The sequence below is a fragment of the Actinia tenebrosa genome, unplaced genomic scaffold (assembly GCF_029948245.1).
Source record: "Actinia tenebrosa isolate PJP-AT-01 unplaced genomic scaffold, QUT_ActTen_1.0 PGA_scaffold3__52_contigs__length_22856419, whole genome shotgun sequence".
Taxonomy (NCBI): domain Eukaryota; kingdom Metazoa; phylum Cnidaria; class Anthozoa; order Actiniaria; family Actiniidae; genus Actinia; species Actinia tenebrosa.
Genome location: NW_028292580.1, coordinates 5,870,954 through 5,932,336, shown reverse-complemented (window position 1 = coordinate 5,932,336; position 61,383 = coordinate 5,870,954). Strand labels below are relative to the sequence as shown.

Sequence of the window (61,383 nt, the reverse complement as noted above, 5' to 3'; positions counted from 1 at the left end):
TAACCGTTTTCTTCGTCCGACGAAGAGCTTGACGAATTTGACCGAAGCATGACCGAAAAGGACTGACGATGTCCCCGACAAGACATACGTATCATATCACTCGTGGGTCAAGTTATGAAAGTCTCTTTGTTCAAAAATTACTTAATAAAGATTACTAATCAGTTGAGGCTATTGGGAATGGAAATTTTGTAGGTGTCACAAATTTGACTAGGAATACCATTGACAATAACGATTGCATGTAAAATAGTTATTCCTGAACAGCAAGAAATATTACAAATCAATCGAAAACACATAACTAAAGTTGTCCAAAATGATAGTGTTTAAAGCTTTAGGAACATTTTAAAAACATTTTAAGAACATTTAGAAACATTTTGTGCACGATATTTTACCGAATTTTAAGCAGTCGAGTCCATTGATAAGATATATTTCAGCTATTTCGAGGTGGCTATTTCACCGATTTAAAGTAAGTCAAATATTGACGATATCATCTTAATTTTCTACTGAAAGTGTTCGTTTTTATAAATCAAATATTGAGGATATATCATTGATTTTCTACTGAATGTATTTGCTTTTATATATTTCATGGCATTTCTTAAACCGCGAACATTACGCCATTTTGTTTTTTCGCAAAAACTAAAAGGAGACCAGAGGTAGCCCAAGCCGACACAACTGAATTTGATGCAGTTCATTTCTTATAGGTAAGAATAAAATTTAAAATTTACAGAAATTATATGTTCACAACTAATACAACTGTTTGGAAAATGAAAAAATGTGTTTGTAAAAAATTGAACTATTTACAAGAACTATTGTGCTAGGGAGATAATGCAATCTAATGTCCTCGACCATACAGGTGAGCACACGCCTTCAGCAACTGAAAAACGTTTTTTCTTTGTCCAGAGTACTCTTCCCACTGGCCAATGAGTTTTCCCTGTAGGTCACGGTACTGTTTCCTTTGGATTCTTTTCGATTTTTGCTCGGTAACCAGGCGCATTTGAAGGTGGACTAATTCTGATTCTTTCTTTAGAAATTCTATTAACATATGAAAAGGAAAATGCACCTTTCCTTGTGCTCTACGGTTCAGGCCATTGTGCCAACCTTCAACATCGTTGTTTGTTCGTATGGCCTGACCGTAGACGCTCCATTCTTCTGGGGGGAAGGTACTGTCTATCCACTGGTCACGGATATATCGGGTAAGATTGCACAGAGCCCTGGTTGTGGCTTGTTGTTCAAGGTACAAGAAAACCGTTCTAATTTCTTCATGTGGTATGAATGGCAGGGCCAACAGGTTCCTGATGAAGGCATGTGTACCTTGATCTTCTTGGTAAGCTATACTCAGGCCAAGCTCTTGCACCTGTTGGAAAAAAGGGAAAATGGTCAATCATTCTCAAAACAAAAAGTCATTTTATATGGGAAATTATTTATTGTCGACTGGTATCTGTTGACTTATGTCTTTTTTTTATCTTGACATGATTAATTTAGTCAGGTGTGTAAAGTCATTATTTAGTGGTTATTGCATACTTACTTTACGCCAAACTGCCGGACTCCAATGGAATACACAACCCATTCTGGCAACACTATCTCCAAGAACTGCCCTCACAGCTCCCCAAAGGGCTTGTTCGAAGTCGAGCACTACTTTAGACACTTGTGGCTGGCATTGTAAAAGGTCTACAATCTTCTGCAGAACCTAAATGGAAAATCATTGGGTAATTATATTTTAGTCCCAGCTAGCTGCCAGCTCAGAAGGAAAAATATAAAATGAATTACCTCCTGGTAGTCATTCCTTGTTCTTCCAGACATAACCAGGAAGACAAGGGGAACTTGCTTGACACACTCCATTTACCTACACCCTTTAACTCATAGATTTTTTAGCACTATTCTTATTAATATCTCGTGTATTTATGGATCAATATGCGAGTCCGTGCCGCGCAAAATTCTTCCAGGTGGTTTCCAAGTCAGAAACATTAAATATAAACAACAGAAACAATGAAATAACTACAGGTAGTTCACAATATCTTTTTCAATGTTGATGGCTTCGTCGCTTAACAGTTTTCAAAATCTAAACATGAATTGCATTATATGTATTTATACTGTAGTAGTTCAGTCGAGGAAATAAGGGTGCGTGACGCTTCGTATCATCAGTCTAGAGTTATTTCTGGAGTCTCAGAGGAGGGCCGAAGCCTATCCCAGAATGCATAGCGGTGTCAATTTTCCAAGATGGCGGCCAGTTTCGCTTGGATTCCGATGCAGGACAAAGAATCCTCTTTATGTCGAAGAAAATAAGGTAATTTCTTTTTATACCTAGTCCAATTTCATAATCATAGTAAGTTTATTAAGTTCCTGTAAAATATGGAACGTTTTTGCTGCAAAAACGGCATTTATTTTGCTGTTTGTTGTGTGATTCACGCGACAGCGCAGTTTCTTGTTACCTGAAATTTACATAATTTTAGTAGCTGTTTTCTTATAAACATTCAGGTCAATTTTTATCCTGATACCGTATGCTTATAGTTTAATATCTAAATTTTCTAAAAATATAAATGTGACCCATGTTTTAAGCACTATATTTTCATTTTTGTGGTGTGATTTTATGTTATTTGGCGCCAAAATGAGTTGGTTGCCAATACGACACTAAGCATTTCTCGCATGTGGCAGCCTTCGCAAAGGTACTATTGACATCAAAGGTATAGTATTATTACTAGCTCTTTTTGGTACAATTGTAGCACACAAAAAAAAAAAAAAAACAGCAAAAAAGAAAGGAAGAAAGAGGCCTTCAAATTGTTTTTTGCAAATGAATGCAATGAAAATATTCTTAATTAATGAAATTGACAGAAGAAATATCCTTTTGTAAACCTGTCAAAGATATCTGTGGTAACGAACATAGAGAGCATGGAACACCGTAAATGTCTTAATACCGAAATTGGTTATGAAGAGCACCCCAGCTAGAGCTGGGTCAACAGATGATGTGGAAGCAATGATTCGTCTGCTACACAGAGTTCTCGGAAATGTGTTTACACTGAAAGAATTTAAGTGTGCATGGAGGGGAATAGTAAGGTAAAAGATTCTTATTACCAAAATATTGCAGTATCATTGTTGCTGCTGTACCCTGGAAATATTCTAACCTGGCAATGCAATCAAAAAATTTGGGATTTCCTTAAGCTTTGTTTTCATATAGCAGATCTAGATTTCATAAGATAAGAATTTCATTCGAAGCTGGGTATACGAGTCTTGATATTCTCGTATACGAACTCGTATATTTGAAGAATACGTAAGTATACGCAAGTATCGGGTAAACGGATATCTAAAGTGTAATGGAATATGCGATTTCGTATACTCCCGTATTCGGACTGTTTTCCCCTGTCATGGAATATCAGGGGTCCCGGTACGAAGCCGATACGTCTAGTATCGACTTCGTATTCTCCTTGATTTTCCATGCCATTCTAAGTATTCGAGTCCGATTCCCCGGGTTTATATCTCGTATTCTCAATGAATCCCCATGCCATTCCAAGTATACGAGAATCACGTATTTTATATTTTCCGATTCCCCGGGTTTATAATTCGTATTCTCAATGATTTCCCATGCCATTTCAAGCATTCGAGAATCACGTATCTTGTATTTTCCGATTCCCCGGGTTTATATCTCGTATTCTCAATGATTTCCCATGCCATTCCAAGTATTCGAGAATCACGTATCTTATATTTTCCGATTCCCCGGGTTTATATCTCGTATTCTCAATGATTTCCCATGCCATTGCAAGTATTAGAGAATCACGTATCTTATATTTTCCGATTCCCCGGGTTTATATCTCGCATTCTCAATGATTTCCCATGCCATTCCAAGTATTCGAGAATCACGTATCTTATATTTTCCGATTCCCCGGGTTTATATCTCGTATTCTCAATGATTTCCCATGCCATTCCAAGTATTCGAGAATCACGTATCTTATATTTTCCGATTCCCCGGGTTTATATCTCGTATTCTCAATGATTTCCCATGCCATTTCAAGCATTCGAGAATCACGTATTTTATATTTTCCGATTCCCCGGGTTTATAATTCGTATTCTCAATGATTTCCCATGCCATTTCAAGCATTCGAGAATCACGTATCTTATATTTTCCGATTCCCCGGGTTTATATCTCGTATTCTCAATGATTTCCCATGCCATTCCAAGTATTCGAGAATCACGTATCTTATATTTTCCGATTCCCGAGCATTTTTTACATTTTGGTTTCATCAAAAACATTTTTAATGCAATCATATAATTTTTGTGAAAGATAACTTTAACATGTTTTACTAATGAAATTTAAGTATTGATGAAAATTATAAAATATATAATTGAAAGTTGCTTTCGTTTTCACTTTTTCTTTGGTTTTTTGCTGTTTTGCCGTCTTCCAGTGATTGGGGTGCTTGTTTTGAAGGCGCCCCGGGCATCTGCTCTGGTGTCTTGGGGTCAGGAAGGGCTAACTCTTGTTGAACTGTTCAAAAAAAAAAAAAAAGGAAATTTACAGTTCCAAAAAGAAAATAAATTAGTTTGCACGTCAGGGACAAATGTTCTATACAATAAACCTGACTAACCTTGAGAAAATGATAGTTTCTTTTTCTTGATATGTCGGTCTTCGCGTACCTCTGTGTCTGATGATTCATCTTTTGAAAACTCTCCTTCTCTGGCAAACTCTTCCTCGCTCTCTTCTTCCGAGGAGTATGTCTCATACTCTTCATCCTCTTCATCCGAATCTTATGAAGAAAATATAATTCATTATTATTTAGCGTTTGAAGGATCCGTGAAATTTTTTTTCTGATCATGCTTTCAGATGGCGCTCAAGACCTTTAAGATCACTCTTCGCGCTAGTCAAATTACGCCACGCGATGATTTGTTAATGTATAATGAGCAACAACTCTCTAAATATAGAATGATTGATGGCATTGAGGATTTAGAGTGATGTTTTAGTTATTACGAGATAATTTGTTCTAAATGTCTTTGTTTGGGGGGGAGGGGGGACATTATGACATTGACTTTCAGCTTCCTACAACTTCCTTCCAGCTGACAAAATGCAAAGCCATTGAATATTAGATAATCATAAACAGTCATGCATAATAATTATGCCAATAAACAGTTAATTAACTTGTATATAATTACTATACCATGTGCCCCTTTTCCTTTCAAGAATGGGCTCTTCGGAGAAGAACTTCTGCAGCTGCTGTCCTCATCCTCCATATCTTGAGTTCTTGTTTCCTGCGGGTGTTTTGGTCGGTTGCGCTTTCTTGTTAAAGGCTGTGGGTTTTTTCTTGAGAGGGATGGTCTTCCCCCATTTTCCAGATCTCTTAAGGTTGATGCTGTGGTGCTGTTGTGATGTTGTGGTGCTGTTGGTTGACGTATTGGAGTTTGTTGTTGTTGAGAAACAGCCCATGCTGGAGGTCTTGATGGTAATTTCCTCGTACAATTTGCACCCCTCATTCTCTTGTTTTTGAGGTGCTTTGATGTGCTGTCTTTCTCCTTAACTTTTTTTTGTAAAGCTTCGAGGAGGCTTGACAGCTCAGCACTCCTCCAGGATGGACTACGCACGACCCATATCCCTTCCTCATCTCCATCTTCCTCGTCGCTCATATAATTATGGTCTATTTCTGACAGCCTTTCTCTTTCCGCTTCGTTTGCCACTTTCATCCTTTGAACATATAGCTAAATGTAGAAGGACACAAGAAATATTTGTTGTATTAAACATATAATTCTTTCAGTCCATAATATTAAAATGTTCTGTTTTAATAGGTATGATTTAAATGAGCAACAATAAACCCACATAACTGATAAGCGCTTTATAAATTGTAATTATTATTATTATATTATTATACTACTACTTTGAGCAGTATTACAGCGGTCAAAACGGCTCACGACTCACCCTTCTTCTTCGGGAAGTAAGGATCTTGTCTTTCAGTTTTTTTTCTGTCGCTTCTTTCCTTTCCGGCAGATTGTCCAAGTACTGCTGTCTTTTCGTCTCGAAGTATCGAGTGACAGCCCCTTAGGAAAAGATGTGCTTTAATTAATTTCTCTCTACTTCATTGTATACACACCGAATGCATAATTTATTACTGCTTTAATTAATGGTCATTTCAATAAGTATAAACTTTGTTTATAAATTAGAAGGTTTATCTGGTCAAATAGTTGGTTAAAGCCTCCATTTTGCCAATAAAGTTCATTGGTTTGGACATAAAGAATTTCCCATGAACTGTCAGAAAAGTAACAACAATTCATTGCGCGCCTCTTCTGATATCACTGGACCTGCTTTGGCAGAGGGAAAGATTGCTAAATTCTGCACGTTCTATAAAAGATTTTGTTAAGAACCATTTTTACAGATCGTTTTCAAATAGGGAGGAAGTAATCATTGTTTAATACGGAGGAAGTAATTTTGCGAGAAAAAGGGCAAGAGCATTGTCTTGGCTCATATTACTTTTGTGTAAAAATCCAAAACTTACTCATAATAACTGGTTTTTCATAGCCATTTTCTTCTTTGGTTATTTCTTGCACCAGAAATGCCCTCACAGCACTGTTGTGAGGACTGTCAATACTAGAAGTACAATGATAAAACAACGTCATAGTTAGGTACTGCATGTATCAAAAGTCACTGGATTACCATGTATACTCACCCTTCTTTTCCACGAAATTGCATTTCGTTTTGCTGGTTGTGGACCAAATGTACATCATCCTGATAAAACATACAAGTTTTAACTAGGTGTGAGTCAAAATTCGAGTCATTTTTGTTCATAGACTATCATCGGTTGACTCTATGGACTGCGCCTTTCTGATTAATCATGTCACATTCAATTTTTCAGCGGTTTTTTTTTTTTCATGGAATGACCAGGGTACGCATCACAGGGATCAAAATAACACAGGTATCCCAAGCTCTGCATTTTTACAGTAAGTATATTTGGGATCGTATGGCTTGGAGATATTATTGGAGAAATACAATTTTCAAAATAAAAACATATAGTTTTAGTTGTTGTTTGTGGTTTCTTTGTCCACATTGAAGAAAATGGCCTGAAATTCCACACAGAGGACAAAGAAACCACAAACAACAACTAAAACTATATGTTTTTATTTTGAAAATTGTATTTCTCCAATAATATCTCCAAGCCATACGATCCCATATATACTTACTGTAAAAATGCAGAGCTTGGGATACCTGTGGAAATAACGGCAGGTCAAGGACAAGGTCCCGCAATTTTGCTACTTGACCGGCCAAATAAGATTTTCAAAGGCGACAAGTTGACCGGCCAAATTTTGGAGCAGAAAAAATGTTCGCATGTGATAACAATTTTTGACTTTTCAAAAATCGGTAGTTAATGGACAAAAATGTATTTGAAAGGTCATTATGTCCGGCTGTTATTTCGAGCCCTGCGGATGGTGAAAGGTAAATCTAAGATTCCCGATGGAGTATTTAGTGGAGTGATTCAAGGATTAATAAACAATTTCACAAACGGAATTTTAAGTCTTCAGTAAAAAATGGCTATTTCTTTATTTTCAAGCAAAATCGAGGATGGTCTGTTTCATGAATACAGTCGGAAGGTGACAGCTTGTCAAGAAGTTAATAGGCGGTTTTTTCAATGAATGATATTATGTCATTAAAATTGTCCTTAAACACAAAGGGGTTTTCACACACAAAAGAAAACCCAAATACACTTGCAAAGGGCTATCAACAATAAGAACATTGTTATTCAATCCGCAAAGGAAACTTCAATCAAGTGCTCTTACAATTCCATTCAAAGTAATATAGTTATAAACATATATAATTGAAATAAATGCTTATGGATAACAACGAAAACCGACCCCATCACGGCTGAGTCTGCTTGTGTAATAGAATAACCAATATTTATTAAATTAGTGCAGCTTCTTAGAGTACTTACTCAGTCTTTTTACGGTGTTAGAAATTCCTTAAAATATTGGTTATCAAATGATTAATTAAGAGTAACAAGAATTTACCTTCAGGGCTTTGGGAATTGGTCCGCTAAAGCTTGGAAGTTTGTGCGGCATTGGCACATGCTCTTGATCATTGCGAAGGTCCGTCAACTCCTGCTTCAGGGCCGCTATCTCTGCTGTGCATTGTTCGACGTTGCCTGCCAGTTTTTCGATACATTGGTTCTGTTTCTTTAGCTCCTCTCCTAAACTCTTAACGCTCTCAAACAAACGAGAGATTTCGACTGAGGAAACAACGATGTTCTCCTCTCTTCGAGATCCACGTGGACCGTATCCTCTGGATTCGCTGCTACTGCCATTTGAACTATCAGAGCCGCCGGCTGCTCTTCTATTAAAAAATGACCCAGTCGAAAAAGGCATGACTGCTGTTTTTTGTTCAGCGATCTAAAGTGATGAATTAACGGAGCTTTGTCTCACTAAGTGAACCCTTTGAAACCAGAAAGAAAGAGGTCGAGGGGGGCACGAATACCGATTATAATTATGAAAAGCCCGCTCTTTTACACAAACACCTTGCTGTTCCAATAGACTGAGAGCAATTTTTTCATGTGATACCCCACGTGGGATGCCTCGCTCCAGTACCCACGGGCAGATATACGACCGGATGACGTTGTGACGTTCATCTAGAGTCCATGCAACCGAGCGAGTCAGAGACAGTGTGCGTCTTTCATCATGGCGAATGTGCTACCTTTAAAACGAAGATTTTGTGATGGCTGTTTGTACCTTCATGGCTAAAACTCAATACTATGATCACTTACCTTGCAATGCCAGTGGTGAGTTGCTAAATATAAATAAACATGCGCATTTTTTTGATAAAATAGCAAAGGAAGTTGATGATTTTTTAACGATATTCTATTCCCTCCACAGCGTCCAAAAAAAGCAAATCTTTCTATTGTGAGCATTGCCAACAAGCTGTCTCAAAGTCAACCTACTATGAGCATAAGATCCTTTATGGAAACAACGCAGAATTGGAAGGCCCTCTACATGGTAATACTTCATCCGCAATGGAAACGCCAGTACAGGAATATTTTGACAGTGAAAATATAAGTGATGAAGAAAATGATATTCAACTCGAGGAGGAGGATCTGAATTTCTTTTCCGAGGAAGGGGAGGAAGGCAGTAGCAGTGACGAAGAGGCAAATCTAAGTGGCTTGCACGATGAAGAGGAAAATGCAATAAACGAAGAAATAGAGCCAGATATTTCTCATTCTCAGGTAGAGATGACACTTTAAGTATCATTGGTTTGTCCCATGGGGGGGAGGGGAATTTACATTTTCTTGTTTTCAAATGTCAATTTCTCCAGCCTTGAATCCCCATTAATCCAAACTAATAACCCATGTCGACTTTCCAATACAAAATTAAATTTTTCACTCAGGGATGCCTGTGGATGTTTAAATCTCTTTTGATACACATCAATTTCTTGGATTGCCTGCCATCCCCTCCCCCCATCCCTCGGCTACAAACTACTGAGTCATTGTTTTGGGCTTGAACAAAATTTGAGTAAAATAAGATATTTCATTGGGTACTTTATATACACATGGTTTTAAATTTCATATTACATGTATTAATTTGTAGGCACAAGAATTAGGTGATGGAATCATTCCTGAACTCGAAGAAGAGAGTAATTCAGATAATGGAGATGGCAAACAAGCTACTTGTCTTCATACCTCATAAGAGTCAAGAACACTCTTGATGTTTTTCATTCTGTGGCAATCTCTTTACAAGGTTTCAGATAAAGGCATTATGTTGCTCCTTAAATTCTTGAAGGGAATGTTATTGTATATTGCTGAACTCTGTGAATACGAAGCTCTTAAAGAGTTTGCGAAATGTATTCCAGAAACAATGTATATGGTCTACAAAGCATTGTGGTTTGAAAAGGATGAATTTGAAAAGTATGCTGTTTGTCCAAAATGTAAGTCATTGTACCCCCTCAAAGACTGCATAATCAAGAAACCCAATGGACATACTGCATCTTTAAGATGCAGCTATGTAAGATACCCACTACACCCACATAGGACCAGGAGACAACCATGTGGAACTACACTTTTGAAAACAAAGCGATCATCGAATGGGGGTTCTTATCTATATCCAAAGCAGATGTACTGCTACAAAAAAGTTATTGAATCTATTCAAGACTTAATCTACAAGAAAAACTTTTTAAGTGACTGTGAAAAATGGAGAGATCGCAACTTACTAAATGGTACATTGGGGGATGTTTATGAAGGTCAGGTCTGGAAAGATTTCCAAACAGTTAATGGTGAACCATTCTTGTCAGCTCCCAATAATTTTGGGCTAATGCTCAACGTGGATTGGTTTCAACCAACCAAAAATGGGGTGCACAGTATTGGAGTGATATATTTGGTAGTCATGAATCTACCAAGAGAGCAGAGGTTCAAAATGGAGAATGCAATTGTGCTGGGTATAATTCCTGGACCAAAGGAACCAAAATTGCACATAAACACTTTCCTCCAACCACTGATTGATGAATTGGTAGATCTTTGGGATGGTGTTTTGCTTGACAGTGGTAATGGCATTTACGAGAAATATAGAGCTGCTCTCCTTGCTTTATCATGCGACTTACCTGCTATTAGGAAATGTGGGGCTTTCATGGGACATGGAGCAAATAGAGGTAAGATTTGTATCATTCATAAGAAGATGTATACTAATATTATTTTAGATGTATAGCTTTAAAACAATAATTTCAAATGAATTTTCTTCTTCTTGATATATCATTAAGGTGACATGGTAATATAGGGTCTTGTTTGCAGCCATTATTGGTGTCAGGATGCCTATGCTTTCTCATTCCACTAATGGCAGCTCACTCAAGTACGACATTCCTTTCCCTTTATTTAAACCAATTACACAACTACTAAGGCCTGGTTCACACTAGCGTTGTAATCGTAATCGTAAACAACATACGCAGACTCAGTATCGCATTTGTCACCTAGGTGTGAACAAAGACAAACACTGTTAAGGAGCAGTACGCTACTGAGTCTGCGTATGTTGCTTACGATAGTGATTACGATGCTAGTGTGAACCAGGCTTAATCCTCATCCGAGAGCAAAGGTCAAGTGAGGATTAAATGATTACCATCCGAGAAGAATATTAATTGTAAATACATTTCTTGTGAATTTTTTCCCTAAAATACTTTGGTTCTACAACTTCCTGATATCTTATTGGTCAGGTTTTCAGTCTAATATGTAAGCCTGTATCTTATTGGTCTAAATGTTGTATTCATGTGAGCAGCAGCTAGTGGGGAGGGAGAGCACAGCCATCCTGACACTAGAAACAGCTTTGAGGGAGACCAGGTAAAATACAATTATTTTATATTATTATATATTTTACTTACTGTCTGGCTTCTGATTGGATGGAAGCTCTCAGGCAAACCCTGATACTGTGTGAACTCAACATGATAATCTTTTATCTGTAGGTTTTTCTGCATATACCGTCGTACATTTATCATGTCGAGTCAAATGAGTTCAGATTGGAGTTTTAATAATAGAGTTTTTTTAAAAGAATTAAACCTTCATTCTCAGTTTACAAGATGTAAAATAAAGCATATTTTATTGAATTTGGTTTTCGCATGATATTGTAAGTATAGTAATTGCTTCTGCAGATAACACAACATTGGTCATGATGATTTACAATATTTATGCTAAATCTTATTCAATAATTGTTTATTACCATGTTACCTTTTGATATATCAAGGCGAAGAAACTAAATTTTCATGATATTTTTAAGACTAAACATAAAAAAGTAATTATTGCTTGATAGAGGCCAACTTTAATACAGCATGGTGGTTCAAGACAGAATGGAATTAAAATGGTGATTAGAATTAGATTAGAATGGTGTACATAGATATAACTAAACTATATATTTACTACATATTTATTCCCATTTTTAATCATTTAAACAGGTTGTAATAAGTGTTACAAGCAATTTCCCAGGGCATCTTTTGGTGAAAAACCTGATTTTTCTGGTTTTAATAGAGATGATTGGGAAAAGAGAACACATGAACAATGTAAACGACATGCTGAATGCTACCAGCAAGCTGATTACCATAGTGCTGCAAAGGCCAAGGATTGTGCTAGTAAAACTGGGGTCAGATATTCTGTGTTGTACGAGTTACCCTACTATGATGCAGCAGCAGTAAGGGGGACTCGCGGTCAATGTTAAAGATTTACAGGTTTTACAGGCGGTTTAAGGAAGGCGCCGGCAGCGGGAAATACCCGCGCGACAAGTCCTTACTGCTGCTGTGTTGGGAATCAAAGATATCGCAAACGGAGGTTAAGATATCCTTTACATATAGATGGACACCATCACAAGCATTCGAAATAAAACTGCGCCGACTGCGAACTCAGGTGTTGGATCGCCTGGATGCTGACTTGGCCTTCACAACATTTATGGAGGGAGATACGGACGAGACGATGACAGAAGAAAGGGCTGAAAGAATAATTAACTTAATACCCGAAGGTAACTACCGGTTGGAGCTAACGTTCATAAAGTATTTAGACGGCGAGTGGATGATAGAAAAGGGGCGCAATCCTATCAGGGCGTCTGGTAAGAAGGACCTGTTTGTCTTAAACGAAAACACACGCCCGGGAGCATTGGTAGGAATAGACATGCTGTTCTACGAGGTTGCTTACCCTGTTACCGTAGTCATTTACGGTGCGTACAAGATAAAGACGCCAGACGTTAAGAAGTTGAAACCGATGCGACATCCCGGTAATTGCGTAGGGAAGTTAGTAAGAGAGTTCTTTGAAGACTCCTCTCGGGGCGGTAAACTGACTTTAAAGAGAAGAGAAGCCATCAGGAAATGGGAAAAAGATACTAATACGACCGGAGGGTCGATAGACAACATCAAGAAGTTAGAAACGGCGCTGGAGAGGCGAATCCATGTGAAAGACATCACCGACGGCTTTATTTACTCCGGAACACACAAATATGGGGGCCGTGGTGCGCCTATAGTCGTCTACCAGCACAATGGGCACGCCTGGCGCGAACTGCGGTTCCCAAGAAAGAAGGAAACGAAGGTCTATAAGAATTCTCCATTGGCAGAGTTAATCCATGAGAATTCCATTTGGTTGATGGATTCAGAAGGAAGTCAGTTTATGACGCAAGACGGCACTTTGTATCGACCCGAAATTGAACAACAGCGCATTCAAAGCGCCTGTGAGACCTTAGGGGAAGACTTCTCTGACGAGGTCCTTAGCAGTCGCAGCTTGGACTTCTTAGCCGCAAAGAAAAGAAATGGATGGAAACCTACCCCAAAAGAGTTCGGAGACATAGCCAAAGCCTGTGTAGAACACGGTCACGGTGGTCTGTGGAACATGGAATACGACGAAGACCAATACGTGTCTTTGGATATGAAACACTGTTACCCTGCAAGCTTTAAAGGTCTAGGAGATTGTAAGGAATATTACGACCGTTACGGACATCCAGACTCCCAATTCTTCCGTGTGTCTCTAGATGGTCACTACGACTCCCCGGCAACGGGGTTTGTACGATTGACCTCTTGGAAATTAGCGTCGGGCCTGCATCCAATAATCTATGCGTGGTACGGAAAGCACCTGCAGGAGAAAGAATGGATACCGGTGCCCTTATTGAAGTTCTTTGAAGAGCGTAAGCTGCTCGAATACACAGCGCATGAAGCCATACTTTGTCACAGCGCCTTCACGCAATGGTTACCAGAGCATAACCCCACAGCGTGTGTGGTCATAGGTAAATTCACGCAGGGCGCAAAAGAAGGTGAAAAACATATGCAGCGGCGCCTGATAACGGACGAAGGCGAACTAAGCTTTCTTATAAAGCGTGCACATGAGCAAGGAACGATGGTGTCCGTAGAGAAATGGGATTATTTCATAGAAGCCGAGCAGAGAGAACGTAAGTGGAATGCTTTGTGTTACTACCAGGACCATCGACCGCAGTATTACCATCTGCGTGCCAGCATGCTCGCATATGCGCACATTAACCTTCTCGCGATGTTACTGCGGTTTGACAAAGAGGACGTTCCGCGCGTAGCTACGGATACCTTGTACGTAAAGCCCGATGTGTTAGAAAAGATGAAGGAATTCTACACCGACGACGAACTCGCAGAAAGTGGTCAATGGCGTGTCAAAGATGAAGAAATAAAAGCTTGGAGAGAACGCGTAGAATATCACGGCGAGCACACCCGGGGCACCGTAACGCCGACGGAAGAGCCATTACCGTCGGTTGCGGACCCAATCTCTTACCAACGCTTCTCTTACCTTTACGGTACGGGAGGCAGCGGTAAGACGACGCGCGTACTGCAGTTATTCCCAATAGTAAAGGTGCTAACGCCAACGCACCGTTTGGAAAGAGAACTCTGCGAAATGGGCCACGACGCACAAACGTACCACAGCTTCTTTCGTTGGAATGGCCAAAAGTGGGTACCGGAAGCTATCCACGACATACCACCGGTAATACTTTGGGATGAGATTTGCACCGTACCTTTGGAAATCCTGCAGGAGTTCGTAGAATTCCTCCGTGGAAAGTGTCAGGTGATATTCGCCGGAGATCCCTGCCAGCCTCCTCCAATAGCCGGAGAGATGCCCCACGAATGGCTGAAAGATTTCGTAGACCATGTGGAGGAAATTAACGCCGACTACCGCAGTAAGGATCAAGTAAGAAACCTGAAAGCGGAATTAAGGGGCCTCAGTGACGCCGACCAATGCAAAACACTGCGCAAACGCGTACGAGCAAAGAAATACGAGGACTTCCTTTACACATGGCATCCAAAGGATCTGGTGCTGAGCAGCAAACGCACAGCACAGTCTCGCATACAGAAAGACCTCTTCAAAATACACCGAGAGCGCTTCCCTACGCATCCCGTACCTGTTTCCTACGAACCCCACGACACCCGCATGCAGCGCCGCGACGTCTGCGTACCCGGTACCGACATCCAACTGCAGAACGCAGTAACGCATGACAAAGCCTGGGTACCCATAGAAAAGGTGGAAAAAATAACCTCCCATCCAGATTGGCGCTTGGGCTATTGCATGACAGTCCACAGCACGCAAGGGCTTACCATAAAAGAAACCTTATGGATCATAGACCAGCGGCTGTGTTGGAGCAACCTTATCTACACCGCCGTAAGTCGCGTAGAATATGCCAAGCAGTTGAAAAGAGTCTGGGGGCTGCAACTGCGCTACGATAAGACGCCAGAGGATGTAGCCAAAGAGAACATTGCTAAGAAACTCCTTCGCTACAAGCGGCACGACGAAGAAAAGAGTACGGATCCCCGCTATGCGGGGGTCAAATTCGACCTATGCGTGGACGACGTCTATAAGAAAGGGGCAAGGTGTGCCAAATGTAACATACCTTTACTATGGAGGTTTGACCCAAATGACGATCAACAGTTCTCCGTGGATCGCATAAATAATAAACGCGGGCATTGCAGAGGCAACGTAAGACTCACATGCCTAGAGTGTAATCGGGCGCGTGGTGCTGCGCTACTCTGAGTCTTTGGGGACTATGAGCAGCTCTTCCTTGACAAATCCACGACTTGGGCCATCTAGGTAATACAACACGGGTTGCCCTTCCTTGGTGACGGACTTCGAAATCTCATACGTTTCCAGGGACCAGTTAGGATCCGTGGCTCTCTTACTGCCACCTTCGAGTTCCCCCGGCTGATAGAGGTATCTGACCACTATGTTGCGGGGGAGCTTTTTTTCCTTCAGTCCGACCGCCCTCGAACTTCTGACGTAGGACTTGTGTTCCACGTGTTTCTTTTTTATAGCATCCTTGGGTTTTATTCCCGTAGCCCTGGCCGACTCGTTATTTAAAGCCGCGACGACCTGGGGAATCCTCTGAGTCCATTCCCTGTTGCGTTTGGAGGGATCTTCCAGCTCTTTCCAATACTGGTACCCAAAGAGACGCTCGGCCAGGGTCTTATTGAATCTTTCGATGATGCTCTGACCCCTGTGGTACTCAGCTTCGGCTCTCCTAATTTTAGTGTCATGGTCTTTCAGGGTCTTAGTAACCACGCCCATGAACTCTGTCCCCGCATCCACTTGCAGCAGCTTAGGCCATTTCAAGACGCGCTTATAAATCCTACCTAGGGCTTCTGCGACTTCCCCAGAATCCTTGCTGGTTATGGGTTCGGCGTCCTTGTATCTGCTTGCGATATCAACTACGGTCAAAGCGTAGCTATAGGTCTTTTTTCTCACCTTATCGTGCGGCAAGAAAAGCAAATCCGCCTGATGAACTTCATTGGGGACATTTACGGTAAAGCTGGGCCTGGTAATGTACTTGGGTACGGGAAGATAGACCTGCCAGAGGGTTTGTTTTTTTAACCAGTTCTTAGCCGTTTCTTCTGATACCCTGGCCGCGGTCGCGAGTTTCTTAATAGCTGACGCTCCTCTCCAATAGCCCTCAGGCCCATAGTAAATCCTTTTGAGTTTGTCCTCTACGCGGCCCATTATATGAATTCCAAAACAAGATTGATCTTGCGTCCGTTGAAGTCCACCGTCTTTCCGTCCACTTTAATGGCGATGTTTATGCTTTCTACCAAATTAGACAAGTCATAGCTCAAAGAAATGGGAGTGTATTCTACTGGGTCAAATGGATTACCTTTGGGCAGAAACTTGGACATAAGAGAAGACTTTTCTCCATTGTTGTAACTATGAACCAAGTCGCAATAGACTTCATAAGAGGATGCGACTTTCCATTTCACATCATATGTACTGCCGCTATTTATCGTGGTACTAGTAAGACCCAGGAGTTCTACCAATGAACTGTCCTTTAGATTGGCACTCCCACTATTTTTCTTGAATTTCATTTCATGGGGCAATCCTGCGGTAAGAGTATATCCATGCTTTGCTAGCTCCTTAGCCAGTGTTATAGGGGTGTAATGGGAATCTGGCAACTTTGGTTTGGTGCCGGAAGTTCCGATGACAAAGCCATTAATTAAATTATACAAAGAATTGTACAAAGAGCAACTAACCAGCCTGGACCCTTTCCGCGCGGATGGGGGGATTCAAGTAAGTGGTAAAGTCATTCTTGTCGCTTTCCAAAAAGACGATCATTATATTGGATACGCCAAAGCTACGCCTCCCGCCAGCCCTGCGATTCCTACGAAGACCAATTCATTGTCTTTTAGTTTCTTAGAAGGCTGGTAGTAATCCTTGAACTGAGGCCTTTTCAACCCCGTTAATGCCGCGGGGTGTGCTTGCGCATAAAGTTTGAAGGCGTAGTCTGTATTTTCGAAGTTCTTATCCGCCTGCATCTTGTCTTGGTAGTTCTTGTCCAACCAATCCCTGTAAGCTTGTCTTTTTTCATTCCAAGCCGCCACGTCCCTTTGATATTTCTCCAGCGCTAAGTCGTGTCTCTTCCTTTCGGCGGCTAAATCTCCGCTGCGATCACCTCTAACTAATCTATCCAAATACTGACCACCATAATTAGCTCCAGTGAATGCTAAAGCTGCAATAACTCCACCTGCGACCACGCTAGCCATTTATACATTAGGCAGGTACTTTTCCTTCCGTAGGTAATCCTTTAGCATGATAGCCCCGCCCACGGCAGCGGTCATCTTAGCAAAATTAGCGAAGCTCTTGCTTGGGTCTTCAGTAAAGTCTTCTTTGAGCACTTTCTTACCTACCCAACCAATACCCTCAACGATGGAAGTAATAATAGCTGCTTCTTCAACAGTTTTCAATAACGCGGTTGACATTATATTACAAAGCGAGAAGGTTATTACTCCATTTCAGGGATCTTACTTTTTCTAACAGCTGGTTCCACAGGTGTGTGCACGGGCGCGTGATATGTTGGTGGCTCTACCTTTTTCGTTGCCCACCATTGTAAGTAAAGGCTACCTGCTGCTATAGCAACTCCTAACTCGCCAATGACGTACCCAGGATTAATGAAGGATTCCTCTTCTTTTTCCTCCACCTTTTCTTCTTTTTTGGCTTTGTTCTTTTTATTCATCTCCGCGAGCTTCTTTCCGGCAGTGACTCTGCCTGGAGATTTAGCCTTGGTAATCTTCTGCTCCTCTTGCGGCTGCTCTACCTTCGACTCTGGTTCACTCATTTATATCTAAGGACTTGAAGGACTTGGCAAGTACTTGGGAATGACTTAAGGACGACTTGGAAATAACCTGGGCGCGACCTGACCAAGTACTTAGGGATGACTTAACTAGGTACTTGAGGATGACTTAAGTAAGTACTTAAGAAGTACTTGAGGCGACTTGATCAGGTACCTCAGCAAGTGCCGCCTGGAAGACCTTTTCGACTTCTCTGTCCTTTTGGAAGTCCTTCCAAGACATCGTAAGTTCCTTCAAGTCAACGTGCTGAGCTACGTGCAAGGCCGCAGAGGCGACTGCCATTAACTTACCGCACTTCAAAGACAACCACCCACAGGTTATCTTAAGTTCTTGGGCGATGACATAGTCCTCGCTAATGTCCTTCCGCAGTTGCTCCACATCGTCTATGGGCAGCGCAAGTCCAAGCAATTTAGTCGCAAGTCGGATAGCGGAGTCTGCTACGGCGTCCGTGGTCTTACTTGCAAGGGCAGCCTCATACCTCTTATGGAACTTCTTAACCTCCTCTTCCGACAACTTATTAACTTGCTCATGGGTAAGTTCCTTGCCTATCATTTCTTTACACTTCCCAGAAGACACAAGGATGTTAAGTTGTTCCTTGAGGTTACTTTCATCTAACTGCGTGGGGACTTCATCTAAGAGCTGCTCAATATCCATATACATTAGGAATCAAAGACTTTAAAGATCTGCGATCTTTATGGAATACGGAAACCTCAAAGAGAAGATCATCTTGGAATGTTGGTGCGTTTTTAGGTGCCGCATGTATTCGTGTAACTGTTCCTTACTTATCTCGCCGCCGTAGTCGCTCAAGATGGTTTCCAGGTCTGACTTGCTCGGAGTGTAAAATACGACAAGTGAACCTATGTTTTCCCTGAAGGGTTTAGAGACACTGGTAAGCTGCTGGGAAAGCAACCAAACGCTGATATTGTCATGCCTACCGCTGAAGGCGAGTTTAACGAGCTCGGAAGTGCGTCTTTTTACGTCGTCCCCACAGGCAATGTCATCCAATATGAGTAAAGTCTGCGTATCCTTAGGGAATTGTTTGTGCCAGAACTTAAGATGTCCAGATAACTCGTTAGGGTCTAAGATATCTACAAAGAAGTCGTCATCTTTCACTCCTATGCCCGTCCAGGTGCGGTTATTCACGTAGGTGGGGCATAATAGCACTGATGTAGTCGAAGCGGTATCTAAAGGGTCCTAATAGCTGCTCTACCACGAACTGGGTCTTTCCGCAGCCGGTGGGTCCTACTATCAGAGCGTTACAAGGCATGTGATTTGGGTTCATTTATATCCCTTCTTTCGAAGGGAACTTTATCCCTGATATATATGGAGCCAGTGGAAGCAGTGCAAAGAATTGTCGCCGACGCAAAAGATAAAAAAGACACCATAGAAATGCAAAGGGAGGAGATCGATCGGCTGAAAGAGCGCGTGCAGGAGTTGTACGATGAAATGTGCGGTCTGAAGCGCGCGGAAAGGTTTGGTGCCCTGCTGACGATGGCAACGTGGGTTAAGGAGTCCGTTAAGGACTTCATGCGATATCCCCTGTAGAATGTTGACGTTTAGGTTAAATCTTTGTTAAGGAGGCCTGGAAACTATTTAAAAAGTGTCTTAGAATGTTAACAATAAGGTTAAATCTTTGTTAAGGATGCCTGGAAACTATTTCAAAGAGTGTCTCAGAATGTTGACGTTTAGGTTAAATCTTTGTTAAGGATGCCTGGAAACTATTTCAAAGAGTGTCTCAGAATGTTGACGTTTAGGTTAAATCTTTGTTAAGGATGTTAAATGGAGGCTAAGATATTGTTGAGTATATATGGACTGCTTGTTGTGTAAGAAGGTGTTCAGCACCAAACAAAGACTTCAATACCACGTTCGTCGCGGCGTTTGTACAAAGAAACCCCTTAGCCGCGCTTGTAAGGATTGCGGTAAGGAATTCAGCACCGTTCAAAAGATGCAACAGCATCAGGATAAACGCATTTGTGGGCTTTGTAAGGACTGTAATAAGGAATTCCACAACCCCTTCGAAATGCAGCAGCATCTGAAAAGGGGCGTCTGTAATCGAACCAGACAGTGTAGTTTCTGTAATAAGATACTTAGTAGTCGTCAACGTTTACAGACGCACCGGAGAACGCATGAAGTGAATTATAGGTTTCTCTCCCGCGCTTACGACTTGGAAGGCGTGGATTGCTACCAATGTGCGGATTTGATGTGTCGCTGCCCGCATAAAGAGGATTACTTAAGGAATCGCATAGATTACCATAAGAAGATAGTCCGTACTTTCCCCTCTTTCGAACGCGCCGAAGGCGTTCCGTGGACTAAAAGGGAGTATTGGAGGCAGGAGTGCGACCAACAAAGATTTAACCTTACTGTCAACATTCTGAGACACTTTTGAAATAGTTTCCAGGCATCCTTAACAAAGATTTAACCTCGGCAAAACAGCAAAGAGAGATCTCGGAAGATTCGCTGCCTCGCTTCAAGAGATGCAACCGCGACTCGCCGAACAACTCATTGAATCAAAAGAAAAAAGTGGCAGCACCAAGTGTCGTAAAGAGAAGCATCCTCGGTGATATAACGCAACTAGTCCAGTCAGAGTTGACTATTCACGACGATATTATTGTCCATCCAAATCCGCCAAAAATTGCAGATGTTGAGGTAAGAAATTAAATTCACATTTATTACATAAAAATCCAAGCCTTTTTGATTTTTCAAAATTCAACATATTAAACTTACATATGTTTCATTTCGTAGGTCAAAATAAGATATCCCTCCAAACCAGTACACAAGCACATCACTGACGAACTGGATGCTCGAATAATAAGGGGAATAGCGTGCAAAGAACAAGACACAGTTGTGAACGCCGTATGGTCGTCTGTTGAAATGAAAAACAAGATCCTTTTGAAGCTGGAAAACGATATCAGAAAAGAAAGCACAGAAATGTGTAGGAGAAAAAACCCTTCAGTTCTCAGCAGCACCAAGCCCGAAAGTATCATCAACTTAAAAGATTCTGTCGTCGTGAAGGAGTTGGAAGAACGTGCACCTACTCTTCATAGAATTTTAAAAACTGTAGCTTCTGGAAAATCCAAGCAATTAAAAAAGAAAAACGAAGACAAGGTCACACGAGCAATGTCCCTTGCCACATCAGTTCTGTTTAGATGTCGTACCCCTTACATGTCTGCAATGTCTTATCGGTTATCCATACTACTTTGGCATGGAGGAGCTGAAAAGCAGGTATACATAATGACAATTTATATGACAATAATAATAATGATAATAATCGAAAACAACCGAAAGTAATGGTTCATATTTTGCAACCAAATCCCTACCCTTATATGCCCAAATACCTCCTCTTCCCACACACACACATGGGATTTCCATTGATATATAGGCAGTAATGATGTGATACATGTATTTTCATTGTATTGTCCTTCTAGTTGTACAAAAGACTCTGTAAAAGTGGATTGAGTATGAGTCATTGGAGAACTCTAAAGAAAGTAGATGAATTTGGAGTTAACTTTGATGGAAAGATGAAAGAATGGAAAAGCCATCTGGAGCAATCTAATCAAATGGAAAACATTGTAGATGCAATATTTGCCACATGCGAGTCAAAAGACCAACAGCTACAAACCAGTCAAGCTACTACTACATTACCCATTACAGATCAGCTACAAACCAGTCAAGCTACTACTACATTACCCATTACAGATCAGCTACAAACCAGTCAAGCTACTACTACATTACCCATTACAGATCAGCTACAAACCAGTCAAGCTACTACTAGATGTTCCAGTATCGATGCTTCAGCTATTGTAGAAAAAGTAAGAGCTAGGATAAATGGAGAATTTAGCAACGATGCCTATCTTCATGTTGTAAAACGCATTAATGATGAAGGTTTTCAGAAAGAAAAAGTCTTTGAAAAACTTAAACTCTCCAGTGGCTATCAGATTATAGGAGACAATGTAGACTTGGTAGTCAAAGTGAAACACATGTCAAGTGCCAACCAAAACAATAGTATTCATTGGTTCCACTTAAATGGGGTTCTAAACAGAGTACATGGGCACCACTTATCAAACAGTGCACCAATCAAGTCCATTCTAGATGTTGAAAATGTAGATTTCCTTCCATCATTCCAAGAAAATGTGGATTTTCTTAATGACTTGATTCCACTGGTCACTAGAGTAGTAGTTACAAAGATACCTGCTTTCAAGAATTTTAAGGATGTAATTGTTTGGCATATCCCACACAGATACTCTGAGCAAATGTCAAAGACATCAACACAGGTATTGTGAATTTTCAATCATTAAATCTATTTACAGTTTTCTTTTGTGGACATGCAAGGAGGGAGTTGGGTTGCTACTGGGCATATTATATATTTCAGAGTTTGGGGGATGTGATCACAACAAAAAAATTTCCTGATTGAACCACGGTATCATTTAAACAGTTTACCCAGTGTTTCAAGGAGAGTCCATAATTCAATCAGTAATGAGGTGCAACATTGATTTAATAAATATGTATTATTATATAATTTAATTAGGTTCCTCTTGGACTGCTCTTTAAGAATGAAAACATAAATGAGGAGATGATTGACATCCTGCAAGACCTACACAATAATTATCTACCAATAACCAAGAGCATTGAGGATGGTGATGAAGTAGTAACTGTTATTCAAAAGCTATTTTTTGGAGGAGATGAGTTGACTGATGAAAGAGCTAGACATTCAAAGGACGCTCGATGTGATGGAGACACTGAGTATGAACGCTTGGAAGGCTTTTTGAGTAAAGTAGAAGATTGGCATGCTGTTAGGATCTTATACCAGGTACAAAAACAATTATGTATACTATGTTATATTATATTACATGTATATTCATTAAGCAATTCAGTCAACACAACCCTGGAAATCAGAGACTTAGACCAAAAAAATAAATGAATTCATGATCTCTATTCTGCCATCCCAAAACCTTACAAACTCACTTAGTCACTTCAAACTTAAAATTATGTTTTCATTTATTGCAAGTTTTTTTGGGGGGGGGGGGGGGGGGGGGGACTTCAAACTTTTATTGGAAATACTGCAAGATCAAATTTAATCTTATAGGATTGTTCTTTGGCCAATCAGAAATGACTATACAATAAACTATTATTTCGATTATCCATTAATTTTCACATTTATTCAAACCATTTCTCAAATTTGACTGTCTTTTAAATTGATGTGACCTCTTCATCTTTATCAACAGGTTTTGTATGATATATTTTATAAACCTGGCTCTGGGAATGATCTTGGAACAATGTGCTCAAACTTAAATGTGGTGAACAATGTGAATGCTAGGACAACCAATGTACTCGATAACCTCAACTACTGTAAGGACTATGTAACCTTGGAGACTGATGCTTACATTACAGCTGCAGCCATGAAATATTTTAACATGGATTCCTTGAAAACATCTGCTGAGTCTTTTATCCCACCCAACATCCTTGATGCATCAAAGCAAAGAAGGAGAATTTGGTTGCACAAGCATATGGAAAAAATGCTTTACAAATTCGTCATGGCAGACCAACAGCTGCAATATGAAGATATTCGAAGCACGATAGCAGCCGCCAATCAGCTTCGAAGAGTCTCTTGGTTTTATTGTGTTGTATGTGGCAAACCTTACAAATACTTAAAGGCCAAAGAAAATCATGTCAAAAAGGAACATCCTGATTATGAGGGGGAAACAACATTTATCCCAGAGGAATCGAAGGAACAAGTTGATTCTAAATCTACCAGCAAAGAGAAAGATGATGTTTTTGATTATGCCAGGTTACGACTCAGTATGGGCTTGTTTCTAAGAAACTTTGACGATGCAATTAAGGAAGGGGACGGAGAGCGAATAATAAGATGTTGGAAATTTGCATTGCTTATATACAGAGCATACAATCATACGAAATATGCTCTTGCTGCTCTTAATCTCCAAGCATATACCCAAGCTATGTTGACACCTCGACTTGCACACAGCTTGATTTGGAATCGAAGTGTGAATAATCATGGAGGTCCTGGAAGAAATATCCCACTAGACCTTAGATTGGAACACCTCAACCACTTGTTGAAAGGATTACTTAAACACCTTGGCCCAAATTTGACAGAAAGTGCTGCTGGGAGATGCAGTAAGGCTATCAGTTCAGTTGAAAGGCTACTGGAATCAGTTGATGATGACCTTGAGGTAAAAAGACCAAAAGGGCATCACAAAGTCCGAAAATCTGAAGCTGACTTCCAAACACTAGTAAATGAACTTGCAATTAAGGGTGATGTTTTTAAAAACTCTCCTTCGAATGAAAGATGTTACACAGTTATGGCCAATTTTAGAAGTAGCTTGATATCAGGTCTTGACTATACCTTATTAAATAAGTGGATAACACATCATAAGAAAGAATTTTTTAAGCTTGAACCCATCATTTAAATTATGACAGCACTGATTTTATTCCTATGATGAGGAATGATTTATTTCAATTTCATTAATTGTAAATTCTAGTATGGTGAAACGTTAAGGTTGTTAGCATAAATACATTGTAATTGATAAATAGTTTACCCATATTTTTTTTAAACTAAACATTTCGTGATATTTAGCCTGATAATGAGGCTCATCAGGCATGCGATGCCTGTCTGCATACATTTTTCTTTGAAAACACTTGGTTTCAAATATTCATATCTTCTTCAGTGTAAGGGCAAACTTTATCAATTATGAAACCCTGGAATTTTAATAATATAGACATGCCAAATTTGAATTAAACTTCTTTTTCCGATAAATAGAATATCATATTTCAGGATAGCATGATATAACCCAAGTCAGCACTAGATAATAGCTAATTATTTATATAAACACTGAACTACATCATTGCAAAAATTCTGAGTCAAAAAAGTCTGTATCCTTCCAAAGAACAAAGAACTAAAGTTCTTATATGCCCTTATTGCTTAGCAGCACTTATAGCTACTACAAAAAAATTTCTTTTGTTTAAACAGCAATTTTAGTACTGTTCAATAGGTTAAGTATTAGCACTATAGCCATAACTAGTTACAATAATAATAATTAGGTTGGGATCAAAAAACTGTGGGCTCCTAGAAATTTTCCCCCACACATTTTCTTGAATAAACAGAAGCCCATGGTTTTTGAATTCACACTGTTATTATGTAGTTATTATTTGTACCTAAAGCTCCATTAGCCCTGAAATGTTTGAATCCAAGGAATCCACTGACGAATCAGTGTCAGTGCCACTGTTATCATCATCATCTTCGTAATGTCCTCCATATTCATAGTCGATGTCCAAGTTCAGCTCCTCCTCAACTAAGTTTTGTACAGTGTTGATGTCCAGATCAAAGTCTTCACAGACATCCCTTATCATAAATAAAATGTCAACAGCATGTGACTTCTTGTAAACTGGAGTGAGTTCTATTATATCGTTGAGACAGAAGATGTTCTTGAGGTTCTTTAAAACAGATTTGATAAGGGCATTTGAGAAACCAGTAGTGGATTGAGAGGAGAGAAAGTAGCCTGGGCTACTCATCTCTAAGTCCTTCTGATAGTCAGTTAATAACTCTTTAAGTTCTTCTTTTTGACCTTTAGTAACCTTTCTTTTCTTTCTTGGTATTTGCTGAGGAGAGCTGCTCGAGAAAGATAGCTGCTCAACTGCACATCCTGTCTGAGCACAATTACACTGTACATGACAAATAGTGCAACATTTATGATTTCTTTCTCCAAAAGCACTTTCTCCAAATTCCTTCAACAAAATTTCTCTTAGACAACTGTTATTGCTGTTGACATAATCTTTGATAGATTCACTACACTTTCTCAAATGCCTACCAGTATAAAACAAAAGGGACTTGGCAGGCATTCCATTGCGACCGGCTCTACCAATTTCTTGCACAAAGTCATCCATTTCACGGGGGGGGGGGGGGGGGGGGGGGACCATAATGGATTACTTGATGTATATCTTGAACATTGATCCCCATGCCAAGTGCTGTTGTAGCAAAGATCACTCTGCAGTTTGCACTTGATTCGAAAAAAGCTTCGGCAACTCTTTCTTTGTGTTTGCTTAGTGTGTTTGCATGGTACATTCCAATTAAACAATTCTTTGACAATTGCTTAGAACCATCTGGATAATAGGCATTCGGTCCAAGTTCAATTTTGAAATGTCTATACAACTGCCCACACTGTTTTTGCGACTTGCAATACACAATAGTCTTTGGGGTATCCAGGTTATCCTTCTTTAGAGCAGAGATCAGCCATTCGAAGCACTTCAAATTTTTATTTACCTTAGCTTTATAAAGATAAATATTTGGCCGGTCTGGACTGACAACTATCTGGTGTACATCAGGTTTCAAAGCAAGCCCTTCAATAGTTTCCCTCCTGACTTCTTCTGTTGCTGTAGCAGTCAGGGCCAACACGGGTGCTCCCACAGGAAGGAGAGAGCGTATCTCACCAAGCCGGAAAAAACATTGTCGAAAGGCAGCTTTCCGTTGTTTTGAACTCTTTTTACCCCTACATGTTAAAAAGGAACCATTAGAAAGTGAAATGTGTTAGGTCTAAAGAGTAAGTGTGTGCAATTCTAAATATTAATATACCAAAAAGTTATTTTGAGTGTTGTTTTTTTTTTCGGAAAAGATGTAGGCAGGTAGTTATTTAATAAGTTTTTTTACCACTTGCGAATAATTCAGCCTTTTTTCTTGCAATGATTGAGAGTAGAGTATCAAGTGAGATTGAACGTAAATATTTTTATTATATAATTACCAATGAAATATCTATTTTTCTCTATTTCGAAAAATTGATATCTTCACACGTGAAAATAACATGTTATTTTCACGTGTGAAGATAACACCATTGCGATGGCTATTCAAAAATACACGGAAAGAATTGCCTGAAAAAGCCAAAACATACTTCATTGATAATTATATGATAAACAGAATATTACATGGGTGTGCGGAGATACGAAATTTATCTTCTCGTGTTGAAAATCTCTTCAACGAAAGATCTTTTCAACACTCGAAGATAAATTTCGTATCTCCGCACACCCATGTAATATCCTCTATTTATCCTTACAACTGAATTGTTGTCGCAATTACTTACCACTTTGGGACAACATGGGCTTCGTCGGTAACAAGACCAAACAGATTCTTCTGGTACACATCAGACTGAAGCATACTGCGCCAATTTTTGTTGTCGACGAGTGACTCTGGGTTGGCAAAGACAACAGAGAATTTTCCTGCTTTCACGTCTTCTTCGACTTGTTCGTCAGTCAGGCAACAGGCTGAAACTCCATATTTTTTCAACTCTTTTATATGAGAATCTATGAGTGCATTTAGAGGGCAAACTACCAAAATGATAGGATTTTCTGAATAAGAAAATCCCTTCTCGCTTAAATATTTAACTACACCAGGAACAACTTGAAATATCAAGGACTTTCCGCTGCCAGTGGGAAGTACTGCCAGGACATCTCTTCTCTTAATGAAGCTCAGCAATGCTTCTTCTTGATTTGCCTTCAAATTTTTTATATTACCAAACTTTTCAATAGTTTTCTCGATCGCTTTTCTCCATTCGTAAAGGAACACAAGATCATCATCACTCTCTTCGACAGACGCCATTTTTCTTTGAATAATTATCTTGGGGAAATCCGGTTTATATACAGGTTATGGCCCTTGACCAATCACCATGCTGCTTCTTCAGAGATAGTTGTTCAAACCAATGAGAGAGCGAGTTCAAATTCTGAACTCGTGAAAGTGAGGCTGTCGGCTCCTGTGACCAGAGGCCCCCTCCTCCCTCTCTCTCTCTCTCGCCCCCAAGCCCCACACGGCCTCTGGCACCCAGGGTACAGCACCACCTACATGGCAGGCGAATTCCTTGTGCATACTCCGTGATCTCCCTGCAAATGACATCGTAGTCGCTGCTAATCATTACCTTATAACCGTTTTCTTCATACCTCTGTAAGAGGCGGCGTTGATCCTCGGATAATACCCCGTTGCCTTTTGGAGTCTTCAGCTCGATGCAGAAGCCACGGTAATGGGTGTGCGCATTCAGGATGAGCAGGTCGGGTTGCCCTCGCTGATATCCTTTCTGCCAGCACTTTATGCGTTTACCGTCGCCGTCCTGCAGTTTGCCTAGACCAGGGGTCACGAGCATTTGGGGGTAAAACCTGCGAATGTAGTCCACTACCTTTTTATGCAGGTCGAATTCATTTTCGATCTTAAATACCAACTTGTTTGGACCGTCGAAGCGCTTGTCTATTGCATATTTACCTGTCTTACGCAGCGCGGGTAGGACTTCCTCAAAGACCCATTCACGAAACTCCACAGCTTTGGGTAGTTTGGAGCTAAATATCAGTTCGTACAAACCAGGTTCGGATATAAACACGGAATGTGGTTGCATAGTAGGGGAGCGGCGATTTGAAGCCCCTTGTAGATCAACCCATCTTTTCTGGTATTTCTCAGATACGTGTGCTCTAATTGCATCTCTAGGGCGCTCATAGCCCAACGCCAAAGCCACCTCCTTTGCTTTAAAGTACAGTTTGTCGCCTTGCGCTATGCATTGCAGTTTGGTGTCGTTGTTTTCAAATACGCGAAGCATATTATACGTAAGGAATATTTTAATAGGCAACGCTCTTTAGCTGATTCATTTCCACGCTCAGTTGCGCGTCAGACACGACGAAGACGTAGCAGTTTATCTTGTCGCCGTCGCCGGCACTGGCGTTTTTGGTGCGCTTGATCTCCAATGTTATGCCATCCTGCGTATTTACTAGACGTAAACCCTGACCATGTAGGTCTTCGTCGTTAATGGTGCGCATGTCAATCCATAACGCATGCTTATCCTTAGAGGATTCCTCGGGGCTAATTTGGTCGCCAAACTTGCGCATGGCCTCTCTGTACACGTCTGCGGGCTTTATCCCCTGGGAGTAATCCTTGTTTGGAACGCCGTTTATGTTGACCCCCACGTTAGTAATGTTGGGGTTGTGAAAGGCCTCGGAGTCGCGCTTACCGGCCTCGTAGGGTTTGGCAAACACCAACATCAGCCCCGTGAGACTTCTTCGGGGGAGGTTAATACTTTGGTTGATAACCTCATCCGTCTTATCCAAGAAGCTAAACGTCTTGTACATTACTACGTGGTCGTAAAGGAATGCCTTTCCGGCACTATATTCCATACCGGCGCTACGGGCCAGCTCTTCGCTGTATACCGTTTCATACTGTAGCTCTAAGTTGGTAATAGAGTATGGGGTTGTTGTGGTAAGTGCAGTGCTTAGCCCACCAATAATGTTATTAGCATCTGCTAAAGTTACTTCAAACTGTAGCTCGGATAACTGTCTTGGGTAATACGCGCCGTGATTCGTAATCACTTCAAAGTCCAGTGGTATGACATACTTGCTACCATAGGCGGTCTTTATTCGCTTTGCGTCTGCCACTGCGGTTTCTCCGCTGCCGTCAGTAGGTTGCGTTTTCGTAGGTGTGCGGACCTTACGTAGAATGACACTACCAATTCCTTGTTCTATCCTTTGCGCGCGGTCAAAGGCTGTCAACCATAAGTCTTTGTACGTGGTATACAGATCGTACCTATTTAAGTCCAGCAAGGATTCCCCGGCGAACTTTACGCGCATCTTAGAAACAATGTTGCGACCCACGTTGTTAACGATAATCCTTTCGTCTGTGGGGCTTGACTGCACCGCTAGGTCGAACCTTAACGCCAAGGTGCCAGGAACTAAGACTAGGTTATCCGTTAGGCGGGGCACGCCTACGTACAGGGTTTCCCCTGGCTTAGCGCTAGAAGGCGTGAATGTGACCCGGTGAAAGGTGCGTTCTGCTTTCAGTCTGCCAACCTGCTTAGGTAATACGTTGGGGTTTAACTTTGAGCTTATCATATATAATGGAAGTAGAAGGAACGGATTTCGATCCCCTTACCGAAGAAGGTCAAGTTGACATTAACTGACGACGAATTCGACGCATGGACTAAAGGCGCGGAAACCGACCCCCTAGTTTACGACGCAGCCCTAGAAAACAAGTATGGTAGTAGATGGAAAAGCGCCAAGTCCACCTTAAGACGCATGTGGCAATCGAGGAACCACGGCAGCCCCACCCCTGAGTACTTGGAACTTCAAAACGTGGAGCAGCCGGAGGCAGCTGCACGGGAAACCGTAGAGTGGGCAAATCAAGAGCTGGAGCAGCGTTATCCCCACCTTGACACTGACGGCGTAAGGCTCACAGAACACGGAAATAAAGTCCTCATAAGCGTTAGAGCAGCAGGTAGGGGGACTCGCGATCGATGCCAAAGATATACGGGTTTAACTCGCGGATTTACGAAGACGGGTACAGCAGATTTATCGCAAACGGAGGTTAAAATATTCCTTAGATATACATGGCCACCATCAACGACATTCAAAACAAAACTGTGCGCAGGCTCGGAAATCAGGTGATGGATAACTCAGACGCTGACTTTGTCTTCGCTACATTTATGGAGGGAAAGACAGACAAAACTATGAATCACAAAATGGCTGAAAAGATAATCAACAGAATGCCGGCCGGTGACTACCGTTTGGAGTTGACATTCGTAAAGTACTTAGACGGTGAGTGGATAATAGAAAAGGGTCGTAATCCTATCAGAGCGTCTGGTAAGCAGAACCTGTTCGTTTTGAATAAGCACACACGACCGGGAGCACTTGAGGGAATAGACATGCTCTTCTACGAGGTCGCTTACCCGGTTACCGTGGTCATCTACGGTGCATACGAAATTAAGAAGCCGGACGTTAAGAAGCTTAAACCAATGCGACATCCTGGTAACTGCGTTGGGAAGCTGGTTAGGGAGTTTTTCGAGGATTCCTCTCGGGGTGGTAAGCTTACGCCAAAAAGAAGAGAAGCCATCAGGAAATGGGAGCATTCTACTCGTAAAACTGGAGGAACCATTGAAAACATCAAGAAGTTGGAAACCACGTTAGGAAGGCGAATCCATGTGAAAGATATCACCGACGGCTTTATTTACCCAGGAACGCATAAATACGAAGGCAAAGGTGCTCCCATAGTCATTTACCAACACAACGCGCACGCGTGGAGGGAGTTGAGGTTCCCAAGAAAGAAGGAGACAAAGGTCTATAAGAATTCCCCATTGACAGAATTAGTTCATGAGAATTCTATTTGGTTAATGGATTCAGAAGGATGTCAATTCATGACGCAAGATGGTACTTTATACCGACCAGAAGTGGAACATCAACGCATTAAAAGCGCCTGCGAAACCCTTGGTGAGGACTTTTCAGACGAAGTGCTCAGCTCTCGCAGCTTGGACTTCTTAGCCGCGAAGAAAAGGAACGGCTGGAAACCTACCCCAAAAGAGTTCAAAGATATCTCCAAAGCTTGCGTAGAACACGGTCACGGCGGTCTTTGGAATATGGAGTACAACGAAGACGAGTACGTGTCGTTGGATATGAAACACTGTTACCCCGCCAGTTTCAAAGGCCTTGGGGATTGTAAGGAGTATTATGACCGTTACGGACATCCAGACTCCCAATTCTTTAGGGTGTCACTACCGGGTTACTACGACGCCCCAGCAACGGGGTTCATCAGACTGACCACCTGGGAGTTAGCAAAAGACTTACATCCCATAATTTACGCGTGGTATGGGAAGCACCTGCAGGAGAAAGAATGGATACCCATACCCCTACTGAAGTTCCTCGAAGAGCGCAAGCTTTTAAAATACACAGCGCATGAAGCCATACTCTGCCATAGCGCCTTTACACAATGGCTTCCAGAGCACAACCCCACAGCGCGTGTGGTCATAGGTAAATTCACACAGGGCGCAAAAGAAGGCGAAAAACACATGCAGCGACGCTTAATAACAGACGCCGGTGAGCTAAGCTTCCTCATAAAACGTGCACATGACCAAGGAACAATGGTATCCGTAGAGAAATGGGACTACTTCATAGAAGGTCAAAAAGAACAGAAATGGAATGCGCTGTGTTATTACCAAGACCATCGACCACAGTATTACCATCTGCGTGCCAGCATGCTAGCATATGCGCACATCAATCTCTTAGCAATGCTGCTACGGTTTGACAAAGAGGACATCCCACGCGTAGCCACGGATTCCTTGTATGTAAAGCCAGAAGTGTTAGAGAAGATGCAGGAGTTCTACACTGCCGATGAACTTGCAGAAAGTGGTCAATGGCGCGTCAAAGATGAGGAGATAAAAGCATGGAGAGGCCGTGTAGAATATCACGGAGAACATCTTTACGGTAGCGTGGAACCAACCGGGGAGCCTCTACCGTCGGTTGCGGACCCAATCTCTTACCAACGCTTCTCTTACCTTTACGGAACGGGAGGCAGTGGTAAAACTACCAGGGTTTTGGAACTCTTTCCAAAGATAAAGGTGTTAACGCCAACGCACCGTCTGGAAAGAGAATTAACGGAGATGGGTTACGACGCGCAGACCTACCACAGCTTCTTCCGCTGGAATGGTCAAAAGTGGGTACCAGAAGCCATCCACGACATACCCCCGGTGATACTTTGGGATGAGATTTGCACCGTTCCTTTAGAAATCCTGCAGGAATTTGTAGAATTCCTCCGTGGAAAGTGTCAAGTGATATTCGCCGGAGATCCTTGCCAGCCTCCTCCAATAACCGGAGAGATGCCCCATAAATGGTTAAAAGAAATGGTAGACCACTCCGAAGAAATTAACACCGACTACCGCAGTAAGGATCAAATAAGAAACCTGAAAGCAGAACTTCGGGGCCTTAGTGACGCGGAACAAAACAAGATACTACGCAAGAGGGTACGAGCGAAGAAATACGAGGACTTCCTTCACACATGGCATCCAAAGGATTTGGTGCTAAGCAGCAAACGCGCATCACAGTCTCGCATACAGAAAGACTTGCTAAATATACACCGAGAGCGCTTCCCTACGCATTTGGTGCCCGTTTCTTACAAACCCCACGACACCCGCATGCAAAAAAGAGACGTCTGGGTACCTGGTACCGACATCCAACTGCAGAACGCAGTAACGCATGATAAAGCCTGGGTACCCATAGAAAAGGTGGAAAAAATAACCTCCATCCAGACTGGCGCTTGGGCTATTGCATGACAGTCCACAGCGCGCAAGGGCTTACCATAAAAGAAACCTTATGGATCATAGACCAGCGGCTGTGTTGGAGCAACCTTATCTACACCGCCGTAAGCCGTGTGGAGTATGCCGAACAGTTAAAAAGAGCCTGGGGTCCGCAATTGCGTTACGACCGCACCCCTGAAGAAGTAGCCAAAGAGAACATTGCTAAGAAGCTCCTTCGCTACAAGCGCCACGACGAAGAAAAGAGCAAAGATCCCCGCTATGCGGGGATAAAGTTTGACCTATGCGTGGACGACGTCTATGAGAAAGGGGCAAGGTGTGCCAAATGTAACATACCTCTACTATGGAGGTTTGACCCAAATGACGATCAACAGTTCTCCGTGGATCGCATAAATAATAAACACGGGCATTGTAGAGGCAACGTAAGACTGACATGCCTAGAGTGCAATCGGGCGCGTGGAGCAGCACTACTCTGAGTCTTTGGGGACTATGAGCAGCTCTTCCTTGACAAATCCACGACTTGGGCCATCTAGGTAATACAACACGGGCTGCCCTTCCTTGGTGACGGACTTCGAAATCTCATACGTTTCCAGGGACCAGTTAGGATCCGTGGCTCTCTTACTGCCACCTTCGAGTTCCCCCGGCTGATAGAGGTATCTGACCACTATGTCGCGGGGTAGCTTTTTTTCCTTCAGTCCGACCGCCCTCGAACTTCTGACGTAGGACTTGTGTTCCACGTGTTTCTTTTTTATGGCATCCTTGGGTTTCATTCCCGTAGCCCTGGCCGACTCGTTGTTCAAAGCCACGATGACCTGGGGGAGCCTCTGAGTCCATTCCCTGTTGCGTTTGGAGGGATCTTCCAGCTCTTTCCAATACTGGTACCCAAAGAGACGCTCAGCCAGGGTTTTATGGAATCTTTCGACGATGCTCTGACCCCTGTGGTACTCAGCTTCGGCTCTCCTAATCTTGGTGTCGTGGTCTTTCAGGGTTTTGGTAACCACGCCCATGAACTCCGTTCCCGCATCCACTTGCAGCAGCTTAGGCCATTTCAAAACGCGCTTATAAATCCTACCTAGGGCTTCTGCGACTTCTCCAGAATCCTTGCTGGTTATGGGTTCGGCGTCCTTGTATCTGCTTGCGATATCAACTACGGTCAAAGCGTACCTATAGGTCTTTTTTCTCACCTTATCGTGCGGCAAGAAAAGCAAGTCCGCCTGATGAACTTCATTAGGGGTATTTACGGTAAAGCTGGGTCTGGGAATGTACTTGGGCACGGGAAGATAAACCTGCCAGAGGGTTTGTTTTTTCAACCAGTTCTTAGCCGTTTCTTCTGATACCCTGGCCGCGGTCGCGAGTTTCTTGATGGCCGACGCTCCTTTCCAATAGCCTTCGGGTCCATAGTAAATCCTTTTGAGTTTATCCTCTACGTGGCCCATTATATGAATTCCAGGACGAGATTGATTTGACGTCCATTGAAATCCACCATCTCTCCGTCCACTTTAATGGTGATGTTTATGCTTTCTACCAAATTAGACAAGTCATAACTCAAAGAAATGGGAGTGTATTCTTCTGAGTCAAATGGATTACCTTTGGGCAGAAACTTGGACATAAGAGAAGACTTTTCTCCATTGTTGTAACTATGGACTAAATCGCAATAGACTTCGTAAGAGGATGCGACTTTCCATTTCACAGGCATGGCTGTGTTGGTAATCGTCTTGCCTGAAGCACATAATAAAGATCTCAATGGGTCAGACTTTCCAAAAGTCATTGAATAATTTGACATATTATGTTTGAGGGTCATTTTGTGCGGCAATCCTGTGGTGAGAGTATAACCGTGTTTTGCTAATTCCTTGGCCAGTGTGATTGGTGTGTAATGTCCATCGGGCAGCAATACGGCTTGATAGTTAGATCCTCCTGTATGCTCAGTGACTATGCCCCTAATCAGGTTATACCAAGAATTGTACAAAGAGCAACTTATGAGCCTAACCTTATGGGCTTTGATGGGGGGATTCAGATAAGTGGTAAAGTCATTCTTGTCGCTTTCCAAAAAGACGATCATATATTTCAGGAAACACAGTTTCCTTTGTTAGAGCAGATACGCCAAAGCTACGCCTCCGGCCAGCCCTGCGACTCCTACGAAGACCAACTCATTGTCTTTTTGTTTCTTGGAAGGCTGGTAGTAATCCTTAAACTGAGGCTTTCTTAACCCCGTTAATGCCTGCGGGGTGTGCTTGCGCATAGAGCTTAAAGGCGTAGTCTGTATTTTCGAAGTTCTTATCCGCCTGCATCTTGTCTTGGTAGTTCTTGTCCAACCAATCCCTGTAAGCTTGTCTTTTTTCATTCCAAGCCGCCACGTGTCGCTGATATTTCTCCAGCGCTAAGTCGTGTCTCTTCCTTTCGGCGGCCAAATCTCCGCTTTTGTCGCCTCTAACTAATCTATCCAAATACTGACCACCATAATTAGCTCCAGTGAATGCTAAAGCTGCAATAACTCCACCTGCGACCACGCTAGCCATTATATATTAGAAAATCACACCATAGGTAGGTACTTTTCCTTCCGTAGGTAATCCTTTAGCATGATAGCCCCGCCTACGGCAGCGGTCATCTTAGCAAAATTAGCGAAGCTCTTGCTTGGGTCTTCAGTAAAGTCTTCTTTGAGCACTTTCTTACCTACCCAACCAATACCCTCAACGATGGAAGTAATAATAGCTGCTTCTTCAACAGTTTTCAACAACGCGGTCGACATTATATTACAAAGCGAGAAGGAAAATCTAGGTCGCCACGGCACGTGGTGATAAATCTACTCCATTTCAGGGATCTTACTTTTTCTAACAGCCGGTTCCACATGTGCGTGCACGGGCGCGTGATATGTTGCGGCCTCCCACTTTACTTTTGGCTTCGTTGCCCGCCATTGTAAGTAGAGGCTGCCTGCTGCTATAGCGACTCCTAACGCGCCGATGACGTATCCCGGATTAATAAAGGATTCCTCTTCTTTTTCCTCCACCTTTTCTTCTTTTTTGGCTTTGTTCTTTTTATTCATCTCCGCGAGCTTCTTCCCCGCAGCAACTCTGCCTGGAGATTTAGCCTTGGTAATCTTGGTATCTTCTACGGGAGCCTTTTCTGGTTGTTCTTTGGTGCCACTCATCTTATATTAAGGGACTTGAAGGACTGGACAAGTAACTTGGTTACGACTTGAGAACGACTTAATAATGACCTGACTAAGTACTTACGAATGACTTGACTAAGTACTTACGAATGACTTGACTAAGTACTTACGAATGACTTAACTAGGTACTTGAGGCGACTTGATCAGGTACCTCAGCAAGTGCCGCCTGGAAGACCTTTTCGACTTCTCTATCCTTCTTGAAGTCCTTCCAAGATGTTCCGAAGGAACCTAGTACCTCCTTCAAGTCGACATGCTGAGCTACGTGAAGTGCCGCAGAGGCGACTGCCATTAACTTACCGCACTTCAAAGACAACCACCCACAGGTTATCTTAAGTTCTTGGGCGATGACATAGTCCTCGCTTATGTCCTTCCGCAGTTGCTCCACGTCGTCTATGGGCAGCGCAAGTCCAAGCAATTTAGTCGCAAGTCGGATAGCGGAGTCTGCTACGGCGTCCGTGGTCTTACTTGCAAGGGCGGCCTCGTACCTCTTATGGAACTTCTTGACTTCCTCTTCCGACAACTTATTAACCTGCTCATGGGTAAGTTCCTTGCCTATCATTTCTTTACACTTCCCCGAAGACACAAGGATGTTAAGTTGTTCCTTGAGGTTACTTTCGTCTAACTGTGTGGGGACTTCATCTAAGAGCTGCTCAATGGCCATATACATTAGGAATCAAAGACTTTAAAGATCTGCGATCTTTATGGAATACGGAAACCTCAAAGAGAAGATCATCTTGGAATGTTGGTGCGTCTTTAAGTGGCGCATGTATTCATGCAGCTGTTCCTTGGATATCTCACCGCCGTAGTCGCTGAAAATGGTTTCCAGATCAGACTTGCTCGGAGTATAAAATACGACAAGTGAACCTATGTTTTCCCTGAAGGGTTTAGAGACGCTGGTAAGCTGCTGCGAGAGCAACCAAACGCTGATATTGTCATGCCTACCGCTAAAGGCGAGTTTAACGAGCTCGGAAGTGCGTCTTTTTACGTCGTCCCCACAGGCAATGTCATCCAATATGAGGAGCGTCTGCGTATCTTTAGGGAATTGTTTGTGCCAGAACTTAAGATGGCTGGATAACTCGTTAGGGTCTAAAATATCTACGAAGAAGTCGTCGTCTTTCACTCCTATGCCCGTCCAGGTGCGGTTATTCACGTAGGTGGGGCAAAGCAGCACGATGTAGTCGAAGCGGTATCTAAAGGGTCCTAATAGCTGCTCCACGACGAACTGGGTCTTTCCGCAGCCGGTGGGTCCTACTATCAGAGCATTGCAGGGAATATGGTTCGGATCCATTATATATACGATGGACCCAGTGGACGCAGTAAGAAGGATTGCCACCGACGCAAAAGATAAAAGAGACACCATAGAAATGCAAAGGGAGGAGATCGATCGGCTGAAAGAGCGCGTGCAGGAATTGTACGATGAAATGTGCGGTCTGAAGCGTGCGGAAAGGTTTGGTGCGCTTTTGACGATGGCCGGTTGGGCGAAGGAAAGCGTGCAGGACTTTATGCGATATCCCCTGTAGAGCTGTTTAAAAGACACTTCATAATGTTGTTAAATTGTTAAGGATGTGTGCGTATGCTGTTTAAAAGACACTTCATAATGTTGAGTATAAGGTTGTTAAATTGTTAAGGATGTGTGCGTATGCTGTTTAAAAGACACTTCATAATGTTGAGTATAAGGTTGTTAAATTGTTAAGGATGTGTGCGTATGCTGTTTAAAAGACACTTCATAATGTTGAGTATAAGGTTGTTAAATTGTTAAGGATGTGCTGTTTTCATTAAGAATGGGATTTACGCAAACCTCATTCTGAGACATCTCTTAAAATAGTAGTCTTAACAATATAACAACCTTATACTTAACATTCTAAGACATCTTTTTTTTCTTTTAAACAGCATCCTTAACAATATAACAACCTTATCTTTAACATTCTAAGGTATCTTTTAAACAGCATCCTTAACAATATAACAACCTTATCTTTAACATTCTAAGGTATCTTTTAAACAGCATCCTTAACAATATAACAACCTTATCTTTAACATTCTAAGGTATCTTTTAAACGCAGCTGTATGCTCCTGCGGACCTATTTTAAAAGACACTTCATAATGTTAACAATAAAGTTGTTATATTGTGGTTAAGGTACACTTAAGTATAAATGAACTGTTCGATGTGTAAAAAGGTGTTCAGCACCAAGCAAAGACTACAATACCACGTTCGTCGTGGCGTTTGCACAAAGAAACCAATTAGTAAAGTTTGTAAGGATTGTGGTAAAGAATTCAGTACCGTTCAAAAGATGCGACAACATCAAGACAAACGCATTTGTGGGCTTGCAAGGGCTGTAATAAGGAATTTCCTAACACCTCCGAGCACCTGAAAAGGGGCGTCTGTGAACAAAGCAGACAGTGTAGTTTCTGTAATAAGATACTAAGCAGTCGTCAACGTTTACAAACGCATCGGAAAACACATGAAGTCAACTATCGGTTTCTCTTTGGGAGCTACGACTTGGAAGGCGTGGATTGCTACCAATGTGCGGATTTGATGTGTCGCTGCCCGCATAAAGAGGATTACTTAAGGAATCGCATAGATTACCATAAGAAGATAGTCCGTACTTTCCCCTCTTTTGAACGCGCCGAAGGCGTTCCGTGGACTAAAAGGGAGTATTGGAGGCAGGAGTGCGATCGTTGTGGTTGTGTTAGAGAAGAGGAACATATCTTCAACTGCCTCGACAAATAAGCGTCCTTAACAATATAACAACCTTATACTCAACATTCTGAGACCCTTTTAGAATGGGGTTTGCGCAAAGAGTCTCAAATCCCATTCTTATTTTTATTTATTATTATTAAGGATAATGAATAATAATAAATAAAAATAAAGACCCCTTTAAAGGGGCCTTGCAGATTCCCCTAAGTATATGGTAGCCTACGCAGCCGCCTTCTTAGGAGGCATTCTAATTACCCTTTCAATATATGGACTGTATTACTTGCGAACTACCTGCCGACTGCATTACGCCACCGATACCCAAACCGCGTAAAAAATACACCTGCCTTCATTGCGACAGGGTATTCTCCGAAGGATCCTTTGTGGGGCATTGGTGCTCCGCGGATCCTAAAGCGCAGCGGACTTTAGCAGACGCGCTTAACTACAAAGAGGAGATGGAGTGACTCTTCTTTCAATGTCAAACTTCCATCGGCCATTTACCTTACCATAGCTGCGTAAGTGGGTGAATTCCTCGCCCTGAATTACGTACCGCACGCAATCCGGCGCCCAAAGGGAATATTCCTTGCCTTCTAAGTCTTTGAGGACTAACCGTAAACGGTCGATGTCTTCGAAGACGACGTAATTTTTTATTTCGTATGCTTTACCGTGGACAAGATCACGCCAGTGAGTCAAGCTGAGCTTCATTATACCTATGGAATATCTTTAGGTGCGTTTTCAAAGTGGCGTAGGACTTAAACCGCTTTACACAGCCCTTACAGGGAATACGAATGCCATCCGCGTAATCCATCAGGGCACGGCAGATAATGTCGTAATCGTTGCTAACCATCGTTAGGTAACCATTTACGTCAAGCTGTGAGATTTTCTTAGATTGCTTCGCGGATAAGACGCCGTTTCCTTTTGGGGTTTTCAACTCAATACACAACCCGCGGTATTTCTTATGCGCATTTAGGATCAAAAGGTCGGGTTGACCGGCTTGGTAGCCTTTTCGCCAGCAGGTTATTCGCTTGCTGTCTGAATCTTGAAGTTCGCCAAGACCCGGCGCTATGATGAAATCGGGGTAAAACCTACGTGTGTAGTCGACGACCTTCGCGTGTAGGTCGGCTTCATTTTCGATCTTGAATACTAACTTGTTTGGGCCGCCAAACCGCCTTTCTATTGCATATTTACCCGTTTTCCTTAGCGCGGGTAGGACTTCCTCAAAGACCCAATCACGAAACTCCACAGCTTTGGGTAGTTTGGAGCTAAATATCAGTTCGTACAAACCAGGTTCGGATATAAACACGGCATTTGGTTGCGTAGTAAAGGAGCGGTGATTCGCAGCCCCTTGTAGATCAACCCATTTTTTCTGGTATTTCTCAGATACGTGTGCTCTAATTGCATCTCTAGGGCGCTCATAGCCCAACGCCAAAGCCACCTCCTTTGCTTTGAAGTACAAAGTTTCGCCTTGCACTATGCATTGCAGTTTGGTGTCGTTGTTTTCAAATACGCGAAGCATTGTATATTTAAGAAATATTTTAACATTAATATGCAACGCTCTTTAGCTGATTCATTTCTACGCTCAGTTGCGCGTCCGACACCACGAAAACGTAGCAGTTTATCTTATCACCGTCGCCCGCACTGGCGTTTTTGGTGCGCTTGATCTCCAATGTTATGCCATCCTGCGTATTTACTAGACGTAAGCCCTGACCATGCAGGTCTTCGTCGTTGATGGTGCGCATATCAATCCACAGCGCATACTTATCCTTAAAGAATTCCTCGGGGCTAATTTGGTCGCCAAACTTGCGCTTTGCCTCCCTGTACACGTCTGCGGGCTTTATCCCCTGGGAGTAAACCTTGTTTGGGACTCCGTTAATATTCACGCCGACGTTAGTAATGTTAGGGTTGTGAAAGGCTTCGGAGTCGCGCTTACCGGCCTCGTAGGGTTTAGCAAACACCAACATTAACCCCGTGAGACTTCTTCGGGGGAGGTTAATGCTTTGGTTGATAACCTCATCCGTCTTATCCAAGAAGCTAAATGTCTTATACATCACTACGTGGTCGTAAAGGAATGCCTTACCGGAGCTGTATTCCATGCCAGCGCTACGGGCCAGCTCTTCGCTGTACACGGTCTCATACTGCAGCTCTAAGTTGGTGATAGAATAGGGATCCACAGCTCCACTGATTGCGCTGTCCATTCCTCCTATAACGTTCGTGGTGTCTGCTAACGTTACTTCAAACTGCAACTCGGATAACTGTCTGGGGTAATACGCGCCATGGTTCGTAATTACTTCGAAATCCAAGGGGATAACGTAATTGCTACCATAGGCTGGTCTTTACCCTCGTTGCGTCTGCTACTGCGGTTGCTCCACTGGAGTCCGTAGGCGCGGGGTTAGTATCGCTGCGAAGCTTACGAAGGATAACGCTTCCAATTCCCTGCTCTATCTTTTGTGCACGGTCGAAGGCTGTTAGCCACAGATCCTTATACGTGGTGTACAAATCGTACCTATTCAAATCCAAGAGGGATTCCCCTGCGAACTTGATTCTCATCTTAGAGACGAGGTTCCTACCCACATTATTGACGGTATAGCGCTTGTCCTTGGTGCTTGGTTGTATTGCTAGGTCAAACCTTAAAGCCAAGGTACCAGGAACCAATACTAGGTTATCCGTTAGGCGGGGCACGCCTACGTACAGCGTCTCCCCCGGCTTTGCGCTAGAAGGTGTGAATGTGACCCGGTGAAAGGTGCGTTCTGCTTTTATTCCGCCAACCTGCTTAGGTAATACGTTGGGATTTAACTTTGAGCTTATCATATATAATGGAAGTAGAAGGAACAGACCCCGACTTCGATCCCACCACTGAGGAAGGTCAGGCTGACATTAACGACGGTGACGAAGAACCGCTGCTTCCCACCCAACAAGTCGACGATTCCCTAAGGAATAGAATTGCAAAGGCCCTAAGACATCCCAAAGCACGCGAGTACACAGTTTCCGCGTGAGCACATAGAGCTTCAAAACATGGGCGAGCCGCAAGCAGCCTGCGCGGGAAACCGTAGAGTGGGCAAAGCAGGAGCTAGAGCTGCGCTACGACAACTTTGATGCTGACGACGTAAAGCTCACGGAAAAGGGAAACAAAGTCCTCATAAGCGTCCAAGACTTAAGATTTCCCGACAAAGACCGCTGGACAAAACCGCAAAACCTCTTTGATGAGGAGGGCAACGTTAGGGGTGACGTCTTGAGATTAAGAGGCTTTCAGCGTGCTACTAGAAGCCTGTTAGAAAGGCTGCACAACTTAACCGAAAGGACCAACGCGGAAAAACGTGCCGCGGATCTGCAAAGGGAGTTAAGAGAAAAAGATGTAGAATATGCAAAGCAAGGTCAGCTACTTGCCGATGCTGAAAAGAAGTCCGCCCATCAAGATGAAAGAATAAAAGAAATAGGAAATCAGGTGGATCAGGCCTTACGCGAATTAGACAAAGCACGGGAGGACTTAGGAGAAGCCCAAAGCTCTGGCGCCTCAGTGGAAGCGCTGCGGGAAACGTTGGAAGAAAGGGAGGAGGAATACATGAAGCAAAACCAGCGGCTTGCCGACGCGCATAGGAGGGAGGTCGAATTTAAAAATCAAGAAATAAGGGAGCTGGTAGACCAAAGAACCCAAATTCGACGCGAAAGAAATCAAACTCAAAGGGCTCTTAACCTCGCCCTGCAAGAGTTAGACTTAATTAAAGACGATACCGATAACCTACAAACTACCATAGCTGGCTCTTTGGTGGAAAGGCGGCGGTTAATGGCTGAAATTAACACCAAGGAGGAACAAATCCGGCAAAGAGATCAGGCTATTGAAGACCTGGAGGGACAAATAGAGCGGCAGCAAGAAGTAATCGAGGACCAAACTCGTACCGAGGAAGAAAGGGAGGCAGCTCAAAGGGAAGTAGAAATCCTTCAGGAAAGAGTCGCGGAATTGCGGGCTCAAAAGGAAAACCTGGAAAAAGAGCTGGGGCTTACCACCAAGGAAAAGGTAAAAAGAGCTCTGGTGAAGTATGGTATTCCACTGGCATTTGCGGTCGCTATTTCGAGCGTAGTAGGAGTCATCCTATCCACGCTTAAGGCTACGGGCGCGGGCGTAAAGAAATTAGGCAGTGGGCTGACGGACTTGGGAAAAAAGATGGCAGCCGGTCTTCCTGGGCTGCTGGGTTCGGTTGTTTCCTTGGCACTTAGGGCCGGCGGAGAACTGCTAAAGTTTGTGGGCAACAACATTTGGATCTTGGTCGTCGCTATTGGGGTGGTACTCCTGAAGAAGATGAAGGCTTAATCTTATCCTTGTGTATTATGTCGGGCTTATCGTTGTCGGGTGTCCGAGGCGTTCTCGACTGGGGATAAGTAAAGATAGTATTCGCGCCGCCCTGATAATGCGGAACTAGTGGTATAGCGGTCATAGTACTAATGGTCTTATGATGCCAGGTCCTGTCGGGGGTGTTAGCGTATCCGTCCGTGCTATTTATGAAAGCATAATAACCAAGATTGCTACTACCGTCGGGGTAAATCTGTAACTTGGCGTACTTACAATTGACTACCATTTGAAACGTGGCTACGTAAAACGCCTCGTTACTAAATGGATATGGCTGCGCCGAGAAATGAGTAGGACTTCGATTGTTGGTCGATACCCTATGAGGGGCTAAAGGCTCATCGTTCTCGTCAACCAACCTAAACCCTATGATTCCCGCCCGCCCCGAGGTAACGTTAATGCTACAAACGATCAACGCAAGACCTCCAACTTCAACCCACATCCCAATGTCAAGCCAGGCGTGATCAGTATACCGCCCATCCCTTAAGTAATAAGTGTAATGGGCTTCCTTCCAATGCGGATTCATATATTTCAGGCCTAAAGGCTAAGCACCGTAAGAGTGCTTATGGTCTCGTGGTTATAGGTCGTATCCCTTTGATTTTCTATGCTATTTACGCAAACGCTCCCAGTGTCGTCTACGCGTATTTGCAGCTTTACCTTCCCATGGCAATCAGCAACCATGTGAAAAGTCCAAGTCGTAAGATTCTCAGCGCTATTCGTTGGCGGCTCTACGGAGAAATGCGCAGGCTCCCTGTTGTTCGTTTTCGTACGCATAGGCTGCAGTATGCCATTCTCATCCAGGAACCTGAAGCCCACGTTGGCATGGCTGCTCGTGCCAATGCAAATACTACAAAGGATCAATTTCTTTCCTGAGTAGTTCAAATTCACGGACATGCCCGTGACATCAACCCAAGATGCCTGGGTGTATTTTTTCTCGCCTGTGTAAGTCATATAAACACAATCTACTCCAGCTACGTAGGGGTTGTTCATCGCCATATATAATAGCTCAGACCAATGCTTGCAGCGGTTAAGCCGACCTTTAGTAAGTTATGGTCATATTCCTCAGGTATCGCAGGCAGGGCCTTCTTTGATGGTTTCTTAACTACGGGTAGCTTCGTTTCATGCGACTTTTTTGACTTCTCCACGAAATGGGGGATGTTCCTAAGAGTGTCAGAGTTCACGTCGTTCACCCCAAACTTCATATCCTTAGTAGCTCGTTGAAGTTTGTTGTTGTATCCTACTACAGAACCAGTATTTATAGATAAATTACTAGGCATTAACCAACAACCCGGGGCTACTGCATAGTCCAACCTCGCCTTAGAATTTTGTATAGCTAGTTGGTAACGCTGTACGCCCTTGCTAATGTCGCCCTCCAAGATCGAACTTTCGAATAAGATCAAGGCTTCGGCTCGCGTCTCTTCTGCGGCGCCGGTATTCCCCACTATACTCGATCGGGTGTTTACCTGAGCTCCAAGGATGGAATACACGTAAGCTTCTATGCTGCGGTTTAAACGGGCAAGGCCGGCTTTGGTTAGTCCTTTACCTTCTGGGGGTATGAAATTAAAGTATTGCTTCGTTTGCTCGTCGTTGGTAATCTTGATAATCAGCGGGTTAGCCCCTGCATACTTACCGCCCTCGTCTTTGAACAGAGGTCCGTCTCTGACTTCCTTAGTGGTTTTGGCATTTGGTTCAAAGAAGGTGCTACTGTCGTGAGTTTCCTTATGATACCCAGTGTTCCATCGTAGATTCAATGCATGAACTTCCCTGTTGCTTAGCTCGTGCCCACCAATCCCCCAATAAGCCCAAATATGCCCCAAGCCATTGTTAGCACCGACAGTGCATCTAAAATCCTTCCCTACAACACCAAACTCCTTACAAAGTCGGTCGTAAGCAGGAACGTTGTATTTATTATCTCTTGGATAAAACGTGGCATCTCCCGGCAGCGCAATAACACCCATCTCATGCAGTATTCTTCGGACGGTAAAGTGGAAGTGAAACATAAATATCGAATTCTTCATCAACTTCGCACTTACACCGCAGCCGCTGGTGGCACACCAAACCGCAAAGTTTAGTTGCTGCGGCCAATAACGCATGTTAGGACCACTTAACCATTCATGAGATTCCTTGGCGGTGGTATGATTAATGGGTACGTCTTTGAAGATATCTCGCACCTTTAACGAAAAGGAATGGTTGTTAGAGATCCGCATGTTCAATGTCAAATCCAAACTTGGATGTTTATCAAATGAAACCGCGGGTATCGGATAAGTACCGGTACCAAGCAATAATTCCTTTGACCAACCTTGCACGGGTTTTGGATGTGTTGGTGTGGGTTTAACATAACCAGAATTCTTCAGTTGATTGTCTATCTGATCGACCAGCGTAGGTTTCAAATCCTCGTTGCTGTACATCCTAGAGCCGTTATAGTAAATCCCATCGGGTCTCCTTTCGAACTTACTAGGGTCTGCATGCGGAAACATCTTCCTAAATGCTCTCCAATTCCAGTAATCCCGGTTGTCGTGATGTGGCTGCTCCTCAATATCATTCCCAAAAGCGTCGTACATTAGTATATATAATGGATGTTATACCATCAGCACCTCAGTTGTACCCAGATGTTCCCTATACTACACCTAATGAACTAAACGCCGAAAACTTTCGTCTGAATAAAGCGAACTTAATCCTGGCTTACTTGGAAGGGCAGGCAAAACACTATGAAAAAGTTAGAAAAAAGTACGTTAGAGCCCGGAGTACGCTACATAAGATTGCGATAACTTCAGGATCCATATCTGTTGTGTTAACGGGCTCTGGCGTTGCTACTTCGCTTACTGGGCCGGGAATAATCGTTGGAGTTCCTTTGGCCGGCGTTGGGGCAGCTTGTGGTATCATTTCGGCTGTTGCTACGGGTATTATGAAAAAGCTATCCACGAAAATATCCAAGCATGACACGACAATAGCTCTATCTAGGGCTAAAGTAAATAGTATTACCGATCTTGTCTCAAAGGCTTTGCGTGACAGAAAGATAGACGACGTAGAATTCTCGCTTATTCTGGCCGAAGAAGATAAATACGAGAAATTAAAGACGGACATAAGGAATAAAAAAACAGTCGTAAAAGATCTTTCCGAGGAATCTCGCAAAAAGATTTACCAAGAAGCGAAAGAAGAGCTTCAAAGAAAGCTTGCTCAGTAAATATCGTGACAGGATTCTATTTACATATTGAAAGTCAGTCTGGAAATTACGCGTAATCTTATGCCATAAGATTTATGCTAATTACTCATCTTATGGCATAAGATTTATGCTATTCGCTCATCTTATGGCATAAGATTTATGCTATTCGCTCATCTTATGCCATAAGATTCACTATCTTCTCGGAATCCATCCTAACAGGGGGTGGTTGGGGTCAATTTCGTAAAATATTTCGTAGATTACGTCAGGATAATAAGGAATATCCTTATTCAGCCGACAAAACATCCACTCGGCTTTTGTCATATCAGAAACCTCAGGAATAGACTTACCGGTAATTTCAGACAAAAGATAGGGAATAGCTTTGTAATATTTCCCTAGTTTTAATTTTTTCAGCGTTTTCCGTAGACTTTGCGGGGTTGGCTCTTCTAAATGGTCTATGATTTTCTTCTTTACTTCGTCGCTTAAATATATCGGATGTTAACCTTGGATATGACTCATCCAGTCCCTGAAGTATTTTAATCTCTTATATGGCGTTTTCTTACGACCTCCATTGGCGTAATATTGCTCTTTGGTAGCATTTGGTACGGCATTACGAATATTCTTACCACACTCGTAACACTGTGCTGACGTGTCATCTTCTATTTGCATTTTTTTACCACAACACCAAAAGGGTTCTGGCTTAGGTACGATAACTTTAGGTCTTAGACAAATTATGCAAAAGTCGTTAACGAACTTCTTACATTCGTGCATCGTATATTTATAAGATATTTTAACCTCCGTTTGCGATAAATCTGCTGTACCCGTCTTCGTAAATCCGCGAGTTAAACCCGTATATCTTTGGCATCGATCGCGAGTCCCCCTACCTGCTGCTGTTAGAGACCTAAGGTATCCCGACAAAGACCGCTGGACGAAACCACAGCTCCTTTTTGACGAAAATGGCTCAGTCAAGGTTAACGTGGCAAGATTAAGGGGCTTTCAAGTGGCTACCCGAAGTGCGTTAGAAAGGTTGGAAAATTTGAATGAAAGGGTCGCACTAGAAAAACGCGCTATCGAACTGCAAAAAACGTTAAAAGAAAGGGAGGAAGAATACGCAAAGCAAACTCAGCTAATTGTCGATGCTGAAAAAAAGTTCGGTAACGAAAGAATGATGGAAATGAGAAACCAGTTGGATAAAGCCCTGCGCGATAGGGATAAAGCACAAAGGGACTTGGAGGAGGCTAAAAACTCAGGCGCCTCGGTGGACGCGCTACGAGAAACGTTGGAAGAAAGGGAGGAGGAATACATGAAGCAAAACCAACGACTCGCCGACGCACATAGGAGGGAAGTCGAATTTAAAAATCAAGAAATAAGTGAGCTGGTAGACCAAAGAACTAAAATTCGGCGTGAAAGAAATCAAGTTCAAAGGGCTCTTAACCTTGCCCTGCAAGAGTTAGACTTAACTAGAGACGATGCTAAGGACCTACAAACCACCATAGCCGGCTCTTTAGTGGAGCGGCGGCGGTTAATGGCTGAAATTAATACTAAGGAGGAACAAATCCGGCAAAGAGATCAGGCTATTGAAGACCTGGAGGAGCAAATAGAGCGGCAGCAAGAAGTAGTTGCGGACCAAACTCGTACCGAAGAGGAAAGGGAGGCTGCCCAAAGGGAAACAGAAGATCTAGAGGTGCGCCTTGCGGAATTACGGGCGCAAAGGGAAAACCTGGAAAAGGAGCTGGGGCTTACCACCAAGGAAAAGGTAAAAAGAGCCCTCTTGAAGTATGGCATTCTGCTGGCATACGTAGGAGTCATCCTATCCACGCTTAAGGCTACGGGCGCTGGCGTAAAGAAATTAGGCAATGGGCTGACGGACTTGGGAAAAAAGATGGCAGCCGGTCTTCCTGGGCTGCTGGGTTCGGTTGTTTCCTTGGCACTTAGGGCCGGCGGCGAACTGTTGAAGTTCGTGGGGAATAACATCTGGATATTAGTCGTAGCTATTGGAGTGGTACTCCTGAAGAAGATGAAGGGTTGATCTTATCCTTGTGTATTACTGGTGGCTTATCGTCGTCAGGCATCCGAGGCATCCTCGACTGGGGATAAGTAAAGATAGTATTCGCGCCGCCCTGATAATGCGGAACTAGCGGCAGCACGCTCATGGTGCTAATGGGCTTATGATTCCAAGTAGCATCCGTTGGAGGATCTTTTGACGGGGCGGCATTTATCCGAAGGTAGGCAACGCCGTTGGGAAGAACCTGAAGCTTCGCATATTGACAATTGGCTATCATGTGAAAAGTTACCGGCGTTAAGTCTTCTCCGCTTCTTGGAGGGGGTTCCGACGAGAAATGGGCTGGGTTCCTATTATTATCTTTTTTTCTGTAGGGTAGTAATGGGTGGTTATCCTCATCGACAATCCTAAACCCGACATTACACGAATACCCCGTCGAAATGCTAATGGTACACATGATCAATCCCAGGCCCCCAACCTTCACCCACAGCCCGGTGTCATGCCAATGCTGTTCTAAGTAGTCCTTCTCCTCCAAAAAATGTAGAAACCAATCTTCCTTCGCGTGTGGGTTCATATATTTCAAGAATCAAAGAATCCTCCTAAAGGCTCACCACCGTAAGAGTGCTAATGGTCTTGTGATTATAAACCGTATCTCTCTGATTTTCTATACTATTTATGCAAACGCTCCCGGTGTCATCTACGCGCATTTGCAGCTTTACCTTCCCATGGCAATCGGCGACCATGTGGAAAGTCCATACCGATAGATTTTCGGCGCTGGCTGGGTTGGGCTCTACGGAGAAATGCGCAGGCACCCTGTTGTTTGTCTTATTTCTCATAGGCTGCAGTACGCCATTCTCATCCAGGAACCTAAAGCCCACGTTGGCATGGCTGCTCGTACCAATGCAAATACTACAAAGGATCAGTTTCTTTCCTGAGTAATTCAAGTCTACAGACATGCCCGTGACATCAACCCAAGATGCCTGGTTGTATTTTTTCTCGCCTGCGTAAGTCGTATAGACACAATCTACTCCAGCTACGTAGGGGTTGTTCATCGCCATATATAATAACTCAGACCAACGCCTGCGGCGGCTAAGCCGGCTTTTAGTAAGTTATGGTCATATTCCTCAGGTATCGCAGGCATAACCTTCTTTGATGGTTTCTTAACTACGGGTAGCTTCGTTTCGTGTGACTTTTTTGGCTTCTCTACGAAGTGAGGAATGTTCCTAAGAGTGTCAGAGTTCACGTCGTTCACCCCAAACTTCATATCCTTAGTAGCTCGTTGAAGTTTGTTGTTGTATCCTACTACAGAACCAGTATTTATAGATAAATTACTAGGCATTAACCAACAACCCGGGGCTACTGCATAGTCCAACCTCGCCTTAGAATTTTGTATAGCTAGTTGGTAACGCTGTACGCCCTTGCTAATGTCGCCCTCCAAGATCGAACTTTCGAATAAGACCAAGGCTTCGGCTCGCGTCTCTTCTGCGGCGCCGGTATTTCCAATTATATTTGATCGGGTATTTACCTGAGCTCCAAGGATAGAATACACGTAAGCTTCTATGCTGCGGTTCAAACGGGCAAGGCCGGCTCTAGTTAGTCCTTTACCTTCTGGGGGTATGAAATTAAGATATTGCTTCGTTTGCTTCGTCGTTGGTAATCTTAATAATCAGTGGATTGGCCCCTGCATACTTACCACCCTCGTCTTTGAACAGAGGTCCGTCTCTGACTTCCTTAGTGGTCTTGGCATTTGGTTCAAAGAAGGTGCTACTGTCGTGAGTTTCCTTATAATACCCAGTATTCCATCGTAGATTCAATGCATGAACTTCCTTATCACTTAGCTCGTGTCCACCAATCCCCCAATAAGCCCAAATGTGCCCTAGACCATTGTTAGCACCGACAGTGCATCTAAAATCCTTCCCTACAACACCGAACTCCTTACAAAGCCTGTTATAGGCTGGAACGTTGTATTTATTATCTCTTGGATAAAACGTGGCATCTCCCGGCAATGCAGTAACACCCATCTCATGCAGTATTCTTCTAACCGTGAAGTGAAAATGAAACATGAATATTGAATTCTTCATCAAGTTTGCACTTACACCACAGCCGCTAGTGGCACACCAAACCGCAAAGTTTAGTTGCTGAGGCCAATAACGCATGTTAGGACCACTTAACCATTCATGAGATTCCTTAGCGGTGGTATGAACAATGGGAACTTCTTTGAAGATATCTCGCACCTTTAACGGAAAGGAATGGTTGTTAGAGATCCGCATGTTCAATGTCAAATCCAAACTTGGATGTTCATCAAATGAAACTGCGGGTATCGGATAAGTACCGGTACCAAGCAATAATTCCTTTGACCAACCTTGCACGGGTTTAGGCTTAGGATGCTTCAGCTGAGGCGTAGGTTTCAAATCCTCATTGCTGTACATCCTAGAGCCGTTAAAGTAAATCCCATCGGGTCTTCTTTCGAACTTACTAGGGTCGGCATGCGGAAACATCTTCCTAAAGGCCCTCCAATTCCAGTAATCCCTGTTGTTGTGATGTGGCTGCTCCTCAATATCATTCCCAAAAGCGTCGTACATTAGTATATATAATGGATGTTATACCATCAGCACCTCAGTTGTACCCAGATGTTCCCAATTATCACACTACGGCACCAATAACGGATGCTGAAAACTTCAGGCTCAATAAAGCAAATTTAATCCTGGCTTACTTGGAAGGTCAGGCAAAACACTACGAAAAAGTTAGGAAGAAATACGTCAGAGCCCGGAGTACGCTACATAAGATTGCGATAACTTCAGGGTCCATATCTGTTGTGTTAACGGGCTCCGGCGTTGCTACTTCGCTTACTGGGCCGGGAATAATTGTTGGAGTTCCTTTGGCCGGCGTTGGGGCAGCCTGTGGTATTATTTCGGCTGTTGCTACGGGTATTATGAAACAGTTGTCAAGCAAAATATCCAAGCATGACATGACAATAGCTCTGTCAAGGGCTAAAGTAAATACAATTACCGATCTTGTCTCAAAGGCTTTGTGTGACAGAAAGATAGATGACGTAGAATTCTCGCTTATTCTGGCCGAAGAAGACAAATACGAGAAATTAAAGTCGGATATAAGGAATAAAAAAACAGTCGTAAAAGATCTTTCCGAGGAATCTCGCAAAAAGATCTACCAGGAGGCAAAAGAAGAGCTTCAAAGAAAGCTTGCTCAGTAAACATCTGCTTTGAAAAAAGCGAGACAGGATTTCATTTGCATATCGAACGACAGTCTGGAAATTATGCGTAATATAAATTATTAGGTGAATTATTTGGCGAATTATTACGCGTAATATGAATTATTTGGCGAATTATTACGCGTAATATGAATTATTTAGCGAATTATTACGCGTAATATGAATTATTTAGCGAATTATTACGCGTAATATAAATTATTTGCATGACCTTATTTGGCAAATTATTACGCGTAATATAAATACACGTAATGTGTTATTGTCGCCTCGGAATCCATCCTAACAGGGGGTGGTTGGGGTCTATTTTGTAAAATATTTCGTAAATTACGTCAGGGTAATAAGGAATATCCTTATCCAGCCGACAAAACATCCACTCGGCTCTGCTCATATCAGAAACCTCGGGAATAGACTTACCGGTAATTTCAGACAAAAGATAGGGAATAGCTTTGTAATATTTCCCTAGTTTTAATTTTTTCAGCGTTTTCCGTAGACTTTGCGGGGTTGGCTCTTCTAAGTGGTCTATGATTTTCTTCTTTACTTCGTTGTTTAAATATACCGGTCGACAACCTTGGATATGACTCATCCAGTCTCTAAAGTATTTTATTCTTTTGTATGGGGTCTTCTTACGACCTCCATTGGCATAATACTGCTCTCTGGTAGCATTTGGTACGGCATTACGAATATTTTTACCACACTCGTAACACTGGGCTGACGTGTCGTCTTCTATTTGCATTTTCTTACCACAACACCAGAAACCCTTGGGCTTGGGTATGTTAACTTTGGATCTTAGACAAATTATACAGAAGTCATTGGTGAACTTTTTACGTTCATGCATATATAAGACAAATATTCCTAACACAGCAGTAGTAAGGGACTTCTCGCACGGGTATTTCCCGCTGCCGGCGCCTTCCTTAAACCGCCTGTAAAACCCGTAAATCTTTGACATTGACCGCGAGTCCCCCTTACTGCTGCTGATGCTGTGAGATTTACACTTATTGATCCAATGCATAACCTTTTGCTTGGAACAGCAAAGCACGTTTTGAATACTTGGGTTAAAGAAGGGATTTTGAGCAACAAAAATCTCATAAAGTTACAGGCTCGTGTGAATAAAGTAAAGGTCCCTTCGAATATTGGACGTTTGCCAAGTAAAATTGCTAATGGATTTGCAGGATTTACAGCAGACCAGTGGAAAAATTGGGTTTGCATTTATTCTCTTTTTACTCTTAGAGGGATTATACCTAATGACCATTATACAATGTGGTCGGACTTTGCTCAAGCTTGTACAATTTTGTGCTCAAAAGTGCTGACTCTACAAGATCTAAATAATGCTGATGAGAAGCTAAACCAATTTTGTTCAAAGTTTGAGGAACTGTTGGGAAAAAGTAGTTGTACACCCAATATGCACCTACACGGTCATCTCAAGCAATGCATTGTGGATTATGGGCCTATTTACTCATTCTGGTGTTTTTCCTTTGAGAGGTATAATGGCATACTTGGAACATATCAAACAAATAACACCAATAATGGTAAGTAATTAAGTTTAAATTCACTATACAAATGGTATTCTGATTTAATTTTCATTAAGTGTGTATACGCAGTACATCTAGTACTGAATCTTAGAACATCAAGTTAATCAATGAATTGTCAACTATTTTTTATGAGCTTGAAATTAGCAATGTATCTTTGAGATATCAAGGATTATACTTCAAATATGCTAATAAGCATGTGTACTAGAAAGAGTTATTGAAAAAATGGATTGCATTATTTTTGTATCTCTTGTTCTGTAAACACTACTTAATTACTGAAGAAGTTATTTGTCCAACTAACATTGGAAAATTTAAGCCTAGGGGGGGAGGGGGGTATGGGAAAATGAATGAATTATTCAGACCATTGGAAATACAATTCCTATGATTTCAACAAAGATTTCTAATAAAGGAACTTTAAAGGGACAGTTAACCCCCAATAATTTCACGATTTTCAGTCAAACTATAACTATTTTGATACACAATTATTCCATTTTTACAACTGACCGTTCTTCCAAATTCAAACAAATTCAAAACTGTTCACCTTCGCAAGTATGCGACCTTCTCAAGTATGCGGATCATTGCAAGATTCAGTCTTGGACATATACACTGCTCCAAACATGAAAGCATATTGGTACAGGGAAATTGATATTGAAAGAAAAATTCAATTTGCCTTGAAAAAGTATCGTGTAACTGTTTCTTGAAGTGACTCTTTTATATGAAACTGAATGATAAATGGATCCACGCAATTTAGTTCTCTTGAAATATCGGTGCCGAAAATGGAGCAAAGCCCAAGTTTGCACCTAAGTCATTTATTTGTTTATGGTTTAGATTCATGTTCAATGGACTACCGAAGGCGAATATGTCTTTCTCGATCATGATTTCTTTTGCATGTGACGATATTGTCAAAGACTTATAGAATTCTTCTTCCTTAGATTGTGGTGTAAGCTGTGAAGCAAGAGCAGGCAAATACTGATTTATTGCAACAGCGGACACTATCTGGAGGTCAACATTTTGTGTTCCATGAAAATAATTAAGTGAGATGCCATTATATTTTTTGAATGGAAATCATCTTAAATCATTGGCTAAGTGCAAGAGAGAATGAACGTTGATAGTTTCTTTACTTTGGGAATAATGTGTGAAAACAGGAGTCAAAAATGTTTGAGTAATTTGTTGGCACTGCGAGTCCCATACTTGATTTTTTATTCCAAAGTCATACGCATAGCGTAAGGTAAAGACTAGATAAATAGATAAATAACTTAGTAAATATGATTTTAACAAATAGGAAAAACTACAAAACATTAAACTGCAAAACGATAAGAAATATATGGAAACGAATAACTTACATTTTTGTATGAAGGGACGAACTGCGAGCACCAACTAAGTATTTGCATAGAGGGCGTATATAAGGCGTACAAAAGCTCCTAAGGAACAAGACTAAAAATGACGAAAATACTTAGAATGAAACGAGTGAAACAAAAGCTATAGAACACTTATAAACAAATCTAAGACAAAGAAAACTACACTAAAAACTCATTATCGGCTTTTCAGATCTAACACAATTGGTGTGCATGGTTGATTTGATCATAACTTATGCTCTCTCTTGGGCAACGAGTGATGTCGTTAGGGGGCTTAATCTGGGAAAGACGATTATCGATTAACGTTATCAGATATACTGAAAGATTCTTGTTTGTAGTTTCACTGTAAAAATGGTTTGGTTGAATCTACCACAAAAAAATGGTTGAAAAGTGGATCTGTGGTAATCAATTGCCAATGGTTGTAATGACCATTTATTAATTGGTAGTTTTAACCATTTTAATACGCCATTAATAATTGGTTATAATGACCAATTTATGGTGGTTGAATACACCATTAATAGTTGGTTATAATAAACAATTAATGTGGTAAAATATACCATTAATAAATGTTTATAATAACCAATTTATGGTGGTAAAATATACCATTGATAGTTGATTATAATAACCAATTTATGGTGGTAAAATATACCATTAATAGTTGGTTATAATAACCAATTTATGGTAGTAAAATATACCATTAATAGTTGGTTATAATAACCAATTTATGGTGGTAAAATATACCATTAATAGTTGATTATAATAACCAATTTATGGTAGTTTCAACCACATCATAATAGGTTATTTTAACCTATTTAGAATTGTACCATAGGTGGATCTGTGGTAATCAATTTAGAATGGTTAAACTGTGTTATTTCAACCATTGTTAAATGGTTAAAAACATTTGGTAGAAATAACCATTTCTCGAATGGTTAAATTGACAATAATTAATACATCAAACCAAATGTTTTGTTTCAACCATTGTTAAATGGTTAAAAACAATTGGTAGAAATAACCATTTTTCGAATGATCAAATTAACAATAATTAATACACCAGACATACCAAAATATAGGTTACTTGAATTCATTTATTGAAAAACATATCACTTATAGGCATTATGCAAGGAATTACAATTTTCAGTACCAGTAAGTATTAATTAAACTGACAACCATTATAAAAAAAATTAGATGCCATGCCATTGAAAAATATACTGTTATAAAAATATACTGTTTCACGAACACTATAGCAGACATGCATTCAAACATTAAGAACCTATAAAATGATTATCCAACAACTTTAAAGTTAAGATCCAATTTCCCCCCAAACCAATGGGTATAAAGAGCAAACAAGAGTGCAAACACTATACCTGTATCTGTGTTGTGAATACTATACAATTACACTGCAGTATTAATATATAGAGCGATATATATATCTTTAAGAAATGAAATAAGTCATTAAAGTTGAAAGCCAGTTTTCAACCCCACAATGGTTTTGTTGTTATCTACACTTTGAACTAAATATTACATTGTAGCTATACCAAACAAGGCCAACCAGACAAATTTTCATACAATGAGTATCAGGAGTGAACGAATAGCATTTCAAACTCCAAAGCTATTCAAGATCCCCACAGCCTCAAAAATTTTATTTGTGATTCCCTCTTGAAATTTGTCTGTGTGGGCCTAGTTAAGGTAGTAAAACATGAATAAAATTATAACATTATAAAATACAAAAATAATAAAACTAAAAACAAAAATTAAAAAATCTAAGACCTCAAAGTTGATATCCAATTTTCAACCCCAATGGGTAAAGAGCTGTGGTGCTTTTCTAAAATTAAATGTTCAAAAAAATAAATAAACGTTTTTGCTAACACCAATAGGGTAGCTTGCATTAAACGAGTAATAACTACCTATGAGAGTTAAAACTGCGTTAGCTATTTTATTTTCTGGTTTAAAATTGCATACCACCATGGCTTCAGCAGCGATGCATAGTGACTGAACATCAATAACTGTGCCAGTTGAAATCAGCCTTGGTGATGTTGTTTTGTTTATTTCATCTGCAACTTCTTCATCCTCCTGCAAAAGATTTAAGCAAATGCATGGATTGAGTGTACAGGCAGGTGAAAAACAGTGCTATTAGGGTTCGGATAACACCTCTTTCAGACTTCAATGGTCAAGTTACATCATAAATTATCCATACCCACCACACAGAAGAATTTGGAATTTCCGAAGAGTGGGTGGGTCAGAGAAAGAACAAAAATTACAGGGTTTGTACGGAAGAAAATTGGAATTTCCGGGGGGTATGGGGGTGTCTTAAAAAAATTCCTCCGTGAGGGGGGTATGGATAATTTTTGGAACTACATAATATGCATATCAAAAGAAGCATTTTCTGAAATCATCAAAATTAAAAGAGTATGTATTGGTTTGATAATGAAAGGCTTGGGTAATCATTTTCAGAAACAAATAAATCTACTTGGCCCATCAAGATGTCTTCACCTATACAAATATATATATCATTTTGCATAGCAGAAAATACTCACTTCAACAATTTTCCAAAATTTTTCTCCTGGAAAATTTGAACTGGTCTTTCTTTCTCCAAGTGCATATGGCAAGGAAGCCATCACACATCGCATTTCCATTTCTAAATAACAAAGTTTAAAATTAATTATAACCTTTTGTATATAGTATCTAAATCAACTCTTAATTATTTAATTTTGTTGATTCACAATTTAAACACAAAAAACGTTGTAAAATGAAGGGCATAGGTGGGAAAATGTTTGCCTAAATTGTCCCTTACCCCCTGCTCAATAATTATCGGTATTGATTCTAAATTAAGTAAATAGTTGAATAGCAAAAGATTTTTTGTTATTTGAGTGATGCATCTTGGATATATCAAGGTTTAAACTTCCAATATGCTAATGATCATGATGTCATAGGGGCATTTGAGTTTATTTGTCATAATTTGAAATTTGAAAATTATAGCACTGATTGCTATGAGAAAACAAATTAGCTATGAGAAAATAAATTAGCATTGTTTTATACAGCCTATTGTACAGGCGGAGAAAAGTTTTGTATATTAAATATTGCTTCAACGATTCACCTCAGGTAGAATCAATACAAAAAATATCGAGTCTTTAATAGGGATGAGGGGCACTTTAACAGTAGATAAAGATAAAAAGGGTGAAGGCTGGAAACACTAGTATCTACTTAATAAAGGGGGTCTGATGAATAAACTAAGGTTATCATATGAATATTATTCATATAGGCATTACCAGTTTCATCACTGGAGTCATGGTCGTCCAGCAAGGACAAAATATCTTTGATTTCTTTTTTGCTTGTTTTTCGCAATGCAGCCAGCATAGCTGGTCTGTTTATGTTCAGGTTTTGTCTTAGGTCTTTCATTTTGACCTCACCAAGAATTCTTTCAAACTCAGCTTTTACCTATAAATATCAATCAAAAAAAATCATTTTAAGGTTACTAGAATGTATGTAAAGTACTTTATGTCCAAATTCAGAAAAAGATGTACAAATTCAGAGGTTTAAAAGTCAAGTAGTATTAGACCTGATAAAACATGATCTTTAAGTTCACATTAATAATCTCTTTCATAAACTCATGAATAATTAATAAAGCAATATGTAATGATGCATTTGACACAGGAGCAATATTGTGTATATATATCTCAAGCGTGTTAAGGCTTGGTATTTTACTGGTTTGTTGAAAAAACACATTTAGTTTAATCTTAAGCTTCTGAAATGGAGTTTTAGACTTCAAGTGATTTTTCAGTTTCTCAAAATTTTAAGCATGTTCTTTTTGACTTCCGGTAGTCATGTGACCTTAAGGAGAGCAAAACAGAAATTTCAAAATGGGCTGGTGGTTTTCGTATAAATCAAAAATATTTTTATTTGAAGTTGTTAAGTACATTGACCTTAACAAGAATCTGTCCGGAATAGGTGTCCTTCGTTTTATGCTAAAGGGATAATTGACAAAACAGGTCACATGACCGAGTCAAAATATTGAATATTCTTATTTTTTGCCTTAACTAAGAATGATTACCAACAATTCTGGACAGGTTCTTGTTAAGATTATTGTACTTAACAATTTCACATTGAAAAATTTTTGAGTCACATAAAAACCGCCAGCCCATTTTGAAATTTCTATTTTTATCGCCTTAAGGTCACGTGACCACAGGAAGTTGAAAAGAACATGCTTAAAATTTCAAGAAACCTAATTATGATTTTAGCCCCAACTCTCAATTTCATAGCTTTAAAATTAATAGAGTTATTGCAGAAACATAGTTTTTCAGCGATCCATTAAAAGACCAAGCCTTAACATGCTTGAATATGGGTAACTATAATAATGGTGGTCAATGGTTAGTTGGTTATCATGTGCAACACTCTTTTATGAGGCTCGAAGTATTCATAAACTTGGATATGTGAATGAAGAAGAGTATATCAATTTGTATAAGGGTGTTTACACAACACAAATTGATCAAAAGTATCATTCATGAGTTTTTGAACATATAATATATAAATTGAAAAGATATAGTTATGCTTGCCTCTTGTCCCTTGTTTTCTTGAAATGGTGGATACTCTTTTAAGACCTCCCAAACTCGCACATTTCCAACCAGGATGTCCCTTCTGCGTAAACAGTAGGTTCCATCCATGAGCTGTTTCATCTTAGCCCTGTCTGAACTTCCTGTTTTACACAGCTCTTTAATATCATTCTTCATCTTGTTTATGCTTTCTGTGGTCTCTCCCTCTGGTATAGCTGGTACAGCAGAGTACCATCTATTCAGAGCCTTTTTCTTTCGGCCAGGCTTGCCTTTTATGACCTCACCACTTTCGTCTTGATATTTTTTTCTTTCTGGTCGAGAAGCTTTTCGCTTCAGGTTTAGCAACCTTTCTTTGATTTGTTTGGAGCAAAATTGCTAAGAGAGAAAGTATATAAGAAAGAAATTTAGCTATGTGATCGATTGACTGCGATTTCAATCTGCAATTATTCTAATTCCATAAAATAAAGAAAATCAGCATAAATTTGGGTAGTATTTGTGATTTAAAAACTTTTTCATGGTTTCCCGCCCAACCCAATAGTTAGGAATGCAGCCACCTTAAGTGGAAGCCCTTGGGATTTAATTGTTGGTCATGGATGCAACATACACTGCTGTACTTACATGGCCTGAACCAAATGATCCACTCAAGAAGGGATACTTTTTGACCAGTAAGATAGCAATGTGATCCCTCTCAGCTTGTTTGGGGCTGTCAGTATGAGTAAGGATCATTGTACATAACTGTCGTGTCATTGCACTCTTCTCATCAGGTGTCAAGTGTTTTTTCCCTAATCCATCCTCAACTGCAGGATCCCAAACATCAAATAAATGTAACTGGAATTTAAACATCACTTTTTAAATAATGATATCATTAATTGAGCCTACTTAAAAAGGAATGTATATATCTATATATTTTACATATAACAATGAACCAAACTGATAACCATTATCGCACACATGTAGTTAATGTAAAAAAAACATTTATTACTTTTCGCTCTAAGTTGTGGTACAATATGATAATTACGTCCATGAAATCTTTTAGGTAATCAACACTGTAATTTACGTGATAGAAAATCCCTTAAATATTGAAGCCCAGGCCTCAGTTTAACTTTTTGACTCATACAGGACATTGCAATATCACTTAAAATATTTTTTGTACCACCTGTTGCTAAAATAGAAGCCCTCTTAACTAAATAACCCAAGGAATATATATCAGTATTAATACTTTGCTTAGATCTGACATGCACTAGCTCTGGATCTAAATTCTTATGCAATATTAGATACTTCTCTTTCTCCTCTTTACTGTTAAGGTTGTAATAAATGCCTTTGGCAGACTGACAAGCTTTGCCAAAATCTATAATAACTGCATTATAATGACTCTTACCATCCATTTCAATCATAACATTGTTTGTTTTTATATCATTATGGGTGTACCCTGATAAATGTATGGCTTGAAGACCCTTCACAACTGACAATATAATGTGTTCAGTTGAGCAATAATTATTTGTTTTGTGACCTCTGATAAGGCTCTCTAATGTGGTGCTCTTGTCACATAATCCTATAAATTTTGTGACAAAAATGGAATATCTCCAAGACAGACACCCAAGAGCAAAGGTAAACTATCATGGTATTTAAGTGATAGCAAAGCAATTCAACCTTTTGGTATTGTAAATAGAAATGGAGCTTGTTATGTTGCACCAAGATATAGCGTACCTGCAGTTTAGACTGATATTTCACTGAATAAAAAGCATTCTCAATTCAACCAAATGCCTGATACCGATAAGTTTTACATATTATATAACATTTTGTTTTAGTTCTTTTGATATGTTTAGCTTGGTTACATGCAATATCACGCATTTCAGTATATAAATCGCTATATTAACCATAAAGAATAAGTATTCATAATTATCGGACGTACCACGAAACACGTAAAATAATTACTCTCTCTCTTTTGCTTCCTTATATGGGCGTAGGAATCCTACAATATTCCTACGGTGACGTCATTTTCCTACCAATTATTTGCCTGACTAGACTGGATGTACTGATCGGAGATGCAAATAATTAATAAGTGTTCTCTCCGTAGTTTTACATTTATTAGAGATCGATTCTGGATCATTTCAGATGTGAGTAGATTGAAGTCTTTATTTCATACTGTTTGAAAGCTGTTTTAACAATCATGAAAATACGACGGCTGAAATCTCTTCAGAAAAGAATTGAGTCGTTCAATATTCAGTTAAACCATTAGATGTCAGCAGGGAAGGACAGCATATCAACAAATACGCTATGCCCGGCAGTCGAACGTTTTTAATA

At 41.3% G+C, this 61,383-nt stretch overlaps 5 protein-coding genes across 5 annotated transcripts; 3 read left to right on the top strand and 2 right to left on the bottom strand.

The window, feature by feature from the left end:
• Positions 1 to 4,081: 4,081 nt before the first annotated feature.
• LOC148908243 (uncharacterized) lies at positions 4,082 to 6,600 on the bottom strand. The gene is made up of 5 exons (XM_089035569.1): positions 6,465 to 6,600; positions 5,891 to 6,009; positions 5,139 to 5,673; positions 4,572 to 4,730; positions 4,082 to 4,471 (listed from the first exon to the last, which is right to left on the bottom strand). The coding sequence occupies exons 1-5, from the start codon at positions 6,598 to 6,600 to the stop codon at positions 4,317 to 4,319; spliced, it is 1,104 nt and encodes a 367-aa protein (XP_088891695.1). The 3' UTR covers positions 4,082 to 4,316.
• A 1,997-nt stretch (positions 6,601 to 8,597) lies between these two features.
• LOC148908242 (uncharacterized) lies at positions 8,598 to 9,712 on the top strand. Its single transcript, XM_089036093.1, has 3 exons — positions 8,598 to 8,732; positions 8,827 to 9,173; positions 9,535 to 9,712. Exons 1-3 carry the CDS (start codon positions 8,669 to 8,671, stop codon positions 9,631 to 9,633), a joined length of 510 nt encoding a protein of 169 aa, XP_088892219.1. The 5' UTR covers positions 8,598 to 8,668; the 3' UTR covers positions 9,634 to 9,712.
• A 199-nt stretch (positions 9,713 to 9,911) lies between these two features.
• Positions 9,912 to 12,382, top strand: LOC148908241 (uncharacterized). Its single transcript, XM_089036092.1, has 2 exons — positions 9,912 to 10,588; positions 11,876 to 12,382. Exons 1-2 carry the CDS (start codon positions 10,057 to 10,059, stop codon positions 12,133 to 12,135), a joined length of 792 nt encoding a protein of 263 aa, XP_088892218.1. The 5' UTR covers positions 9,912 to 10,056; the 3' UTR covers positions 12,136 to 12,382.
• Positions 12,383 to 19,510: 7,128 nt separating this feature from the next.
• On the top strand, positions 19,511 to 25,157 carry LOC116293659 (uncharacterized). Its single transcript, XM_089035820.1, has 6 exons — positions 19,511 to 19,522; positions 20,411 to 20,665; positions 20,762 to 21,241; positions 21,445 to 22,290; positions 22,545 to 22,826; positions 23,242 to 25,157. Exons 1-6 carry the CDS (start codon positions 19,511 to 19,513, stop codon positions 24,439 to 24,441), a joined length of 3,075 nt encoding a protein of 1,024 aa, XP_088891946.1. The 3' UTR covers positions 24,442 to 25,157.
• LOC148908240 (uncharacterized) lies at positions 24,458 to 27,617 on the bottom strand. The gene is made up of 3 exons (XM_089035819.1): positions 27,103 to 27,617; positions 25,959 to 26,517; positions 24,458 to 25,915 (listed from the first exon to the last, which is right to left on the bottom strand). Exons 1-3 carry the CDS (start codon positions 27,615 to 27,617, stop codon positions 25,187 to 25,189), a joined length of 1,803 nt encoding a protein of 600 aa, XP_088891945.1. The 3' UTR covers positions 24,458 to 25,186.
• Between the last annotated feature and the right edge of the window lie 33,766 nt (positions 27,618 to 61,383).

Coding starts and splice junctions, on each gene's coding strand:
- LOC148908243 (XM_089035569.1), bottom strand. CDS start 6,600: ATGCAGTACCTAACTATGACGTTGTTTTATCATTGTACTTCTAGTATT. Junction 6,010..6,464: donor TGAAAAACCAGTTATTATGA/GTAAGTTTTGGA, acceptor TCTTTTCCTAAG/GGGCTGTCACTCGATACTTC. Junction 5,674..5,890: donor TTACTTCCCGAAGAAGAAGG/GTGAGTCGTGAG, acceptor TTCTACATTTAG/CTATATGTTCAAAGGATGAA.
- LOC148908242 (XM_089036093.1), top strand. CDS start 8,669: ATGGCTGTTTGTACCTTCATGGCTAAAACTCAATACTATGATCACTTA. Junction 8,733..8,826: donor CTTACCTTGCAATGCCAGTG/GTGAGTTGCTAA, acceptor TTCCCTCCACAG/CGTCCAAAAAAAGCAAATCT. Junction 9,174..9,534: donor CAGATATTTCTCATTCTCAG/GTAGAGATGACA, acceptor ATTAATTTGTAG/GCACAAGAATTAGGTGATGG.
- LOC148908241 (XM_089036092.1), top strand. CDS start 10,057: ATGTACTGCTACAAAAAAGTTATTGAATCTATTCAAGACTTAATCTAC. Junction 10,589..11,875: donor GGGACATGGAGCAAATAGAG/GTAAGATTTGTA, acceptor TCATTTAAACAG/GTTGTAATAAGTGTTACAAG.
- LOC116293659 (XM_089035820.1), top strand. Junction 20,666..20,761: donor CAAAAATTGCAGATGTTGAG/GTAAGAAATTAA, acceptor TTCATTTCGTAG/GTCAAAATAAGATATCCCTC. Junction 21,242..21,444: donor ATGGAGGAGCTGAAAAGCAG/GTATACATAATG, acceptor TTGTCCTTCTAG/TTGTACAAAAGACTCTGTAA.
- LOC148908240 (XM_089035819.1), bottom strand. CDS start 27,617: ATGGCGTCTGTCGAAGAGAGTGATGATGATCTTGTGTTCCTTTACGAA. Junction 26,518..27,102: donor GCCCATGTTGTCCCAAAGTG/GTAAGTAATTGC, acceptor TTTAACATGTAG/GGGTAAAAAGAGTTCAAAAC. Junction 25,916..25,958: donor ATGTTCAAGATATACATCAA/GTAATCCATTAT, acceptor CCCCCCCGTGAA/ATGGATGACTTTGTGCAAGA.